We start from the raw sequence: 70281 nt of genomic DNA on the forward strand, positions 1-70281 counted from the left end.
CTGAGGAATGAAGACCTGAACAGGGATACCTCTGGTCACTCCCCAATGCCACCTGCCCTCAGGTCATCCAGAACACACCCTTCTCCCCACTGGAATGCCTGTCCTTTGCCACCAAATCCTCTTTGTCCTCTAGGTCAAGAATTCTCAACGTGGCACCACTGACATTTTGCACCAGACAATTCTTTGTTGTGGGGGCTGTGCCGTGCATTATAGGATGGGAAGCAACATCTGTGACCTCCAGCTACCAGCTCATAGGACACCTGCACTTGGAGTTGTGATAACCAAAGCTATCTTCAGACAATGCTAAATGGCCTCTGGAGGGGATGAAAAGCTCTGCTCTAGATCATCTTTCTAAAGCCCCCTTTCATCAGCCTCTCCACAGCTCTCATTGTCTGTTCCTCGGCCAGCCTTTCCTCTCCAACTTATACCCATTCCCTCTTCTCTGAACTCTGAGCCAGCCCACGCCAGAGCTGCCCCCACACCAGGTGACAAGAGTGTCCAACATTTACAGAGCACCTACCCCATGCTGTTGCACATAGTATCTGATGTGATCATCACCAACAGCCTTGTGAACAAGTAGATATATGGTCCTTTCTGTTTCAGATACCAGGGCCCAGAGAGGTAAAGTCACTTGTCCAAGGTCACACAGTTGGTATGTGGTGGACTGGGAATTCAAATCCAGGCTATCCAGCTCCCATGATCATAAACTACTCATTCTATATCACTGGATAATTCCTCAGTTGTTTCCTGGATGCCCATCTGCCTCCAGACTGGACTGAAAACCAAAGGGCAGGGACTTCAGTACATTGGTGGATGCTCCACAGCACTCGGCACAGGGCAGGAAGGCCCAGTACAACATTTATGTTTGACTTCCTACTGTTATGAAGTTTGAGGCATTAGAATATAAGTGTGTGTGGATGAGGCTGAGGATTGAGAAGAAAATCTCCATTTGAGGCTTAACTATATATTCACAAAATGCATTAAGCGTAGGTGCACATCTCAGTGAAATTTCACAAAGACACTTGTCTAGCCTGATCAAGATTCAGATCACCATCAGCCCAGAAGCTTCTCTCATCATTCCTTCCCCCTCATCCTCTCTTGAAGGAACTACCATCTTGTCTTCTAATAGCACTGATTCCTTGTACCTCCTTTTGAACTCTTAATACATGGAAACACGGAGTGTGAACTCTTTTGTGTCTGGTTTCTTTAGCCCAGCATCATCTGTGAGAATCATCCCTGTTGTTGTGTGGCAATAGTTCATTCTTCCTCTTTTCTCTGTAGTATTCTGTTGTGTGCCTATACCAGCTGTTGATTCATCCATGCTATTGACAATGGACTTGTAGATTCCAGTTTGGGGCTGCTGTGAAGAGTGCTGGAGACTTTTTAGAGCCCTACTTCTTTTCCCAACCCTCGGCTGCTTTTCTGAAGAGATGAGGGGAGAGGAGTGGTATGGCCTCTCTGGAATCTTCTAGATGACCGCTGTATAAGAATCTTTATAGGAAAGTAATGTCAGAGATGAAAGGGACTGTACAGATCCTAAGTCCAAGACTTCCCTTATACACAGGGAGAGACTGAGCCTCAGAGACAAAGGTTGCCTGCTCCATGGTGGCATGGTCCTAGCCGGTCTGGAAATTTCTGGACGTGGGGTCCCATTTTACCTTTTGAGTACCTGAAAACAGATGCTCATCTGGAAGGTGATGGAGTGGAACTGGGTGTACGACTGGACCCACCCGGGTTGTATGGGAAGCATGAGAGTGTGTGTAAGTGGGGGAGGTAGGACTGGTGGGCTGTCTTGCTTCCTTATATTTTCCTTGAGTCTGGGCTGAAGCCAAGGAAAACAGAAGCCTGGCCGCTCCTCCCACCCAGGGCAAGTCAAAGTGAGGGGCTTTACAATTAGAGTCTGGAAAATCTTCCACCTCACAGCCTCCTCCCAACCCTGCCTGCCCCCCCCCCACCTGGGCCCCAGTCCAGGGAGAGAATGGGGGGGAGGGCTCTTCTGGCAGTCAGGACAGAGGTTCCAGAGTCTGGGAACAAGATGGGCTTCCCCCTCAAGGGGCTCACAATCTTTGGTGAAACCAGACAGACCTTGGGCGTAGAGCAAAACCCATTTATTACATACTGAAATTCCATCTACTAGGAACCTGGCGGAAGCCTTGAGCCAACCTGAGCGGAAACAGTAAGCCCCACTACGAGCCAGCTCCAGTCTCAGCCCTTACCTGGTGCCCCAGACCCACCCCTTTTCCTGCAGCCATCATACTCACTTAGCCAGGGCCCTTCCCCAAGATCCACACCCACCCCACCTGGAACTCAGATTCCTTTTTTAGGGAAGTGGCTTCAGCAGACAGCCGGGAGGCAATAGAAGATGTCCCCCCACCTCGCCCCAGGTTCCCTTACCTCACACTCCCTCCCCAGACTGACAGGTCCCCATCGGATAACTGAGACCTCAGAGAGGGATGAAAGAGGGGTTGCTTCTCTTGAAAACTCTTTGGCACCCCTCCTCCCCAACCATCTGCCTTCCCGCCCCGGCTCCCGCGCCGGGCTGGGGCGCCAACTAAATCTGATCAAAATGCAATTGCCAAGTCGTTAAGGTATTTGAATTTAAAAAAAAAAAAAAAAAAAAAACAACTCCCGAGAAAGAAAGTATTTGATGGCTAATAATCTCATTTCAATATAATGGGACCTTCTTCTGCAGAGAGCAAGACAGGTTAAGAGATATAATTATGACTTTGCAAACTCTCTCCCAAGCGCGGGAGACGCGCTGACAGGTCTGCGCGCGGCTGCGCCCGACTCCGCTCGCTCCGAGGGGAGACGCTTTGTCTGCGGGGCCCGTTAAAGAGACACGGTCCCTTTTCCCCCCTCGGCCTACATTGCAATTTAACTGTCAGCCGCGTCTTCGCCCCAGGATCGATGTCGGGGTCCCTCGCGAGGGTCCGGGTGGGGTCGAAGAGGAGGACCGGACAGGGCGTAGGGGGAAAGGAGGAGCGCGAGGGGCTGACCTGTCAAACGCAGCCCCGGGAGCCTGGAGCTGGGCTTTCAAACCCGCTCCCTCGGGGGCTCCTTCGGGTCAGGTCTGCACTGCGGGTTCCAGGAGGAGCAATGATTGAGAGTGGGGGGTGGGGGGTTCTGGCAGGGCGGATTTATCGCCCATCTCCAAAGTGGGCCCTTTTGAAGGACCTCAAAGGAACGGATTCTTTTCTGGCAGAATTGTTTGATTTCAGCTGGTGGAAAGGAGCCAACTTAGGAAGCTGCGGAGAGAAGGCGCTGGTGCTGTTCACGTCCACTTTCCACCCCCCACCGCCCCACTCTAAGCAAACTTTCCCTCTCTTTTCACTACACTGGGAGGTAATAGCCATTTTGGAGCTCAGATAGGAGATCTGCAAGGACAGGGGACTTTTCTTGGTTTTGTATCTCGCCCCTTCAGGAAAGTTCAAGAAAGGAAATCTTTGATTTGGAGTGTTTGTGTGTGTATGGGGCGGGAGGTGGAGGCAAGGGAGCGGTCCCGCACTCTTAAGTAGTGCTGATTGCTGTTCAGGTCGAGAGACGTGGGGTCAAGTCAAGGCCAGGAGCTCCGGAGACGTTTGAGCCTTGGCAGCCTAGGAGCTGCGGGCGCAGCCGGCGCCCAGGGATCAGGACACCGAGGATACGCACTGGCAAGTGTGGCGAGTGTGTGCGTGTGCGCGCGAGAGTGCACGACGTGTGGGCACCACTCCCCGGAGAGCGCTCGGCTCCCACGCAGTAACTAGTTGGAGCCGAAAAGAGGAGGCAGGGACGCACTGAAGACAGACCAACAGACAGACACGCCTGTTCGGAGAAAGGGGGCCGGAGGCCATTGGAGTCCCGGTCTTCGCTCGTCCCCAACTCTCACGAAGCTGATGGAAGCTTTACTCTGGGCATTCCCGGCCGCTCTCGGCACCGCACAGCTTTGCAAGAAGGATTTCGGAGGAAGCGGGTGCGCCACCGCTCCTTCCCGGCACTCCAGCCCCGACGCTCCAGACCCTTGGAACGGTGGCCAGCAAGCGGCGTGGCCGGGCGAATCCTTGGGCCGCTCTGACCCAAGAAGCCGCCAGGTCACAGGACGCATTGGCCCCTCCTCCAGTTTTAGAGGCTACAGAGCCCGTGTCGCGGGATTCTCTCCGATGCACGTGCCCGGGGCAGGGCACCGTTTGCACGCACATGCAACCAAGGCGACTCCCCAGAGTCATTTGCGCGGCAGTAAAAAGGAGGTTGGCGCTGTCGCGTCCTGCGGGGACCGCACACCCAGCTCTGCGTATCCTCGAAGTGAGGTTTGGACGCGAGCGAGGTCATCGTCCCTCGCCCTTCAGCTCCCCCTGGTGGCCCGGGACGCAGGGTTTCCTGCATCGGAGACCTGGGGAGGATGAGGCCCCGGGAGAGAAGGGATGCTCACCTGGTTGGTCCAGCAGAGCACCCCAGCCCCAGCATACCACCCCTCCGGCTTCGTCGGGCTCGCGGAAGCCTTACTGTGTTGCGGCGCCCCTAGCTTCCCCGTCCGCGCACCGCAGGATGGAAAGGAGACACATCTGGAAGCCCCCACCCCCGATCCACTCACTAGGCAGTAGTTTGCCAGGCGGGTTTCTGACACTCCTTGCCATTTTTGTCTCGGTGTTTAACGACGCCGCGACTGAGGCCTGGCGCGCGGCAGCGCAGGGGAGCGATGCCGCCCGGAGCCATGTGGCCGCGAGGGCTCCCCGGGTGGCGCTCTGGGGCGGGGGCGCGGCCCGGCGGGCGCGCCGCCGGCGGGGTCAGGGGCGAAGGGGCAGGCGGAGGGCAGCGCGCGGGGAGCCGGCGCGGCGGCTCGGGTTACCGCGGCACGGCCCTCCCACCCGCAGCTCGGGCGCGGGGGCCGGGGCGGACCCGGGCCGTCCCCCGCTGTTTGCATTTCTCTGGCAGGCGGCGGGGCTTGGGTTGAAAGGAATCGCCTCCATTTGGAACGTTGTTTATTTTTCTTAACTATGCCGCGCCGACAGACGACCTCGAGAGCACGGCGGCCGGACTCGGCCGGGCCCTAGCTGGGAAGGGGTCAGGGCCAGGGGCGGCGCGACGGGAGGGCGCTGCGAGACCCCGACGGGGGAAAGAGCCCGGGTCCCCCCAGCCCCTGCCCGGGTGGGGGGCGAAGGGTCGCAGTGGGGCGGAGAATGACTTCCCTCCACGTAGGAAAACATACTTTCTCCTGTAGCAGTTACCTTAGCTTTGACCTTGCGCGAGGCGGGTCGGCGAAGCGGTTAAGCTTTCCGGCTTTGGAGTCAGGCCGCCCTCGATTTCAGTTCCGCTTCCTCCGATTTCAGTTCCATGACCTTGAGCAAGTCGTCTTTGTGCCTCAGTTTCCTCGATTCTCAAATGGGTATAACGCAGTCTTAGCTCTTTGGGTTGTTGCAAGGACTGACTGAGCTCGTTCACACAAACCCTGCGCGCAGGGCCTGGAACTTGCCAAGAGCTCAGGAGCGGTTAGCCTCTCTCGTGGGGGCTGTGGGTGTTTGTGGCCAAGCGAGGAAGGGTGGGGTGGGGGCAGCCGGCAAGTGTGCGGCCCACAGGGAAGGGCCTGGAGCTGGAGGCCCGCGACTTCAAGCTCTGGGGAGAGGTGCGGGCTGGGGAGAGTTCTGAGCGTTTTGACATGAAATGAATAAAATGCAAATGATATTCAAAGCAAGATGCTAATGAGAATCTATTCTTTGAGCGTCCACGGCCCCGGCAGTGCCCAGAACAGTGGCGGAGCTGGTGTGAACTCAAGCACGGGCAGGGTCCAGCAGCCCAGGTCGTGTGTGTGTGTGTGTGTGTGTGTGTGTGTGTGTGTGTGCGCGCGCGCGCGCGCGCGAGTGTGTGTCGGCGCGCGCCTGCTCCGGAATGTGCGTAGCCGGCTCCGGGTGTGCTCGCGCCGTCATGAAAATGAGGTCAGGGAAGGTCGTTCCACTCTGCAGCATAAATCAAGGAGGAAAGGAGAATGGATGTGAGAGACAGTCCCTGGAGACCGCCCCGAGAGAGGCAGAGTGAGGGAAGAGGGAGGGGGGAAAAGTTCTGCGGAGAATAGGCGAGAAGCTGGCTGAGGCAATAATCTCCCTCCGCGCGCTTCTCGCCCCAGCGGGTCCCTTCGCGGAGCAGAGGCGCCCGGAACCCAGCGGAGATCGTGCCTTTAATCCCCCATCCGCCTCCCCTGGCCCCCGACACCCCTTCCCCCGCATTTAAATGTTCCTCGTCTAAACGCTCTTTGTGTGAACACCGGAGCTCCGCGCACCCAGCCTCCTCGGGAGCATGCGAGTGCCCACGCGCACACGCCAGTTGCACACGTAATTGCACACTTGTTACTCGCGCGCACAACCGCCGGGGCTCGCGTCGAACGTTCCGGAGCCGGCTGCTGTCCGCTATCCCCGCGCCGCGCCGCGCCAGCCCGCCTGCGTCGTCTCCCCACGCGGTTTGCCTCCCGGGTCTCGCCAGCACCTACTACCGCCGCGTGCGGGCCCCTTTTGCTCTTCGCCGCCCCCCCACCCCCGCCGGCGGGAAAGCCAGGGGCTCCAGGCCGCTGTTTCCCCGCTCCTATCCTGTGACCCTAGCCGGGAATCTCCGGAGGCTCGGGCCGCTCTGGGCCTGAACCGAGGCAAAAATCCCGGGCGACCCGGCTCTCCGGGGAAGAGGCACGAGTGTGTGACAGCCCGGGATGGAGGGGAGAGAGTGGGAGGGGCGTCTCTGACCTCTGCCTTGGGTCTCTGAGACGTCAGGGCTTGAGGGCTGAATGGGGGCCGGCGACAGAGCAGACACTGCCCGCCTCCCCTCGAACGTCTGCGGCGCCCAGAGCGCTTTGCTCTCCGCTGTCAGGACGCTACCCGCCACTCCAGGAGTGGGAAGGGGGCTGGGAAGAGGACCGGCAGAGCCCAGGGTCTGCGCTTTGGGCCCAGATCACATTTATTTCCCACCCCACTCTCTTTATGACAATGAATAACAACAACGATGTACGTAAAAGCCTGTACAGTCGGGACAAAATAGGTGCACGACACTACTTGAGTTACATGGGCTGTCACCACGACTCCTCCTGAACTTCCGCAGTTTGGAGAAAGTCGTGAATTTATTCAACAAATGTTTAGTGAGCTCCGACGGACGGAGAAACAGGATGCCAAGTGCCTGGCCCTCTGGGCACTTACATTCCCCTGGGACAGAAAGACAGTAAACCGACAAACTCAGACACATCATATGATGTTAGGCAGGGTAGCCCTCTGTACGGGGAATGGAAACTTAAGCTGATTGCAGAGAGCCTCCGCGGGGAGGAGGCAGAGGCCTGCATGAAATGAGGGAATGAGCCATGCAGACCTTTGGAAGGACAGAGCCCCAGACAAAGGGAACTGGCAGTACAGTGGTGGAGATGTGGGCAGTGCCCGGGGTGCAGCCTGACGGGGACGAAGGGGAAGGAGGTGAAATGGAAGGTCACGTCGGGCTCTGTAGGTCACGGTGGGGAGTTCTGGATTATATACTAGGAGTGATTGGGGAGCCCCTGGAGAACTTTTAAAAAGGGACTGAAACAACTTGATTTGTGTTTTTAAAAAATGACAAGCAAAGAGAATGTAACTCGTCCATGGTTTCCAGGTTTGTGAGGGTCTTAACCCAGATCTCTAAATGTGTCCCAGTCCCAGTCCACAATATCAAACAGGCATGCTTAGGCAAGACTGTCCCAGAAGGGGCCCGGGAGATGTCGTGAAGGGGGCTCTGTCTCTCCCACCCATGCATTTAGGAAGGTTCCAGAATGGGACGGGGGGTAGGGGATGCAGGGTGGGGGTCTCTAAATAGGCCAGCTCAGGAATCTAGGCTGTGGGCGAGGACCCCCAGCCTGAGGATCGCTGGCGTTTTCACTTCCTGATTCCCCACCCCACCAGCTGCCTTTGCTCTGCCTACCTGGGCCTTTACCGGTTGCGGAGACTCGGAGCGAGGGCAACTGTGGCACCCGGAAGATGAGACCTAGTCTCTCCGACGCTCCAAGGCCGCTGCTCTTCGGGCTGAGAAATTCTTTCGCCCAAAATGACTCTGTTTGTGGGGAAACTGTCACTGTGGTCCCGCACCGCCTCCCGGTGGCCAAGGAGGATACTGCAGCCGGACTCGGTACCGGATGCAGAACGAACCAGAGACCGCAGGGGGCGCAGGAACAGGCTTAGCGTGCCAGGTGCCAGGTGCCTGGAGAGGGAGGCGCTTCAATTACTTTAACCAGCAGAGTAATTCCTGGAGAGAGAACTGCTATTTCCCTCGCTATACAGATAAAGAAACTAGTGCAATGAGAGGCAAAATACTTTGCCTAAAAGCATCCAGCTAGTAAGAGGCAGAGTGATTTATCCACTTTCACGTTCTCTTTTGCCCACATAGAATGAGGAAAGGGAAATACTGGCCTCCGTCCGAGAAGGCCTGTCCTTTTCAGCCCTGAAGAATCATCCGGAAGATGTCTTTAGCAGGTGCCCCAAGCTTCCAAGTGCATATCTAGAAATGATTCAAGGTCCTTTTCCCTATTCTTGTTGAGCCCATTTCGAATGGGTGCGTGGGCTGCAGGTTGAGAGCAGTTAGGGAACAGCTGGGCAACTGTGTCCTGCATGTGCTGCTTGACGGTGGGGGAGGGGGTCAGGGAGCTCTGTCCCTTCTCTGAGATTCAGGCTGGTTGAGCAACCTCGTCCCTGACGGTGAAGAGCAAGGTGCTCCCAGTGGAGTGGGGAGCGCCTGAACCTCAGATGGCAGGAAAGAAGGGAAGGCAGGGGGTGCTTCACTCTGTGCTCCTAACCCATCTTTAAATGCCAAGGTCGGGAGACCCCTCCTTTGGCTTGGCATTGGGGCTCTCTCTTTATCAGGCCCTGGGACTGCACCTGCAGCTGTCTGGGGGGGCAGAGGCCTGGTGTACCCTTCCCAGGAGATGCTGCCGGCCTCAGCGCGAAGCTGGGAACCGTTCTCCAGCCTCTGCTGCCCTCTAGTGAGCTAGGAAGCCGGGGCGGTGTCTTCTGATCTTCTGGCCTTTCTTCCCTGGACAAAGATCCCTTCCCAGAGGCCAAACAGACTTGGAAAGGTCTGGCTGCAGAACATCCCAGAGCTGTGTCCCCCGGAATGCCAGTATTATTACACTCAACAAACATTTAATAAGGGCCTGCCATGCACTTGGCTCTGCGGACTGTCAAGAGGAAGCCCTAACCGGCCGGCCAGCCCCTCCCCTTCCTCGAGCGCTGGGTGTCAAGGGCTCCCAGTCTAATAGAGAAGACAGACACAAAATGACTCCTACAATCATTTTTCTAAAAGGTTTTTTTAACTTTAAAAATAATTTTAGATTAATAGAGAGTGCAAAGATAGTACAGAGCTGCCCTGGGTGCCCTTGCCCTGCACGTATGGATTCTTGAAACCCGCACCACAATCAAGATACAGAACTATTCTAGCACCACCAAGATCCCCCCTTTGCTACCTCTTTATCTTTCACCCACCCCTCCTTCTCCCAGCATTCTTAACCACTGACTGGCACTTAATTTTTTCCATCTCTATAATGCTGTCATTTCCAGAGTTTTATACAAATGGAATCATACAGCATGTGGCCTTTTGAGACTGCCTTTTCTTTTGACTCCAAAAAAAAAAAAATTGAGATCCATCCAAGTTGTTGCATCTATCAGTAGTTTGATTCCCTTTGATTCCTTTAAAAAATGTTTGTTTTAGAGGGAAAGACAGGGAGAGAGAGAGAGAAAGAGAGAGAGAGAGAGAGAGAGAATGAGCAGGGGAGGGGCAGAGAGAGAGGGAGACAGAGGATCCAAAGTGGGCTCTGCACTGACAGCAGCCAGCCTGATGCAGGGCTCAAACTCACGAACCGTGAGATCATGACCTGAGCTGAAGTTGGAAGGCTAACCGACTGAGCCACCAGGCGCCCCAAACCTATGCTCCATTTTGAGTGAATTTTTGTAGGTGTGAGGGTTAGAGCAAATGCCTTGTTTCATTTTTGTTTATAGATCTCCAATTGCTCCAGGATCATTTGTTGAAAAGACCATTCTTCCTCTATTGAATTGCTTTTGTATGTTTGTCAAAAATCATTTGGCTAGGGGTGCCGGGGGTGGGGGTGGGGGGCTCAGTTCGTTAAGGATTCTGACTCTTGATTTCCCCTGAGGTCATGATCTCATAGGTTTGTGAGTTTGAGCCCCACATCAAGCATGCTGCTGTCAGCGTGGAGCCTGCTTTGGATCCTCTGTCCCTCCCACCCCCACCTTTCTGCCCCTCCCCTGCTCACACACTCTCTCAAAAATAAACACTGGAGTGCATGGGTGGTTCAGTCAGTTAAGCATCTAACTTTAGCTCAGATCATGATCTCACAGTCTGTGGATTTGAACCCCACGTTGTGTTCTGTGCTGACAGCTCAGAGCCTGGAGCCTGCTTCGGATTCTGTGTCTCCCTTTCTCTCTCTCTCTCTCTCTCTCTCTACCTCTCCCCAGGGAGCACTCCGTCTCTCTCAAAAATAAGCATTAAAAAATTTTAAAAATAAACATAAAAAATCATTTGGCTATTTATAGGGGCACCTGGGTGGCTCAGTCCGTTGAGCATCTGATTCTTGATTTTGGCTCAGGTCATGATCTTGGAGTCATGGGATCAAGCCCCACATTGGGCTCCACTGAGCATAGAGCCTGCTTAATATTCTCCCTCTCTTTCTGCCTCTCTCCCCTGCTCTCTCTCAAATAAAAAAACCCAGTCATTTGGCTATTTATGACAACATGGATGGGTATTGAGGACATTATACTAAGTGAGATAAGTCAGGCAGAGAAATATAAGTACTGTATATCACTCATATGTGGAATCTAAAAAAAGGGAAACTCATGAAAAAATAAAATGGTGGTTACAGGGGCTGGGGGAATATGTTCTTTAAGGGTACATATCTCCAACTAGTAGATAAACAAGTCCTGGAGATCTAATGTATATAGACAGCAATACTATATTATAATCATCAAACTGATAAAGAGACTAGACCTTAATTATTCCCACCACAAAAAGGAAATGATAATTTTGTGATGTGATAGAGGTGCTATCACAACAATGGGAATCATATTACAATGTACAAATGTATCAAATCAGTACATTGTGCATCTTAAACATACACAATGTTATTTGTCAAATATATTTTAATTAATAATATTTCAATTAAAAATCAGCTGGTAATCACATGTGGGTCTAGTTCTGGGTTCTCTGTTCTCTTCTGTCGATCCCTCCATCAATATCCCCCCCCGTTTTGATTATGACAGCTATAATTTAGGTTTTAAAACTGGATGCAATGATTCCTCCCACTCTGTTCTTCTTAAGAGTTATTTTAGCTCTTCTGGTTCCTTTGCTCTCCCACATAAGTTTTAGAAGAATATTGTCTATGTCTTTCTAGGATTTTAATAGAAATTGCATTAAATCTCTATATCAATTTTGGGGGAACTGACGTTCTTACTATATTAAGTCTTGCAATCTATGAACACTCCATTTATTTAGATCCTCTTTGAATTCTTTCATTTGTAGCTCTTAGTATACAATTCCTGCACATGTTTTGTTAGATTTATATCAAAGTGTTTACCTTTTGTGAGTGATTATAAGTGGTATTGGATTGTTAGTTATGTGATTTCCACATGTTTATTGCTAATAGATGGAAATACAATTAATTCTTGTATCCTTTGACTTGCTGAATTTGCTTATAGTTCAAGAATTTTTGTATTTTTGTTTTTTGTAGATTCATTGGGACTTTTTTTTTACATAAAATGTCAAGTCATCTGCTAATAAAGACGTTTTATTTCTTCCTTTCTAATATGTATGCCTTTTATTTCCTTTTCATATCTTATTGCATTGTCTAGAACTTCTAGTACTATGTGAATAGCAGTGGTGAGAATGAACATTCTCACCTGTTCCTGATCTTAGGGAGAAACTGTCTTTTACTATTGTATGTCAGCACTAGGTTTTATATAGATATCCTTTATCATCTTCAGGAAGTTCCTCGCTATTTCTAGTTTTCTAAGAGTATCATAAATGGATATTGAATTTCAAATGCTTTTTTGTCTCGATTGATATAATCATGCAATTTTTTTCTTTAGTCTGTTAATACAGTGACTTATGCTGATTGATTTTCAAATAGTGGATTAGATAGTTTTCTAAGAGTAGCATAAAAAGATGTTGAATTTCAAATGCTTTTGTGTCTCAATTGATATAATCATATGATTTTTTTTTCTTTAGCCTGTCATTATGGTGACTTATGCTGATTGATTTTGAAATATTGGATTAGATTTGCAACCCTGGAATAAACTCCACTTGGTCCTCGTATATAATTATGTTTATATGTTGCTAAATTCTATTTGCTAATATTTTTTAAAAGATTTTTTGCATCTAGAAAAGATTTTTTGCACCTATATTTATAAGGTTTCTTTCTGTCTACTGTCTTTGGTTTTTGGTATCAATGATAATTCTGGCTTCGTTCTTCTGTTTTACAGAAGAAATTGTGTAGAGTTGATATTAATTATTTTTTAAAACTTCGGAACAGTTCTCAGGTAGAAACATCTGAACCTGGAGATTTCTTTTTCATGGGATTTAAATTTACATATTCAATTTCCTTAATAGCTATAGGTTTAATCACAAGATCAAGTTCATATTGAGTGAGTGGTAATTTGTACTTTTTTAGGAGTTGGTTGATTTGATCTGTCTTGTCAAATTTGTGTGTAGTATTCCCTATGAAATTTGCTCATTGTGTTCCCTTATTATCACTTTGATTTCTGCAGGGAATGGTGGTAATATACCTGTTTTGTTCCTGACATTAGGAATTTATGTCTTTTCTCTTTTTCTCCTGTGTCAGTCCTGCTAGAGGTTTGTCAATTTTATGGATCTTTTCAGAGAATCAGCTTCTTGTTTCATTGATTTTTCTCCATTATTTTTCTGTTTTCAATTCATTGATTTCTGCTGTTTTATACTTTATTGTCATTATTATTTATAAATGGGGAAGAGTAAGGTTTCTACACATGATGCAAAGTGGAAACATGTCAGCACAAATTATACATATATAGTGTAATACCTTAGTAAGCCATATATATGGCTTTATATATATGTAAAATATAATACTTAGGGAAGCCACTAAAAAAGACCATGCAAAAATACACAAAATACTCTATAGATAAATCAAAATGATGTTCTAAAACATCTTCTGGTAACCCACAGAAAACAAGGAAAAAGAAAAGAGGGGGGAAAATGGGAAACAATGAGAAAACAAAAATAAAATGGCCAACTTAAGCCTAACTTATCAATAATTACCTAATCGTTCATGAAAATAGCCTAACGTCTATGTGTTGGTGTCTTTTGATGATCTTTTCTCATTCAGTTTGAGATCTTCCTGGCATTTGGTGTGATGAATAATTTGTGATTGAACCATGGGCATTTTGGGTGTTACTTTCTAAGAATCTGGCTTTTACTGAAGTCTTATGTTTTAGCAGGCTTTCTCGGACACTGGGCGAAGACGGTGTCCCCTTATTACTGCCAGGTGGGGGCGGACGTCTCACTTCTCCTCTTGGCCTCTGTTGAGAGCTCCAGATAGCTGTTGGGTAAGGGTGGGAGTTAGGCCCTTTCTGATCCCACCCTGCCTGGAAGCGGAAGGGGGTGCCCCGTCACTGCTACTCACATGGGCTCTGCTGCCACTATTGGAGGCTGGCCTTATTAAAAATGGAAAGTGATAAAAATCCTGGTCTCCACTGGTCCTCTGACATCACCCCATGGGGAGAGGGAGGGCCACCTCATCACGGCAGGACCTGGGGGTGTGTAGTCCAGTCTCCCCATGTGGTCTCCACTGATTCTGCCCCCAGGAGAGGAAGGTCATGGCTTCCCTCTTGGCCTTCCCTGGCTCCACTGCTGGGTGGCAGGGGGTGGTTTCCTAAAGCCAGGTGATGGCACATCTCGGCTGCCCTCTCAGGCTTTTCTGGGCCAATGAGGCAAAGCTCCAGGCTTTTCAGTGATGTTTGGTTGGGGTAGAATGGTTGGTATCTAAACCAGACTGCCTGGGGCACCTGGGTGGCTCAGTTGGTTAAGCCTCCAACTCTTGATTTCAGCTCAGGTCATGATCTTGCCATTTGTGAGATCAGGCCTCACATTGGTGTCTGTGCTGAGAGCATGGAGCTTGCTTTGGATTCTCTCTCTCCTGCCCTCTGCACTCATGCTTTCTCTCTCTCTCTCTCTCAAAATAAATAAGCATAAAAAAAAAAGTAGACTTCTTGTTCCTCATCCTCTGGCCAGAGAGAGCAGGCACTTTTTTTCTGTGCCCGGTGGTGTTCCTAGGTTGCAGTTTCTCCGGGATCCGGTGTGGGATGCTTGAAGTAAGAAGGCACCCAGGGAAATGGTCTCAGGGCTGTTCCTCAGGTCCCAAGGTCTCTCTTCCTCCACCTTCCAGTCGTTTTTGTCTTTGTTTTATATACACAACGTCCAGGAGTTTACAGGAAGAGAGTCAAATACATTCACCCCATTTTCCCAGACATGGAAGTGTAGTACATTTCTGAAAAGTTAACTTTGAAAAACTTCAGTGGCTCAAACAAATAGATAAAAGTATATCTAAAAAGTGGAAAATCTCTCTCCCACACTGTTCCCCACCACTCACCTTCTATCTTACCCCAAAAACCACTATTATGGGGTTATCGGTTTTTTTCAAGCATTAAAAGAAAGTATATAAGTATAAATTCTTAATTTCCACACTTTTAGAAACACAAAAGCCAGCCTATTATAGACGGAATTGTGAACCTAACCAAACGCAAAATAGCTTGCAGAAAAGTCTCTATCAGTAGGTAGGGAACTTCCTCAGCCTGCAGAGATGCAGACAATGCTATCAAGTGGATATGTAATAGCTTGGATACTGTTGTCAGTCTTCTGGGGCTACACATGGCGCTGTGGTAAACAGGCATCTGTGCACGCCACTTCACATATGTGTATCTGTGGGACGCATTCCGGAAGTGGAATTTCCGAATCGCTGAAGTCTTGAGAGACACGTTCCTGCTGAGATAGTTGCACAAGATGCCGAAGGACGAAGCTTGTTAAGGCCGTGTCTATATCATGGCAAAGCTCAGGGTGAGTCTGAAAAACCAGTCTCTCTTCCCGGACTCAGGGCCTCATGAACCTCTTCCGATGAGAAGGTTGGGAGAAGGGCCTAGTGGACAGGTTGTTGGAAAGGACAGATTTTCCCCCTTCATCTTTCTGTTTTGTTATCCCATGACCAGACTGCAGTTAGAAGACTCTAGAATGGTTACTGTAAGCTGTTCATCATGACAGCCCCTTTCAGTGCCTCCTGGAATGGTGTCTGAAAGCCACGTTGTAGGATGGTTGGGAGCACAGAGCATGGATGCAATGGAGGGGTGGGGGGCTCGGTTTTTACATCGGCAGAAGAAAGACACAGGGACAAACTTCTGTTGAAAGAGGCACTTACCCTTCTTCATCAAGAGCCACACGACTCCGGGGCGCCTGGGTGGTTCAGTCGGCTCAGGTCATGATCCTGTGGTCCGTGAGTTTGAGCCACACAACAGGCTCTGTGCTGACACCTCAGAGCCTGAAGCCTGCTTCAGATTCTGTGTCTCCCTCTCTCTCTCTGCCCCTCCCTGACTTGTGCATTCTCTCTCTCTCTCTCTCTCAATAATAAATAAACATTCAGAAAAAAACCTCACATCACTCCAACAGGTGTCTGCACGGGGTGCATGTAGGTTCCATTTGAAGAGAACTTTCCACTGGTAAAGGAAAAAGAGAGAAGGAAGAGGAAAAACAAGAGGAATAAAGGTTAGAACAGGAGGAAGGGAAGCCCAGGCTTAGATGTGTTCTACGTCCACGGTCATGGAGAGGTCAGAGGAGGCTGCAGCGAGCACTTCCTCTGGCGTGAGACAAATGTCTGTGTTTTGTTTTATTTTTTTTTTTAAATTGGGGGGTATGGTTTATGCACAGAGTGTACAGTTCTATGAGCTTGACAAATCAGAGTCATGAAACCATCAACACAAGCCAGATATAGACAGACTTCTCCCCACCCTCAAGTCCCTCGGTCAGCGAATTCTGTCCCAATAGTTTTGTCTGTTCCGTGATGTCTGTTGTATGCAGTCATGCAGTATGCAGCCTTTTTTTTTAAAAATATTTTTTATTTATTTCTAGGAGAGAGAGAGAGAGAGAGAGACAGCGTGAGCAGGGGAGGGTCAGAGAGAGAGGGAGATACAGACTCTGAAATAGTCTCCAGGCTCTGAGCTGGCAGTCAGCACAGAGCCCGACGAGGGGCTCGAACCCACGAACCGCGAGATCATGACCTAAGCGAAAGTCGGACACTTAACCGACTAAGCCACCCAGGCGCCCCCTTTTTTTTTTTTTAATTGAAGCATTAGCCTTTGGAACCCGGCCCTTCTTCGAATGCACTTGAGATTTATCAGTTTTGTTTGTGTGTGCTTTGGTAGTTTGTGTTCCTTTGTATTGCTGAGGTGTAGTCCATTGTATGGAAACACTACAGTTGGTCAGTGGAAGGACCTTTGGACTGTTTCCAGTTTGGGGCAATTAAGAGCATTAGTGTCTGGGTTTTTGTGTGAACATAAAGTACACCCACTTGCTGGTTGTACAGTAAGTGAGAAGTCAGGGGTGGGATGTGGAGCAGGGCTTTTATTGGTCATGTTAAGCTCACTGGATGATGTAGGGGACGAAACAAATACACACTTAAAGTGTTAGGCAACTTACCAGAACATGCCATGTGGAAGATGAGCCCTCCAACCCCCCAGGGGACACTGAGACCATCCTGTCACCATGGGACATGGTAGGGACAAGATACACTCATCCCTCCCCTGCCTTCCTGGGGACAAGGGGTGGTAGTACCAATCTGCCATGACCTCTGTCTTCCTCGTTGTCCACTGGTTTCAACAGTCAGGAAAAAATTTCCATCTTATCCTACTCAAGTACACTTTATTGTAAAAATAGTCAAACAATACAGAATGCCCAGTAAAATGTGAAAGTCCCCCTATCACACACACCTTACCCAGATTTGACCCCTGTTAGCACAGGATCCTTGCACACATTATTCCCTGGTTTTACACACACACACACACACACACACACACACACACACACACTGTATCTATGGCTATAGCTTTATCTTTGTATCTTTTTAACTTACAGTAACAAGGAATCATGACATGTGTCATTCAGTAGCTTGTTTTTGTTTTTTTGTTTTTTGTTTTTTTTTTGTCCATGGACGTCAGTATACACAGATCAGTTTCATTCCTTGTAACCTGCCACACAGTACCCCATCCTAGAGATGAAGCATCATTTATTCTTCCTTTCCTATTCACGGCCACTTTAATTTATCTCAGACTTTCACTGTTCCGTAGAACGTGGTGACAAACAACCTTATATAGACCGCTCTGTGCATGCCTGATTCTATTCTGCCACACAAACCCGAGAGATGATTAACTCGTTTGCAGGAAAGGGATGTGCATGTAATGTTTTAATAAATCTGGACAAACTGATTTCCTAAAAAAAATGCACTAATTTATATTCCCATCAGTTTTTTACACAACCTTATCACCACTGGAAATGGCCAATCTTTAAAATTCTTATTAATTTAATAGGTGAAAAACGATCCTCCCTCCATTGTTTTAATTTGCACTTTCCCATGTACTGATAGCATTGATCCTGTCTCCCACATATGAATTTTCCCTGGGTGTTAATTTTAGATTCCAGTTTGTATCCTTTTCTGTTTCTTCTAGTGAGCTGTGGCTCTCTTCTTATTGGTTTTATAAGTTCTTTATACACTCTGGATATGAATCTTTGTATAACATTATTTTCTCTATCCTATCACTTCAAAAAATATTGTTTGTGGTATCCTTTATCATACTTTATCATATATTGTTTAAAAAAATGAAATTCAAGTGAGTGAATATAAAGATATTGGCTTTATTCAGTGATTCACGAATTAGGAGGCATCCCCTTTAAGCAGCTGGAAAGTAGCTTTCAGAAGCTTCATACAATGTACAAAATGCTTTTATAAGCAGAAGGGGGCAGAAATAGGAAGTTTCTAGCAGAGAGAGTTTCAGGCAAGGTCACCTTTCTGTGGCAGAAGGCAGGGGTCTATCAAGCAGTGCTCACCTGTGCTGACCAGGTAAATCTATATTGACTGGTTGCTAGGAGGGGTGGAAACTGAAGTTCGGTTAGATAGTAAGTCTTGGTTTGCTGATGTGGGGCTTAGCACAAGTGACTCCATTTTGTGTCTATTGTTTCTGTATTAACAACAAAAAATGACTTTTAAAGTAGGAAATCTGTCAAGGCTTTTTTTTCTGGCTTCTGTGGTGGGGGACCTGTTTGGAGACAGTAGTCCTCTGGGGAAAGGGTGGGTGAGTAGTATTCCTTCCCAGAAGACTGAAGCCTGTGCAGACCCATTTCCTCAAGGTAGATGTTCACCTAGGAATGCCCAGAATGACTGTGAAAATGCGGACAGCTGCAGGGAGCACTGAGTTTCCCATAAGTGTGCCTGAGCTTGCCCCTCGGAACCCAGTTAGGGTGCCAGGGAAGCCAGGCATGGTCTTCTGAGTTCAGTCTTGCTTTGTGCCATCAACCGATGGGTCACAGAGATTTGCTGAGACTCTCTGCCCAGAGGAACCTTTCTCATTCCCTCAGGCTCCAGTCTCTCTCCCCAGCAGCCTGCTATAGAAGGCCTCAGGTCAGGGGCGCCACGGGGCTGTGGGAGGGGAGCAGCCTGTTCTGTGCCCATAGCCAGAACACACCCCTCTGGCTGCAGGGTCGCTTCTCCTTGCCCCACCTTCCCATCCCTCACCTTTTCTTTCCTTTTCCCCAAGCCCTCATCTCCATCAAGGGCATGGGTAGGCCAGGTAGAGGTGGCTTAGCAACAATAGTAGGGGAAGAGGTCTTCTCAGCCAAGCTGCCCTTCTCCTTGAGCTCTTGGATGGGAGTGGAGGAGCTGAGGAAATAATGTGGTCCCTAGGAAATGGGTCTGAATCATCAGGGCGCCCCGGCACCCCAAGAAGGAAGGATTGAGGACAAAGGCCTCCTTTGGGGATGTGGGAAACCTAGGCTGGTGGGAATTGGGGGCCAGGAAAACCTCTCCCCTAAGGCACATGGATGGTCTCTGGGTCCTGAGAGGTGTCAGCATCTCTTCTCCACCCCTATTGAGGCTCTCGGCCCCCCTGTGCCCAGCTTTCCCCTCCCCATATGGGAGAGGCCAGAGAGGTGGGTGGACAGGGGAGGAGCTGAGACATCCCCAGAGGAAACTGAGGTCAACTCAGCACTGTCCTACTCTTTCTCTTCTCTGCACGTTGTCTCTCTGCAAACTCTCATTTCCTGGGTACTGGTTTTGCCCCTCTCCCCTAGAAGGACAGGCTAAAGACATGACAGGGCCAGAGGGTCATTTGGGTCCTGACCACAGTCCTAAGTCCCATTTGACTCCAAAGGCGTCACATCCAGGTCTAGGTGGTGGGCCAGTGATGCGTTTCCACCCTGGGAGGTTTTGTGGGCACTGGACGGGGGAGGGGAGGGGTGGAGGATGGGGGGTGCAGGGAGGCGCTGGGGCGAAGGTGAGGAGAGGAAAGCTGAGAGCAAAGGGGCAGAGGCGGCTGGGCAGCGGTCCTCAGAGGGGCTGGTGGGAGGGGATGCGGCTCAGGTGGGCAGAAACAGCCTGGGGCGCTGGATCTCAGAACCCACTGCGCCCCCAACCTCCCGTGGCTTGCCAAATGTCACTTGAACAATAAGTAGATGAAAGAATCGAATGAAGTTTCCTTTCATGAACTTCAGGGCTTTTAGAATCAAGAAAATGTTGATGTTTATAAACAATGTACAAAGAAGAGAGAAGACAAAAGATAAGAAACCTGGTGTGGTATGTGCAATTCTAGGCGCAGCCCTTGCAGAGATGGGCCCACCGACGTCAAGTTCGGGGATTCACAGAGACGTGAGCACATTGCTGGGACTGTGGCTGCATTTGCTGTCATCTGATGACACCTGGGTGGAAGCCTCGGGCACATCAGTCATCGGGGCTGCCCAGGGGTCTCAGTGGGGCCAAGTCAAGCCCCAGAAGTGGGTGCATTTTTCTAATCAGAGTGCTTTTTTGTAATCTCTCCATGGGAATGGGGGTTTGTCGGGGGGGGGGGGCATCTATCTAACTTCCAGAGAGGAGAAAGATGTGCCTGCGGCAGACACTGTCATTGGAGCCGCGTCCAGGTGCTCCCCTCCACTTCTTTATTTTTAACTCACTGTATTTTTTATGAGGAAGTATTTTTAAACAAATTGCAGATATCCTGACATTTCACCCTTAAATAATTCAGTATGCAGCACTGAAGAAAAAAAAAAGAGTTTCTTTCTACATAGCAAATTAACATTGTCATAGCCAATGTAATTAAAAATAATTTCTTGCAGTGCCTGGGTGGCTCAGTGGGCTAAGCTTCTGACTCTTGATTTTGGCTCAGATCATGATCTTACGGGTCGTGAGTTCAAGCTGGGCATTGGGCTCCTTGCTGACAGCGGGGAGCCTGCTTGGGATCTTCTCTCTCCCTCTCTTTCTGCCCCTCCCCTGCTCTCTCATTCTGTCTCTCTCAAACTAATAAATAAGTAAATAAAATAAAAAACAAGACAAAAGAACCCCCTGCCCCCAATTTCTTAATAGCTTGTACTTTCCAGTCTGTATTCAAATTTCTCCACTATGTTCAGCACTTCCATTATGAACAGAAATTCTGGTCTGCCCAAGCAAGTGGGCTGACTTCCCCCAGAATTCCCCATCTTGGGCCTGGTATGGATCCGGGTCCTTGGAGGAGCCCAGAAGGAATGCTGAGGACTGGAAAAAGGAGGCGGATTTCTGAGGGAAAAACCCCAAACCTGGGAGCCCGAACAGTCCCTACATACCAGCACCCTACCAGACTCTTAAGGGTAAGTGGAGACAGGACAGGGGGCTTCAGCGCCTTCCTGGGACTCTGCACTCTCTCTCTCGGGAGTACTTGAAGTCACGGCTACGCCAAAGACTTATGCGACTTCATAGCAAAGTTACTCATTAAGATGTGTACTTTTTCCATACCACCCAGCAATTCACACAGTTATTCATGGACACTGGCTGGGTGTCCCACACATGGAACTCGGCTCTGACAGCATAGATCGGAGTTAGCATCGGATCCCGCAGGTGAAGGGCTCTGTCCCACAAGACTGCGCCCACTTCAGATGCCAGTCATAGGTCCTGTGCTACAAATCGGGGCTTCCCACAGCCCCTCCTGAGGCTGGACTAATTCGTAGAGCAGTTCACAGAACTCAGGAAACTTGTTTACTCACTAGATTACTGGTTTATTACAAAGGATTGCCAGTCCATTACATAGGGTAAAAAAGGGTACGAATCAACAGACAGATGAAGCTATACATAGGTGAGCTCCATTGGTGGGTCTCCTTCTCCAATCGCAGGAGCTTCTGTCCCTGTGGCGTTTGGGACCCAGAACTGCAGCATGTGGGAGCATCCTGGTTCCCCAAAATAAACCTTCACAAGCCCCGTTCTTTCTTTTTTTTAGGCTCTGTTACATAGGCACAATTGATTAAATCATTGGCAGTTGGTGATTGATTCAACTTTCAGCCTCTCTTCCCTCCCGGGGAATCAGGGGTTGGGATTAGAAGTTCCGACCCTCTAACATGGTTGGTTTCCCTAGCAACTAGCCCTCAACCTTTTGAGATTTCCAAACGTTACCCTGTTAACATAAACTCAGAGGTGGTGGCAAGTGGCTTGTTATGAGTAACAGGACACCGATGCCACCCTTATGGTTCTGAAGACATTTTGGGAACTGAAGAACAAGAGACCAAATATGACAAAAGATGCTTCCATCTCAGGAGCAAATGAGGCTTTGATTGCTCAGGAAATTCCAAGGATTTTAGCAGCGGTGAGCAGGAATCATGGATAAAGATGACAATATACACTTATTATAAATTGCAATATCACGTGCATCCTTGCTGGGATCCTTCTGCCACTCCCTGATGCCCACTAGTGTCCTGCTTCTTCCATCCCTCCCTAGCCACCTCCTGTCCAACTCTGCTCCTACGTCAACACTCCTTCTCTCACCCTCCACCGGAATCTTCCACAGGGGCCCCTGTACCTATGGACTTGAAGCTGTGCTCAAGGGCTGTTGGTTCCTTTATCTGTATCCCCTGGTGCTCTGTCCCTGGCAACACTAGTTGGGCACAGAAAAGTGTCTGTATCATGCTCATCAGTTTAGCCTCCTGTGGAAGGGCCTTCAGAACTCATCTTCATCCCCTTCCTTTTCCAGAGAAAAAAACCAAAGTTCAGAGAGGGGCAGTGACTTGCCCAAGCTTACACAGGGCTGAGCCGAGAAAACTAATCGGCATCTTATTTCTAAGCCTTGCTCACCTTGTGTCCCTCCACTGACTGGGCTTATGTAGATCCCTACAGGTGAAGAAATGGGTCCAGAGAAGGTCAATGACCTGCTGAAAGAGGCAGGTGGCTTTACCGGCATCTGGGCTCCTGAGTTCCAGCAGAGTTTTCCAGTGCATTTTCCACCTGCAGCCAGAACAAGGCATCAGGAACTGCTGCAGAATGGCACCAGATTCAGAGGCAACCCCTTCCCTGTCCCACTACACTGGGTTGGCCACCATAGCCTCCTGCTAAGGAGGAAGGCTGACGCTGGCCACTGTTGGCTCCAAGAGGGGTGTTAGTGAATATGAATGTCTTTTCAGCCCAGGTTGGTCAGTTTCCTCAACCTGATTCCTTCCCGTGTTCCCTCTGCCGTCCACCAAGTAGATTGGAGCCTACTCCCTACAGGTTACCCGTCCCTCCAGCTGCGATCAGCTCTGAGTTGCCTCTGTTGTAACAGGCGAGTCCTCTTTCTGCGATGCCCCACTCCCTCTGAAGCTCAGCCTTTGTTCAGTGTCCTCCGTATGTCAGAGGCTTTATGAGTGTATCATCCTACTTAGTATTCCGAGTAGCTTAGTAACGTGAATATTATCAGTTCTCCTTTTTCTACGGATACAGGCCTTACAAACATTCTCCAAATTGTCTTAGCCAGGAGCGGAGAAGGAAAGAGGATCCTTGCTACATAGTGGCAGAAGGCTTAGCGACACTGCCATCTGCAGTAATATGGAGAGTAGAAAGGGTACCTAGTGAACTGGGTTGGTGTAGCTGAGATCGCCAGGTGAAGTGTTGAGGATGCTGCCTGGCTTCTTCTCGGGGTTTACTGGAAAGTGTGAGAGCAGGGACGTAAGCTATAGGCAGGGTTATTCAACACGAAGGAGCTGGAACCTGACGGCTTTGAAAACTATCGGCATCTCTAGGCAGTGAATGAGGCTAAAATGAAATCCAGAATGTTCTCAGGAAAATAGGGTCTAAAGATGAAACCAAAGGTGACCGTGAGATCCCATGTTGAGACTTTAAAAAGAGAAAGAGAAAGGTGATGGCCTCTAAGGAGCCTGAGGGCTGGAAGGTGAGTGCTCAGAGCTGAGACCAAGGAGGGAAGCAGCTATTCCTGCTGACTGTCTGAATGGGTGGGCGAGGCAGAGAAAGGGGCGAGATCATTGCGGGAAAGGAGGTCAGGAACCAAGAGGCCCGGGATTAGAAAGGATCATCTGTGAGTCTAAATGAGCCTCAGTTCACCAAGGATTATGACAGGAGCCACGGAAGGTCACAGTGAGCCAGGAGTTAAGGCCAGTGAGAAGAGAGGGACTCCTGATTATATAGAGATGTCACACTGATGAACATGGTCTATGGTATAGTCTGGTGGCAGGAAATCAGATTGTGGGGCTGCTTTAGGGAGGATAAGAAGGTAGGAAATGGCAGTGAGGAATGAAGAGGAACCGTCCCCCCTGCCCCAGGCTTAGCGGTGAAGGAGAGTGAAGTGCCACCGTGGGCCAGAACTCCAGAGAGAGCAGTGTTCGCAGAGGAGGGGCAGATTTCTGTGAAAGTAGGAAGGTGACGTTCAGAAAGGTTGAGCCCATGAGGGCTCATATTTCAGAGGGCAGAGCAAAAAGACGTATGGATTTGGGGAAGAGTGGGAAATGGGGCTCATTTGATGAATTCATAAGATCTTTTGGAGATGCCATCCTGGGTGATGAGGGCGGACCAAGGAGCCCTGGGCTTTTGTGAATGGGGTGGGCAGGGAAGGAATGAAGCCGCAGCTCTGGGGGTCCGGGCATTGGCTGTGATGGGGGCTGGAGAAGGGGCCAGGAGTCTTTACAGGAGCAAGTGGAGAGCTGGGATCTCGCTCATTCCTGCCCGTGGTGGTGGGAGCTGGGCGGGGTGATTGGAGGGAAAATATGAGGTCCCTCTGCTCCTGCTGAAGAGATGGGCAAGCTGTGTGGGGCAAGTGGTGATAAATGGGCAAGAATTATATATCCCTCCTCAGGGTGAAGACAGAACTCCGTGGAAGTCTTAAAGCCAGTAACAGTTGGATGACTTTAATGGACCAGAGAAATGTGGCGGGGGGGAGAAATAAGAAGCAAGTTGATTGTTACCTTAGAAACCCAGGAAGCCTTAGGAATGGGAGGCGGGGGAGGGAGCTCAGGGCGCAGACTACAGGTGGGGGCTGGGATTGAGAAGCGGTCTGGCTCCTAGCTTCTGTGTCTCCCGTGAGACAGAGTGAGTGAGTGGGTCAGCTGCCCACATCCTCTCTCCCTCCTCTCCCTCCTCTCTCTCTCTCACCCTTCAGAGAACCCGCAGGTTGCGTGTGGAGGGTGTGGAGGGTGTGTCGCAAAGATGCCTTCCCAGGGCACCAGGGGCCCTGGAGAGGGACGGAGTGCTCCACCTTGGGCCTGAGTGATGAAAGCGGAAGCTGGGCAAAGGGGCCCCTTTGTTGGGCCACAGCTGGTGTCTAGAACCAGGCTTATCCCCCCAGGAGGAGAGCTGAAAGCACCTTTCTAGAGACACTGAGCTGTCAAAGAGAAAGCATGGAGCCGTGCTTGTCTTGGTCAACATGAGTGGCTGCGACAAAAATGCCACAGACTGAGGGACTTCAGCAACTTTTATTTCTTACAGTTCTGGAGGCTGGGAAGTCTAAGACCAAGGTGCGGGCAGATTCCGTGTCTGGTGAGACCTTCCTGGTTCTTACAGGGCTGTCTCCTCGCCGCAGTCTCACGTGGTGGAGGGAGCCTGAGAGCTTTGTAAGGAGCCTCTTATGTAAGGGCAGAGTCCCATTGGTGAGGGCTCATCGCTCATGAGCTCATCATCTCCCCCTCCCCTCACTAATACCATCATCTTGGGAGTTCGGATTTGAACATATAAATGGAGGGGGGCACATAACAGTCCTTGCCAAATCACTGCAGAGCCCACAAATCTCTGTAACACACACTGAACATCTAAACTTTTCAATACCGGTGCCCTGCCAAGAAGCAGCGGAGGCTTCCAGAAAGTTCTGAGGAAAGACAGTGGTCAACGAAAGGAGAAAACAAAAGATAGAAAAAGGTATTTGGAGGAAACGGAAAACAGACGAGGCTTTAAAAAAAAAACCCCTCAAAAGTTAAAACTTTTTTTTAAATACTTTTTTAAATACTTAAAAAAACACTTTTTAAAAAATACTGGCCAAGAAAAAATGGCATCGCCAAAGCAAACACGCATGGTGTAAAGGAACATTCTGGGAACAAACAGACCCTTTAGAAATGTTAGGCTGTGAGAGCATAAATAGTAAATCTTTGGATAGAATAACTGGTATGTAACCTCGAGAGATGTTCCCAGAAAGTAGGAATAAAGAAAAATAGAGGAAGAACAGGAGAGCAAAGATAAATTTAGAGGCTCCGTCAGGAAGGTCCGACATCGAGCTTGTAAGTGTCACAGCCACAGCAGTCGTGAGGGGCAGTGCCCGGGGTCTGACCAGGGTGGTCTCTGTTGTGGAGCCTCCGCTCAGCATGTGTAGGACGGGGGGGGGGGGGGGGCCCGATCCTCTCCAGGGCCTGCAGCCATGTCGGTGACAGTAAAGGCAGCAAGCGCGGTACATAGTGACACGGTGGTGGTGACAAGGGGTGGCTGAACTTGGCGGAGCCTGAGGCCCCAATGACGATGCTGGACTCCACCTTCTGTGCAATAAAAATGCACAGAGGTGTTGTTGAGAAAGGACAGTTAAGGGGGCACCATCTAGGAGGTGGGGACCAAAGGCAGGTGCCAGTTAGGGGACTGGCAGAGTGGTCTGGGTACAGGTGCCGGGGATCTCAAAGGGGGACGAAGAGGAGGAAGAGGCAGAAGCAGCAGAGACGCAGGACAGAGTGTGGCTGAGCAAACAGGGATGGAGAGAGACGTGGTGGGGGTGACCTGGGATCCTGGCTGAGCTGTGGGGCCACAGACAGGAGCAGAAAGGGAGGGAGGGCGAGGAAGAGGGGGAGGAGGGAGAGGAAGAGGAGGAGGGGGAGGAGGAGGGAGAGGGGGAGGAAGAAGAAGAGGAGAGGAGGAAGAGAGCAGGGGGAGGAGGGGAGGGCTAGGGGAGAAGGTGGGGGATGGGGGAAGAGTCGGCGTGCCCGCGGTGGTGGCTCCGGTTTGGTGGGCATGGCAGCATTGGCTTCCGGCTCCTCCCCGGATGGTGCTGGCCCAGATGCCAACTGCATGTGACCGAGCCGTGGGCCTGGACCTCGGGAGGAGGCCAGGTTGGGAAACCTCGGCATGGGAGTGAGGGGTGTAGCCAACAGTGTTGGATCAAGTTCAGGGGCTCTTCTGCCTTTTCTTCACAAGGAGCAAAGGGCTCAGAGGCCAGGGGGGAGCCGCCGGGGAGCCTGAGGGATACTGGCCGTCCTTCTTGGGCCCTGAGGCCTGGGGTCTGGACCCCGCTGGGCGCGTCAGAGACCTCCCTCTGTGTTGCACGTGTGGACTCCCTAAGACCCTAAGATGGGAGGGGGAAGAAATACAGGAAGTGACTCAAATCTGCTCTTTGACCCTGCTGCCCCCTCCCCACAGCCTGTCCCCTGCTTCAGCAAGCCTGCCGTCTGCCTGATGGGTCCCTGTCCCCACACCTTGCCCTCACTCCCACCTACCTTTGCCTTGTGCACTTCCTTCTCCTTGGACGTGACCCTCCCTCCTGTGCACACCCTCCCTCCACGACTTGGGAAGGGGCTGTGCTCTGGGTGCGGTTAGACTTTCCTGCAAGGCGGTGGGAGGGACTTTTTGGTCATACAGGTCAGTGATACTGAATCAGAAGGGGAGAGGGGTGGAGGAAGGAAAGGAGGGGGAGAAGAGGGGAGCATGCAGTGAGGGTCTAGTTTGGACAGCCCTGTTGGCTATCAGTTTTCTTGCCTCTGGGTTCACTGGCTGATTCCCTGTCTGACTATCTGTCCAGGGACGGACTTCGTCCTCCCCCAAACCCAACCCAAAGCCACTCACCGGGCCACCAGGGCCAACAGCATCAGGCTCTTGGCCAGAAGGAGTCCACAGAGCACGGGGACCAGGGTGTCGGGGGCTGCGGGCTGAGAGTGGAGGGTGCAGTTTTGTTGTCTGGAGAACAGGAGACAGAGGGGAAGGGCACAGGTTGGGGTGGCAGCTCTCCGCTGTGGGCCCCTGAGCCAGGGCCACGCGGGTGAGAGTCCCACCCTGAACTCACTGTGAAAGAGTGCTGATGGCAGAGGAAGCCCGGGGGGCCTGCGTGGAGGCAGAAGCTGTCAGGGAAAGAGAAAGCATCCGAGTTAGCTGGAGGGACAGTACATCTATTCTAGCTGGCAGGAAAGCTGGACCGGGGACCTGGGCTGGACTGGGAACAGAGGCTCAGAACCTCGGGAAACCCCAATTGCAGGGGGGCAGGGCTGGGGGCTAGGAAGTCTCATGGCTCAAGACTAGGCAGACCTGCGGTTCAGGCTCCATTCAGTGCCTGTGCCGGTGTTCTTGGCTCCAGGAAGAGCACTGGAATGGGAGTCAGGGGGCCTGGGCTTCTCTGCAAGCATGCCTGCATGTCTGGAAGGGCACTCTCTGGCTCTCCGCCTCCCCAAGTGTGAAAACAGTCACATTCTGGAAGCGGCTTCATCTCTGACATCCCTTCGCACTCTTACACTTCTGGCGCTGTTAGGGGAAGGGCCCCTCCTGGGGAACTTTAAGGCTGCCTTCCCACCCCTGTGCTTCCTGAACTCTGGGTCCCTCTGCAGCCCTTGCTGCCTCAATGACCTGGGTAAGTAGGGGTCATTTTATGGGGCGCCCTCTTGATTCTGAAACTTTGTGAGCTCCCTGCCCCCCATCTCCACTGCCCTGCCTTCCCGGTAAGAACCCAAACCTACCAGTGCTCAGAGTCCTTAATGGAGGCTGGCGGGAGGCCATCTCTGGAATGGTGGTGGGGGCTATTAAGGATGAAGAGAGAATAATGACTACTGGGGGTGGGTGAGGCCCAGAAGGGAAACCAGTGTGTCAGCCCCAAAGCTGTGACAGGAAGTGGGGACTCAGTGTCCTCAGCTAGGTCTTGTATACCCACCCACCCAGAAGCCACGAAGGGAACGGCTGAGGAAAGGAGAGAGGCAAGGGCTGGGAGAGCCATGGGGGATGGGGTGCCTGATGTTGGGACACCCTGGAGAGAGTCCCAGGCCAATGGACATGTGGCCATGACCTCACCCCACAAGGGCACCCTCTCTGAGGCTGCCCAGAGTGATGACTGGGAGCAACCTGTGAGGTCCTCATGACACTCAGGGAAAACTCTAGTCCTGAGCTACAGTGTGGGATCCGCAGGCGGGTACTGGTGCACAAATTACTTATAAGCTGCCTGCGCAAGGTAAATATAGAAATTGGGAGTGAAGATCTTGGAACTTTATCAATCTGACATTGCCTCAAGGTCCAAGCATGTGATTAGTAAAAACTGGTCTGGTTGAACAGGTTGTAGACCAGTTTAGGTACTGGCAAACCATCTCGGAGAGCCACACACGGGGCGGGACCGCATATGCCGAGCAGGACCGTGACACCTGAAGGTTAGTTGCTCGACTATAACCCAAAAGTGTATCAATCCCTGAAAAAAATATTTTTATAAATTTTTATAATCATTGACCTTCTCAATCTACTTTATTTTATTTATTTTTTTAAAAATATTTATTTTGGGGACTGTGCAGTCGGGGGAGGGGCAGAGAGAGAGAGACAGAGGATCCAAAGTGGACTCCATGCTGACAGGCTATCGAGCCCGATGCGGGGCTTGAACCCACAACCCACAAGATCATGACCTGAGCTGAAGTCAGACACTCAACCGACTGAGCCACCCAGGCGCCCCTACCTATTTTTTTTTTAAATTAGAGTTTAACACAATTAGCTAATGTAGAGTAGTGATTCAAGTAGTAAATTAACAGAGAGCAAAACAAAAGTCACTGAGCTTTTTGTCAAGAAAAGTCCTATCTTTTCGGAATGTAGCAGTAATAATAAACCAAAGGATGATAGCAGAATTAATTCCAAAGGTACTTTTCCTTCTGAAATCATTCCAAAGGGTTGCCTTGGTTTTGTCTGAACATGGAACCCTTCTCTGTGGTAAAGCAGAGCACTGTCTACTTTCTAATCCCAGGAGCCTGTGAATGTCACCCTGCATGTCCAGAGGTGCTGTGCAGATGTGATTAAGGTTAAGGATCTTGAGATGGAGAGACATTGTGGGTGAACCTAATCTAATGATTAGTATTTAAGAGTAGAGAATGTTTCCTAGCTGCAGTCAGAGAGAAATGCAGCTGGAAAAGGGCCTCTGGCTTTAAAGACGGAGGAAGTGGGCCACAAGCCAAGGAATGTGTGGAAGCGTCTAGAAGCTGGGAAAGCTCTCAGTATACAGCCTGTGAGAAAATGGGACTCCGGTCCTATAGCCACAAGGAACTGATTTCTACCCCAGACCTGAATAAGCCAGAAGTGGATTCTATCCAAGAGCCTCCAGAAAGGAATATAGCCTGCTGTTGACACCTTGATTTTAGCCCAGTGAGGCCCATTCCAGACTTTTGATCTATAGAACTGTAAAAATCATAAATTCATGTAATTTTAAGCCACTACATTTGTGGAAATTTGTTACAACAGCAATAGGAAACTATGATGCTCATATATAGTATGAGGTTTGTAGTTCTAATTAACGGTGAGGTACTAAAACCCACTGAGTTCGCTGTTGAGGTGTGCTGGCTAATGAATAAATACATCATGAAAGCAAGTGACATTTACAAAACATAAAACCACAAGTTCAAAATGAACTATTTTTTTTAAAAAGAGCCCTGAAGTACAAATTTCTTCAAAGCAGTTAGTATTTCACATACAAACTCTAGACTTCTTGTAAAGTCACGCTTCTTGCTGCTAAGACAAAATATCTATCTACACATGTCAAAACATTATTGAAAGACTGTAACAGATGTGTCAGCCCTACCTTGTTGAGCTAGTCTGTGTTCCCAAAGAAGGGAACTTAAATATCACTTTGTTGACACATTCGCTCAGTGTAGCCAGGCATTGGCTAATGAGGAGGAAGACCGACTCCTGGGATAAATAAAGTTTGCAAAACAAAGCGTTTTTCAAGACAACTTGAACCAAATGCACACATGCTGCAAACATAATTATTTTTTTTTATAATAGGTGGGATTTGAACTTGATGATGGGAACGTATTCTTCTGTATCATTTCGCTTCATTGCCAAAAACACAACTAGCCCTGAACTGAATAGAACTGAAGGGTTTTATTATCAACCAGTGGTTGGGGGTTCCAGTGTCCTGTCCGAATATGTCCTGATAGCTGCTATATGACAGAAAGACATGCAGGAGCAGCCATTCAGATCAAGGAGCTTTGTACTAGAGTGTAAACCAGGGCACCACCTCCTTCAAATTCTTGCTATGAAAAAATATCAGCTGAACTGCACGTGTGCTTACCAACATGGTAAAAAACCATGAATTACATAAAGATGAAAGCGTTGAATTTGAAATCGTTCTCTGTATTATGTAATCACGTGGAAACTTCTCACAGTTGTTATTGTGTGCCAGGTTACAGTGATCACTGAGGGTGAAGGTTCTGTTGAGAATGTTTGATCTACGAAAAGGACTCCCTCCTACTGTCTTGGCAAGATAGAAACCCAGGTTAGTACTAACTTTTTAAAGATGGGAATCACACGGTCAGGTTTGGTTATATCACAGCTTTGAGGCTATTCCATGCCAAGAGAGAACGCAACATATTTTCCAATGGCAAATAAAATCTAAGCACAGAAACAAATGTTAGAGGCTTAGAATGGTAGTTTCTATAAACTGTTATGACATGTTCGTAATTCAGTAACGATTATCAGCAAATAGGCGACCTTGGTATTGCATGTCTGCAAAAGTACTCATAGAAAACTCTGGATAGTTTGATGGAAAGTTTTGAATTTTATTTTCTGCCCGAAGAAGATATGTGATAGGAAATGCATAGATCCAGAGCCCATTTTTTTATCAAAAGATATTTTAAATATAAACCAAACTCTATAATTTTGGAACTAGCCGCTGATGAAGGATCGAGGATGCATTTTGAAAATATAGCATCACTCACTTCCTTTCGTAAACATTAAAAATAAAAATATTGGGCTTGTAGAAATTGATTTAGAATTCCTTCTCAGATCCCTGTCAACATAGCTCTGTGAGACCAGTTTTCTATTGTGACTGTTATTAAAATAAAGCATTAAAACAATTTTTAATATATTTTCTCAGAGGGGTTATGGTGTCTTAATGTAGATTAGATGACAAGCTAGAAGAATGCTCATTTGTCACATTTTTTTAAACAGGTGACTTAAAAAATTTTTTAAATGTTTATTTATTTTTGAAAGACAGAAAGTGAGCAGGAAAAGGGCAGACAGAGAAGGAGACACAGAATCTGAAGCGGGCTCCAGGCTCTGAGCTGTCAGCACAGCACCCGACACAGGCTCGAACTCACGAACCATGAGATCATGACCTGAGCCGAAGTCAGACGCTTAACTGACTGAGCCACCCAGGTGCCCCTCATCTGTCACATTTAAATCCTTAAATGTGGATATTCAGAGCGTTTGTTCAAAGTGTGGATGGCATTTACTATGGGACATTGCTATTTAACTTCTAAGTTTTTGCTCAGCTATAAGGTTAACTACATCCAACACCTACATGCGTACTTTCAACAATCAATGGGTACCGTTCTTATAACTGAACTTTTCCTTCCATATGTTTGTTCTGATTGTCTTTGTTGAAAAGTAATTTTATGTCTGTAAAATTGAATCAGCATTTTGGGCTTGTGCTTTGTATGTGTGTGTTTGTCTCTCATTTTCTTTTTCCAGTAATTCATTTTTATTGTATTTTGCCAAAAAATAGTCATTGATGGCTTGGAGATTTTTGGGAAAGGTCCCCCAGCACTGTCTTAGTCTCCTTGGGCTACTGTAACAAAGTGCCACAGCCTGGGTGGTTTGGAAACAACAGAAATTTATTTCTTACCCTGGAAGCTGTAAGTCTGAGATCAGGGTACCAGCGTGGCAGGGTTCTAGGGAGTTCCCGCTCCAGGCTGTCATTTTATGTTACAGAAAGAGGAGGAGTGAGCTCCCTGGAGATCCCTTTGGTAAGGGCACTAATTCTACTCATAGGGCTCCCCCCCTCATGACCTCATCACCTCCCAGAGGCCCCACCTCCAAATGCCATCACATCATGGATTAGGATTTCAACACATGACTTTGTGGGGGACACAAACATTCAGCCCATTGCAACCGCAGATACTTTGAGAAGCTCTGATTCAGACTCATGCTGGCCAACTTGTTTGTGAAGGGCCGGAGAGTACTTTAGGCTTGTGGGCCACATGGTCTCTGTTGGAACTTCTTCTGTAGCATGAAAATGGCCTTAAATCATATATAAACAAATGAGCATGGCTATGTTCCAAAAATCCCCTTTATTTATGGACACTGACATTTGAATTTCCTATAATTTTTGTGTGACACAAAATATTATTTTTCTTTTACTTCTCCCCCCCCCCCCAACCATCTAAAAATCATCCTTAGCTTTCAAACCCGAGTTTGCTGTCTGCTGATCTGGGCCAGGAGGAATGGACAGACCAACATGATACCAACATGGTGGGGAGTGGTTTGTGGCCAAGGCCACACATTTACTGAGCACCTACTATGTGCCAGGTACTGGTGTCTTCTCTACGAATGCCAGGCAGTCCTGGGCTCCCTCGTGGCCAGGTCATATGAGCTCAGGCTGGTCAGACTGCTCACATGACTGTTTGGGCACCTTTGAGGAGGCTTGCAAATCATCAAGACAGTGAGTGAGATGTGTGTGTGTGTGTGTGTGTGTGTGTGTGTGTGTGTGTACATGTTCAAGTTCCTGGGACACCTGATCCCAACAGCATTCCCTGGAGAACTGAATGTGGGGGAGGGCAGCTTGGCTTCATGACTAGGAAACCAGGAGGCACCAAAAGGGAGCCAGGGGACCCCTGGGAAGAGGCTTACCTGGAGCCACCGTCAGATAGAACCTTATGGACTTAGAGACAGAGTTGCTGGACGCATGGTAGATTCTACACCAGTAGTGTCCTGAGTCTTCCTCCTTCAGACCCGTCATGGTGACAACGAAGAGGCCGGCATTAGGGTTGTCCCAGATTGAGAACCGAGAGGCCTGAGCCAGCCTGCGGGGACCGGAGCTGGTGACTAACCTGGTGCACTTGAACGTCGATAGCTCCTTACACCAGCTTTTCCTCTCGTAGGGCCAGCCCTTGGGGGGATACTGGCATCTCACAGAGAGCGTCTGCCCCGCCACTCGGTGAAGTTGCTGTGCCTCTGGTACTGCCCACGAGCCTGGAGAGGAGGCTGTGGGTCAGGGCCACGCCAGGCCTGGCCCTCCAGCAGCCCTGTACCAACCCCTCCGCTCCTGCCCATGCTCTCACCTTCCTCCTCACCTGGGACCAGCAGCAGCAGCAGCGGCAGGAGCAGGGCTCCCTGGGCCCTCTGGCCCTTTTGTCTGGTGCTGGCGGCAGGGGACATGGGGGGTGCTGGGGACAGGGAACCTGGAGCCGGTCCGATTCTGCTCAGCTCTTCCGGCACCTCTGAGATAGACAAAATGAGAAAGGCCAAGGCCAGCTCGGGGAGTGGGAGACCCAGGGAGGGCTGACCCGGCAGGCAGAGATAAGCGGCGACCTCCAGTGGCAGGTGTGAATCTGGGTCAGGAGGGAACAGCCCTGCGGGTGCACAGCTCCTGGGTCTCCATAGAGGCTGCTCCTCTCCTCCGTGCCCTGCCGCCCCTTCCCGCTCTGGGCCTGCCCTTGGGGGAGGAGCTGGGACAGCCAGGAGGAAGCTGTGGTCTCGTAAAGGACTGCCCGCTCTGCTCTCTCTGGGCACTGTCTCTTCTTTGCAGGACACTGGCTTTGCCCCGCTCTCCAGGGAAAGCCACGCTGAAGGTGGGTGACCAGCTTAGGGGCACTCGGAGGTCTGAGCAAGACCCCACTGAACCCCACTGGCCCTGGGGGTCATCAGAAACTTCATGCCCTGTCCCTCCTGGTGGGTCACTGATGTGTTTCCACCCTGGGGGGCATCATGGGTGCTGGAGGGGAGAGGGGAAGAGGTTGGAGAGTCAATCCTAGTAAGAAAGTATGGGGAGGGCCCCTGGCAAAGGAGGGGAGTGGGGCTGGGGGCAAAAGGAGCCCGGCTGGTGGGAGGGATGGTCATTGGGGAATGGGGCACAGGAGCTTGGACCACCAGTCACCTGTAAACCCTTGACTCCTCCTGCCTGTGGGCACTAGTGCGCTAAGTGTTTCATTGATACACAGACAGATGCAGGACTCCACCATCTTTCTTTAGAGAAATGTACCGCTTTTTAAAAATGATGCAGGGCGCCTGGGTGGCCCAGTTGGTTAAGCATCCGACTCTTGATTTCGGCTCAGGTCATGATCTCATGGTTTGTGAGTTTGAGCCCTGTGTCAGGGTCTGCGCTGATAGTGTGGAGCCTGCTTGGGGTTCTCTCTCCCTTCCTCTTTTTGTCCCTTCCATGCTCTCTTTCTCTCTCTCTTTCTTTCTCTCAAAATAAATACATAAACTTTAAAAAATGATGCAATTTACAAAGAGGTTTTATATAAAACATATGGACAGATGTTGGGAGAAAGAAGGAGAAAGAGAGGAGCGAGATCAGGACCCCCAGCCCTGTGCTAACACGTAACTCCACAGGCGGCCATCACGGAGCTCGGCTCAGAGCTCAGAACGAAGAGGGAATTTGAACTTATTGGGGTGTTGTTTCCAAGCCTCCTGTTTCCCCCCACCCCCTCCATTTCTGCTCCCCCCTCTGCCTGGGCGCAGAGCCCTGCTCCTGCAGTGAGAGCGAGCAGAGCCTGAGGATAAGGTTGAAAAGGCAGCAAAAGAAGGATGGGCACGAAGGGGACCTGGCTCTTTCCTAGAAACGACCAGGGAAAAGCAGAATGGGGTTGGAGTGTCAGAAAGACAGATCGGGACGACGCCCACTACCCACATGCACACATTAGTGTACCCAGTGTGTTCGTGTGCGCTTTCTCCTAATTCCCCAGTAAGCCTGGCAGGGAGGTGTGCTTTTTCTCCCCCTGCCCCCCACATGGGGAAACTGAGACTCAGATGGGTCAGTTGACCTATTCAGAGTCACGGGATCACGTGAAGATGTAACCAGACCAGCTTCCTGACTTCTGATGGTACTTTCTGCTGAAGTCTGGCCCATGGTCAGGGCAGGAAACCAAAGCGTACACACTTGCAGAGGCAAGGTCCTGGCGGTTTGTTTCCTGGCCTTCAGCTGTGCTCAGTGTTTCCTCTCCTAACCTAATTACAGACAAAATGCAGGGGTGGGGGGGACACCCTTCTGAGGGGGAGGAAGGAGGCTCAGGCCCTGGCTGCCATAGATGTGTGTCGCTTGTATGAGGGCGTGCAGCAATCGGTTCCCACATCGATTTCCCCTTTGTCTGATCGCTGCTGACTGCTGGGAAAGGACGCCTCCTCCTTGCAGTCCTCTAAGATCACTGTTTGACCACATGCCACTATGTCTGTCCCTCCAGCTGGGAGGTGGCTTTGAGTGTTCTCTGTCAAGTCAGCGTGGGTCCGCGGTGCCCAGGGGAAGTTTTTGAGGAAACTTCTAAAGCTCTAAAAGTCTCAGTTTCTTCTTTTCTTAAATAGATAACAATGAATCACTGATTGGGTTATTCTGGGAATAAATGAGTAAGCCCTTCCATTTATAGAAGTGCCTGTTACATGGTATCTCCTCAGTAAATGTCTGTCATCATTAGTAATCAACATCCACAGTAGCATGCTTCTTGACTTTTAATTTTATATATACATATATATATATATAATTCTATGTCTATATATAGACATCAAATAGCAATACAGCAAACATCTAAAAGGTAATAAAATTAAAAGTTATGTCATTTAGAGTGAAGCTTTCTTCTTTTAAATATTTTTTAAAAATTTATTTTTTGAGAGAGAGACAGAGAGACAGAGAGATGAGCAGAGGAGGAGCAGAGAGAGAGAGAGAGAGAGAGAGAGAGAATCCCAAGCAGGCTCCACACTGTCAGCATGGAGCCCCACGCAGGGCTTGAACCCCAAACCGTGAGATCATGACCTGAACCGAACCCAAGAGTTGGATGCTTAACCAACTATGCCACTCAGGTGCCCCTAGAGTAGAACTTCCTAATCATGGTCCCAATGCCAGAAATGATCTAGGGAAAAATGTTAGGTCATCCTATATACAAGTTAATACTTGAACATTATAAAAAGATACGGCAAAGATGTGACGGCAAATCAACAGCTCTGAGTTAAGGTTTCCTTCCTAATTGGCAGATACAGGGTTACTCGAGTTCATATAAAAAAGTCTTTTAAATAATAAGAGAAAATGAATATTTCAATAGAAAAAGGGAGTGAGGTTATTACGAGCAGGCACTTTCCTACAGAAGACATTCAAATGAACGATGTTAAGGAAAATATATTCAAAGTGGATATTATTAAAATAGGTGCAAAACTACTCTTCTCAGAGTGATGAAAGTTACGAGAAATGATGATAACCAGGGCTGGGGGAATTTTAGGGAAAAGACAATTGCATCTTCTGCTGGGCAAACATATTGATAGCACCTTTCTGAAAGACAGTGTGGGCGGATTAATCAAAATCCATTTTAAAAAAAGATATCATCTTTGACTCAGCAGTTCTAAATCTAGGAATTGAAAACGGGCACAGTGGCTGTTGCAACATTATTTTGTTTTAAAATTTCATCCAAAGAATGCACATACATATCTTCTAAACTTGTGGCTCCAAAAATTGTATGTTACAAACTCATGTTGCAGCAGATCCCTGCCCCAACAATCTACATCTCAATCCTTTTCTTCCTAGGGAGCACTTTACTTTTTAATTAATTAATTAATTAATTAATTAAAGGTTTTATTTATTTTTGAGAGAGTGCAGGTAAGGGAGGGGCAGGGAGGGGGACAGAGGATCCAAAGCGAGCTCAGTGCTGACAGCAGATAGCCTCATGCGAGGCTTGAACTCCGGAACCATGAGATCATGACCTGAGCCAAAGTTGGATGCTCAACTGACTAAGCCCCTCAGGTGTCCCCCTAGGAGCCATTTTGAAGTCTTTTTCATATTTACCGTGATACTGATATTTCTCTATTAGACAGGGGTAGGTATTATCCACGAAACGTGCCCTGTGGAAGATGGAGGAATCCTCCCTTTCCCATCATGCTCCTGCGTCCCTCACCCTGATTCTCTCAGTGGTCAAATGGAGTTACCGATAGAATTAATTTTTAGATTTTATACTTTCTGACCAGGTACATATATTTTTCATAGCCCACTCATGTAGTCTATAATGATTACATTTCATTTGTGGCACAGCTTTTTATTTTCCGTGAAGTTATTAATTACTTTGTTTTAAAGATTTATTTTCTAGTCTAGGTTCCATCCTTAATTCATCCCTAAACGCTGCCCCCAAATGTAACTTTTGCCTTAGTTTGTTCGAACATATCAGTTCATCAGCTGGCTTTGCTCGGCTAGTGCATCCGCATGTGGGGTAATATCTTCCTGCCCCAGTCTGGACTGGCTTCCCCCTAGGCTTTCAGTATGGCTGCATCCCTGACAGATACCTTGGCCCTCCTTCTCCTTGGGAATGCCCTTGGCCCCATCCCAGTGTTGAAAGTGCTCTCTCTCTTCCTCTCTTTCTTTCTCTCCCCCTCGGTTAACTTTTCTTTGTTTGCTCTCTCCCTTTAGGGCAAACTATACAGCCTTTGAACCAAATCTAACTCACCACCTGACTTTGTAAATAAACTAAATTCAGGCACCCTCCTTTATTTATGTGTTATCTATGGAAGCTTTCATGTTACAACGGTGGTTGAATAATTGCAACAGAGATCCTTTACTTGCTACGCGGTCCTAGACTTGGAAAAGTTTGCTGACTTGAGAGATGGAAGATGACAAAGAATGGAGAGGTGGCCAGTGTGTCTGAAGGAGAAACCAGAAGAATCAGAACATAAGCAAAAGAATGTAGGCTTACCGGAAGAAAGAATTTAAGTGCCAGATGATAGATGTGATTCTCCGTTAATAATCGCTGAAAGAGGTGTAATCTATCTTAAGCACTGGCCAAAGTGTTTTCAATGTTTGTATTTTTTTATGTTGAGAGGTAGAGAAAGAGAGAGAGAGAGAATGGGGGAGGAATTGAGAGAGAGAGAAGGAGAGAGAGAATCCCAAGCAGAGCCTGAAGCGGGGCTCGATCTCACAAACCCTGAGATTATGACCGGAGCCAAAATCAAGAGTCAAATGCTTAACCATTTGAGCCACTCAGACTCCCTCAGCACAGGCCAGATTTTGCTGGAAGTGATAAACGACCCCAGTTCGATGAGTTCACACACATAATGGTTTCCCTTGCTTCTGTGAAGCCCTCGTGACCAGACGTGACTATCCAGGGCAGGAGTCCTCAGTGGGCCGGTTCAGCGTCTGAAGTACATTGATTTGATGGTCCTCCTCTGGTCACCACAGGAAAGAACATGCTGAAAGGCTGAGCTCTAGCTCTTAAAGGGTTCTGCGGGAAGGGAGACACATCACTTCCACACATTTCACTTGCCAGGCAGTCACCAAGGAGCCGAGAACCATGCGGCTTCCATTTATCCAGAGGTAAAGGGGAGCCAAAGACTGGTCAGCAATGGTGATGGCTGTCACCTTTCCCTGAGAAAAATCTTGTAAGCTTCAGCACTGGGGGGAAGTGAGTTACTTCCAAAGGAATGAAAACCCAGCCTCATTGGCTTTACAGCTTCCTGCTGCAACACCAAAAGTCAGAAGTTCTGTGGAAAACAAGGGGAAGCATTGTCACTCATGTGCGGAGACAACAAGACGGTGTTACACATGATAGTAACCAACATCTGTGTTGGGAACAAATGATTGGAATATGGGCTTCAATTCACTGATAGTTAATTTTTTTAATGTTTATTTATTTTTGAGAGAGACAGAGTGAGCAGGGGAGGTGCAGAGAGAAAGAAGGACAGGATCCGAAGCAGGCTCTGTGTTGACAACAGAGAGCCTGATTGGGGGGCTCCAACTCATGAACCATGAGATCATGACCTGAGCTGAAGTTAGACGCTCAAGGGACTAAGCCACCCAGGCACCTCTATTGATACTGTAATTTTTAAAATAGTTTATTGTCAAGTTGGTTTCCATATAACACCCAGTGCTCATCCCCACAAGTGCCCTCCTCCATGCCCAACACCCCCCTTCTCCTCCCCCCCACCCCATCTGCCCTCAGTTTGTTCTTGGCATTCAAGAGTCTCTCATGGTTTGCCTCCCTCCCTCTCCCCCACTACTTTTCCCCTTCTTCTCCCCTATGTTAAGTTCCTCCTAATCCTCCTATACATGCAAACATATGGTATCTGTCCTTCTCTGCCTGACTTATTTCGCTCAGCATAACACCCTCAAGGTCCATCCATGTTGCTACACATGGCCAGATTTCATTCTATCTCATTGCCATTTGTATTCCATTGTATAAATAAACCACATCTTCTTGATCCATTTGTCCGTTGGTGGACACTTAGGCTCTTTCCATGTCTTGGCTATTGTTGAGAGTACTGCGATGAACATTGGGGTACATGTGCCCCTATGCATCAGCACTCCTGGATCCCTTGGGTAAATTCCTAGCAGTGCTATTGCTGGGTCATAGGGGAGTTCTATTGTTAATTTTTTGAGGAACCTCCACACTGTTTTCCAGAGGGGCTGCGCTGTTAACATTCCCACCAACAGTGTAGGAGGGTGCCCATTTCTCCACTTCCTTGCCAGCATCTAGAGTCCTCTGATTTGCTCATTTTAGCCTCTCTGACTGGCATGAGGTGGTAACTCAATGTGGTTTTGATTTGTATTTCCCTGATGAGGAGGGATGTTGAGCATCATTTCATGTGTCTGTTGGCCATCTGGATGTCCTCTTTGGAGAAGTGTCTGTTCACATCTTCTGCCCATTTCTTCACTTGGTTGTTTTTCGGGTGTGGAGTTTGGTGAATTCCTTATAGATTTTGGATACTAGCCCTTTATCTGATATGTCATTTGCAACTATCTTTTCCCATTCCGTCGGTTGCCTATTAGTTTCATGGATTGTTTCCTTTGCCGTGCAGAAGCTTTTCATCTTGGTGAGGCCCCAATAGTTCATTTTTGACCTTAACTCCCTTGCCTTTGGAGATGTGTCAAGTAAGAAATTGCTGCAGTTGAGGTCAAGGAGGTTGTTTCCTGCTTTCTCCTCTAGGGTTTTGATGGCTTTCTGTCTCACATTCAGGTCCTTGATCCATTTTGAGTTTATTTTTGTGTATGGTGTGAGAAAATGATCTAGTTTCATTCATATGCATGTTGCTGTCCAGTTATCCCAACACCATCTGTTAAAGAGGCTGTCTTTTTCCCATTGGATACTCTTTCCTGCTTTGTCAAAGATTAGTTGACTGTACATTTTTGGGTCCATTTCTGAGTTCTCTATTCTATTCTATTCTATTGGTCTATGTGTCTGTTTTTGTGCCAATACCATACTGTCTTGATGATGACAGCTTTGTAGTAGAGGCCAAAGTCTGGAATGGTAAGGCCTCCCATTTTGGTTTTCTTCTTCAAGATTACTTTGGCTATTCGGGGTCTTTTGTGGTTCCATACAAATTTGAGGATAGTTTGTTCTAGTTTTGAGAAGAATGCTGGTGCAATTTGGATTGGGACTGCATTGAATGTGTAGATTGCTTTGGGTAGTAATGCCATTTTAACTATATTTATTCTTCCAATCCATGCACATGGAATGTTTTCCCATTTCTTTGTGTCTTCTTCAATTTCCTTCATAAGTTTTCTGTAGTTTTCATCATACAGATCTCTTATATCTTTGGTTAGGTTTATCCCAAGGTATTTTATGTTTTTTTGTGCAATTGTGAATAGGATCAGCTTCTTGATTTCTCTTTCTGTTGCCTCATTGTTGGTGTATAAAAATGCAACCGATTTCTTTACGTTGATTTTGTACCCTGCAACTTTGCTGAATTCATGAATCAGTTCTAGTAGGCTTCTGGTGGAGTCTGTCGGGTTTTCTATGTAGAGTGTCATGTTGTTTGTGACAGATAGTTAATTTTTTTTTAAGGACCAAAAAATGCTGGTGTTAAGGGGCACCTGGGTGTCTCAGTAGGTTGAGCTTCCAATTTTGGCTCAGGTCATGATCTCTCAGTTTGTGGGTTCGAGCCCCTACATCGGGCTCACTGCTGTCAACACAGAGCCTGCTTTGGATCCTCTGTCCCTCTCTCTCTCTGCCCCTCCACCACTCTCACTCTCTCTCTCTCTCTCAAAAAAAATAAACAGGAGCGCCTGGGTGGCTCCGTCGGTTAAGCGTCCGACTTCGGCTCAGGTCATGACTTCATGGTTTGTGGGTTTGAGCCCTATGTCAAGCTCTGTGCTGACAGCTAGGAGCCTGAAGCCTGTTTTGGGTTCTGTGTCTCCTTCTCTCTCTTCTCCTTCCCTCAACTCATGCTCTGTTTCTCTCTGTCTCAAAAATAAATAAACATAAAAAAAAAATAAACAAACATTAAAAACATAAAAGGGCTGACAAATGGTGGTGGTGAGCACTGACAAATCCAAAGAAAGAGAAATTTACATAATTGTGGCATCCTGGTGATAAAGGTGACCAAAATTGATGTCACTATAAAATCATATTTTATAATTGCTTGCTTTTTGTGAATATATGTGCAATTAATTTTTGTGTAAATCTTCTGTCTAGCTAAATTAAGTAATCTATTATTTCTAAGAATTTGATTACTCATTTATGATTTGTATGTATTTAGTTGTAACATAAATCATAATTTACATCAGTGCAATTAGTGTAAATTTAAACCGTGCGTTTAATGTTAAATATTTTATAAGAACATATTTATATTTAAGTATGTATACATGTAAAATAGAGAACATGAACATATAGTGAAAACCAAGACTGTCTGTTTAGAAAGGTGAAAAAATGGAACTAAAATGAAATGAATAAATCTGCTGCTGGAAGAAGATTTTTAAAAGGAAATGCTTCTATGTTCCCTTGGGAATGACAAACTGGTTGAGATCACAAATATGAAAAGTATTAGAAAACACATGATGAATTAATGAACAAATGAATGAATGAATGTAATTCTGTAATCACAAAGATTAAAAATGTGAAAGTCCTGATTGGATGACCTATTATTTTCCCAGGTCACTGTAACAAATCACCACAAATCACCACTGTAACAAATCACCACCACTGGGTTAGTTCACAGAAATGGAGACCCCAAGTCCAGCATCAAGGTGTTGTTAGGGCCACACTCTCTCCAGAGGTTCTAGAGAAGATCCTTCCTTGTTGTTTCGGCTGCTAGTGGCTATCTGCATTCTTGGGCCTGTGGCCCCATCATTTTGATCTCTGTCTTGTAATCACATTGCTTTCTCCATATGAGACTCTGTCTAACCCCCTTTGCCTTTCTCCCACAAGGAGGACCCACAAGAGAATCCAGAATAAAGGCCATTTTCAAGACCTTTAATTTAATCACAGGTTTTGCTGTAGATAATGGCAATACTCGTAGATTCTGGGAATGAGGAAGTAAATATATCTTTAGAGGCCATTTCTTCTGCCTTCCAGAAATGAGTTTTTTTAGATAAAAATATGAGTTATAAATAGGTTGAGACTTAAAATCATCAGCTGACAATTCGCCATGGATGATACTTGTATGGGTGTTTAAAGATCTAGCTACAAATCAGTCTAGGTGCTGATTTAGGGGTAAGCCCCAAGATACTTTCAAGAGACAGACAGTGCTCATCACATCCGAGCTGTCACAAGGAACCAAAGAGATGAAATGCTTCCTGGAAGATTATAACAAGAGAAAGAAAAAATTTAAATTCTTGCAAAAACTTGACCCAAAAAAAGGCCAAAATTAATTTACATACATAAATTATATATGTATTATATACATATATATGTAGCAAATTAAAGACACAAGTATATGGAAAGAACAATACATCATGACTAAATAGTTTATATTATGTGAATACGAGTGTGTTGGGCTATCAAACTTAGATCAATGCTTGATTCTATTTTAGTAAATCAAAGGAGAAAATGATATGAAGATAGTGATCAATTGCAGAAAGGCATTTGGTAAAATTCAACATCCATTCTAGACAAATCTTTTACTATTCTATGAATAGGAAATTGCTTTCTTAATAAAGAAATGAGTTATTGAATTAATCAGCTAAAATCACACTAGTGAAGAGTCACGTTAAAGGTTAGGACCAAGATAAAAATGCTCAACGTCAGAAGTATTGTTTGACACGTTTCTGGAAATACCAGCAACTGTAATTCCATAGGAAAATAAAATGGAATATATAAACTTAAAATAACAGGCCAAATTGCCATTGTTGGCTGGTTGTATAGTTATCTCCCTGAAAAACTCAAGGATATTAGCTGAAAACCCATTCGAACACAAGAAGATCTGTCAAAGAAAAACCAGAGCCGGGCAGTAGTTACAGTGGTAAAAACCGATTTTATTTAGGAACTGTTGCTGTAGGAGAAAAGAGACCTCAGTATGGAGCCGGGCTCAGTCCTGAATACAGCACGGGCTGCTGGGGACTTACATCCAGGGAGCAGGCGAGGGTCAGTGCATGGGACATTTCTGAGAGGAAACACCATGAATAAGGGGCGGTTCTGGCTAAATAGACTTGACCTGACCCTATTCTTTGCTGAAGACAGGCTGGGGTGACCAGACATCACCAGTGGTGATGGGGTGGGGAGAGGGACTCCATCAGATGTCAAGGATCTCCATGCAGGGTCTCCACCTGCAAGGTGTGCTGCATGTCCTGGACCTGGGCGCTGGAGGACACAGAAGCAATGTTGAACTTTAGAAGGCATGTAGAACAGTGTGGAAAGAGCAGGATTCTTGTTAAAACTGGATTTTATGGGGCGCCTGCGTGGCTCAACAGTTTAAGTGTCCCACTCTTTTTTTTATAATTTCTTAAAAAAATTTTTTTAATGTCTATTTATTTGTGTGTATGTGAGAGAGAGAGATACAGAATGCCAGCAGGGGAGGGGCAGAAAGAGGGAGACACAGAATCCAACGCAGGCTCTGGGCTCCGAGCTGTCAGCACAGAGCCCGATGCGGGACTTGAACCCACAAACCATGAGATCATGACCTGAGCTGAAGTCAGACGCTTAACCGACTGCGCCACCCAAGTGCCCCACGTGTCCAACTCTTGATCTCGGTTCAGGTCATGATCTCACAGTTTGTGAGATCGAGCCCCATGTCAGGCTCTGTGCTGACAGTGCAGAGCCTGCTTGGGATTCTCTCACTCCCTCTCTCTCTCTGACCCTCTTTCTTACTCTCTCTCTCTCAAAGTAAATAAGCATTAAAACAAAACAAAACTGGATTTTACAAGTAAGTTCACGGATAGGCCTGGGAGAAGTTTCAGGAGCCTATCATTTGGTTAAGTGAAGACTCTTTCTCAGCGTTTATTTATTCATTTACACACACATTCAGCAAATATTTACTGAGAGTCTACCATTCCAGACATAGGGACTAGACTGAATCAGCTTGTACCCATACAGCCTATATTCAGAGAAGGGTGTTTAGCAGGATGAGGAAGGCAGAAAAGACAGAAGAAGTTAATATCCAAGTAAATAAATAATAATAAAGTCATAGTACGAGTAAGCACTATGCCAAAAATCATAATATAGTCAATATTTACTTAAGCATTTACAATAAATCATAATCTATTATAACAACAGGAGCTATTTTAGACATAGGAAAATTTGGTAGAATTTTCCAGTGAGAGCCTCTGGGCCTCCAGCTCCAAGAGAGGCTGAGGAATTAGTTATTTAGCAAGACAAAATGCCACAGATATTTAAGAGACAGTATGAAATTTAAACTGCTTAAGAAAATAGACAACACATCCTGACTTATTTTATAAGGCCAGAATTACCTTGACAAGAGAAGGGAATTAGAAGGGGAAATGGCTGACCAATATCCCTCATGACCACGCATATCCTGAGCAAAATATTAGCGTGCTGCATTCAACAATATGTACAAAAGATAACAGGTCCAGATCAGATGGGGTTTGTCCTATGCAGTAGCCTGGTGGCGTCCCGTGGCCTGGTGAGGCCGGTGACAGCCGAGGGAGCTCTGGCCCCTGGAGCCGGGACCGGAAGGGACCTCACACCCTAGCAGATGGGAGCCTGAGGGAGGAAAAAGAGGAAGAAAGGAGGGGAAAGCCTGACCTGGTACAAAGCTAAACATGCCAGAAAGATGGGCCCCTATTCTGCCTGTCCCAGGCCTGTATTGATGGTTTCACTGAAGAGGAAGTTGTGTGCTTGCTCAGAACAAAGTAAGGGCAAGTTCATTTCTTTAAATGACTGCTCAGGGTACCTCACACACCTGTTTTAAAACCATCCTCATGATCTGGGGCACCTGGGCGGATCAGTCGGTTAAGCGTCTGGCTTCGGCTCAGGTCATGATCTCACGGTTCATGAGTTTGAGCCCTGAACTCACAGAGTTAGGCTCTGTGCTGATAGCTGAGAGCCTGGAGCCTGCTTTGGATTCTGTGTCTCCCTCTCTCTCTGCTCCCCCTCCACTCATGCTCTTTCTCTCTCTCTCTCTCAAAAATAAATAAAACATTAAACAAACGAAAAAAATACCATTATCATGATCAAGATAAAAAAAATAGAAAAATTCTATAAGAAAAACCCCTCAAAGAGCTTGTATTTTCCTTTACTGCAGGATATTGTAAAACCTGGATAAATGTGACATTTGAATCGATGGTGCCAGACTTTCATGTCTGTCCCAAATCTGTGTTAAACTGGAAAGTTATAAAGGACTTTCAGATACATGATATCCTTTGTCACCAAACCCACCAGGCCTCTTTTAGTTTCAAACCCTTGCCCTCTCCTTCTACCTAAAAGGTAACAAGGGCCACCCACCAGACTCCCAGCATGGAGGGTCTTCACCTTCAAGTCCTGTACCTGACACAGGATTAAAGCTGAACTTTGCAGAGTGTGGAGGATGGATCAGCCTGATCCTGGGCAGGGGGAGCACATGTGTATGTTTGGGGGGCTGCGAGTGGTAGCAGGGGTTGGGAAACAAGAAACTCAGATCTGCTCAACTCAGACACGTGACCCTGAGCATTCTCCTCAAGGGCTAGAAACCTCTATAGGAGCAGAGGGCTGCAGGCAGGAAAACCCAGGGGAAGAGCACGCAGGGAAAGGCTGCAGAAGTTTGCCGGAGCTATTGACTCCATGGCCTTGATGGGACAGAAGGTGCAATACTCTTGTTTTACAGCCAGGGAAACCGAGTCCCAGGGTCCCTGCAGCCATGCTAGAAGGGAGGGCCAGGCAGGTGGAGCTACCTTTCCTTACCTCTCCTGGGACTGTTGTGGTCTGAGCTTCTCCTAGTTTCTTCTCACGTCCTGAATCTTGGATTTGGAGGAAGAAGGCAGGTTCTCTCTAGATGGTCAACGGAGTGAGAACTTGGGGTGCCCTTTCCTTTACCAGGGCCACTGATGGCGCCATTCGCTGACAGTGAACCCTAGTCCCACACTTCCTGGCCACCTCCCAGAGCCCAGTTCCCACACAGCCCTGTGGCCCAGGCCCTGGGAGAGAGAGCTGCACTTCTGAAGAGGCGACCTTTCTCAGGATCGGGGACCAGAGACTGACTGGGGGCCCTGTGTCTGGACCTCCTTGTCACACAGCAAAGAGCAGGTTAGAAGGGCTGAGGGCCACAGGGAAGGCAGTGTAAGAGGAAGGTGACCTTGGGACAGTGGAGGGAGAGGGAAAGGGAAGACTCCAGGAGAATGTCATACGCGGTGGCGCGCTCTCAGGCCAGCAGGGGGCAGGGCAACCTGTCCGTCTTCATCAAGCTCTCCTGCCACCTCTGTGGCACTGCTGGACAGCCCACCTCCCGCTGTGCTCCCTGTCTTTCGGGGAGGAGGAGTGAGGCGGAAAGGGGTGGAGAGGCATTGGTTCACCTTAAGGGAACCACCAAGATGCCTCCTGGCTCAGTTTCCCTACGGTGAAAGTGGGTAGTGACTGCTTCCCACGGATTTTGTGGAAATTAAATTAGACCCGTGGTTCCCAGACTTGTCTGCACACTGAGATCACGTGAGGAGCGTCACCAGCACTGATGCCTGGCCCTTCCCCACTGGTCTAGGTTCTTTGGTCTGGTGGTGGCTTTGGCCTTGACAGTTTTTTCACCAGACCCAGGTGATTCTTAGGTGCAGACAAGTTTGGGGATTCCAGAGTTAAATCCTCTCGCGACTGGGCTTTGTAAACTATAGTTGCAAATCTGGTTTTGCTCTTTTTCCTCAAGTCCCTTTTCCCCTTAGTTTGATTCCATAAAGTTGAAATCCTATCCCGGCTAACGTCTCAAAATGGAAAACGCAGATTTCCCTCACCGTCTGCACTCCAGCGACTCAGACGTTCCCTCCTAGCACCTGAGCACAGTTTGTCCAAAGTGCATTGACTAAAAACTCTGAGCTGACAAGCCTCCTGCACCAAGGGAGAAAGTCAAGGTGCTATGGGTCCGGGGGGAGTCGATGGTTCGCTCCCGGGGTATCTCCACTGCTCCCCGACTGGGACCTGGGTCAGAGGAGGAAGGTTCAGGCTCCTGGGGGAGCACCCAGCCCGGGTCCAACTTAGATAAAATCCTTAGTAGCTCCGGCCCGTTGCTTCATGTTTGTTTCTACCCTCGCAGTCACTGTTCATGACGGTGTAGGGGTAGAAGGGAACGCACTTTGTGTCCAATATCATGTGGGGTCCTTATGATCCTCATACGAACCTGCTCACCCAAGAGACCACTGAACGTGGCATCATGTGGGATTTGGCATTTGGGCGTTTAATATGGTGCCGTCGTTCTTGGAGCTGACCTTCCGGGTGTGTGAGGGGGTGCAGTGACAGCCGGGGAATTGCCTTGGGGTTGGACCACCTGGGGGCCTTTTACTATGGTTCCCAGTTGTTGTGATGGATGCAGGCTCATAGTGTACATCTCCGGGGCTGTGAAGAGTCTATCTAGGGAATGGGACCCAGCCACACTCCGAGCATGAGCCCGGAGGGCCCTCCAGCCCCCGCACCACACTGCCACCCTGTCCCGCCATCCCACAGTGCACTGCGCACCGCTCCTCGCCCCCAGCCTCCCTGTCGCCCTCGCCCTGTCCCCCTGGAGCCACCTCCTCCCCCTGCCCCTGACCCGAGGCCAGCAGCAGGTGTGCCTGTGTCGTTTCAACCCTGCGCCCTCCAGGCCAGGCAGGGGCTCTCTGCTCTTCCTGGGAAGCACAGGTACTTAATTAAGGATCCAAATTAAGGTGCGGCCTCTAAAGTCCCTACCTGCCTTCAGTCAGTTTTTCCTGGCGTGTCGCGGTGGGTGGATAAAGCCAGGTGTTTGAAAGGATGAAGGGGACGGAATGGAGATGGTAAGAAGTGGGATGGTCTTTTATTTACCTAGCGTCCAGGCAAGTGCTGAGTGGGGTGTGGGGTGGGCAGGGGGATCCAAGAACAGCCACAGTGCCTGGGCCATCGGGCTGAGCGAGGCTGAAGCAGGGACCCTCCCCCAACAGCGGCTGGAGTTTCCCCCAGGAAGCCCCCACCTTCTCACCGCCCACGGAACCCGCCCTGCAGGCCTCACACTTACCCAATCAAGACCTTTCCTTTCTCAATCTTGTGCTCTCGATGTGCTGGGACATCTGGGCACTGTCAGGCCTGGCTCCCGGGTCTCTCTGGACTCTAGGCCATCCTCTAGCCACCCCGCAGCCCCCCCCCCCCATACACCCTAGCACCGGGAGAGGGTGAGATGACCTGCCAGGCCCTACCCCTGCTGCTGGTGGTGCTGCTGCTGGCCTCAGGTAAGGGGCAGGGGGAGGAGGTGGCTCCAGGGGGACAGGGCGAGGGCGACAGGGAGGCTGGGGGCGAGGAGCGGTGCGCAGTGCACTGTGGGATGGCGGGACAGGGTGGCAGTGTGGTGCGGGGGCTGGAGGGCCCTCCGGGCCCATTCCTTAGCCTCACCTGAGGACTTGTTTCCTAGGCTCCTGGGCACAAAGCCAGAGGGATGAGTTGGTGTGGGCCATAGAGGAACAGGTACTGTCTGTGAAGTGCCCTTCCGCCCCTCTGCTAGGTGAAGATCAGAACAAAACCTGGTGTAAGGAAACGAAACCGGGTTATTGCTCGAAGTTAGTCACCCCCACCAGTCCCCAGGTAATGGCCCAAAGCCCTCCACACTTCATCTGGGACAACCCTGCTGCTGGCTTCTTCATTGTCATCGTAACAGAGATCACGAAGAAGAGTTCAGGAGCCTACCGGTGTGGAATAGACAGAGGTTCTGCGGGAGGCATCATTGTTCTCAAAAACATCAGCCTGGTGGTGACTGCGAGTGAGCTCTTTGCAGAGAGGGAAGGGGCCTTCCTGGGGCGTCTGGGGGAAATGAAGCCACTCACCTCCTTCCCTAGCTTCCCTCACCAGATCCTACCACCTCCCTGCCCCTCTCACACTGACTATGGGCAGTTAGGTCCCCAGTCCCCATATTCAGGCCATTGCCTCCATCCTTGGGTGTCCTGTCCCAGCAGGTATAAGCTAATTTGGGGCCCACTGGGCATAGAGCCCCTGTCCACATGATGGCTCAGACCCAACCTCAGATGCCAGCCCCTCAAGCTGGCCACCCCGTGTAGGCACAGGGTACCTGTGTGGGGTCCTAGGTCCTGTGGCCTAGGTCTCTCCCAGGCTGGACACGGTGTTTGTTCAGGACCTGGGCTCAGACCAGAAGTATCTTGAGACTCTGATGGTGAAAGGGCCATGCCTTTGGGACAAGTGGCTTGTGCCTTCTCCACAGGAGGGCCCCTGACTCTCCCTGCTCTTGGGGACCCAGTATTAGGCTTCTCTCTCAGTCCAGGCCCCCACCTCCCCACCGCTTGTCTCTTTCTACCAGCTCTGAGAAGTTCTGGCCTGAGGGACCCTGGGGGCTGGCTCTGGTCCCTCCCCCTCTTCCTCGCAGGCTTTGGGGGGTGACCCTTCTCCCTCTGGGGGCTCTAAACTGCCACTGCCTCATCCGTTGTCATCAATCACGCTTGCTTTTCTAGTGACAAGCAGTTCAACCTTCAACAGTGGCTCTGAGGACTGGTAGGTCTGGGGTCCCACCTGAAGGGAGGGGGCTGGGAAGCTGGTGATTTGCACGGGCTGTGATTCAGGAGACCAGGGGGACCTAGAAGTCTGCAAGGGGCCCCAAGGTCTCAGCTCAGAGCTGAGCTAGGTTGGCAAGGGTGAAGGAGCAACTCTAAACTTCCCCCATGATGGAGCAGAAATAGCTACCTACCAGAATGCAACATCTCCTATTAGTGCTGAATCACAGGCAGGAGGGATGGGGCCTATCCAGAGTCACTCAGCTACTTCGGGGCCAGAGCAGAACTAAGATCCAGGCCTTCTGTCTCCTGGTCCAGTGCTCCTTTGGGGCTTTGAGATTCTCCATGGGCACCTCTGGGTGCCTATTATAGATCTGGGTGCTCTCCCCCTCTGCTTTTCCTTCGGGACCCATGGCCTTCTCCCTATCCCGTTGGGTATGTGGCACACCCTGATAGTGTCACCCAGAGAAATGAGAACTTTGATCATTGCTTGGTTTCTCGCTAACGTCTCCCTCCACCCAAGGTTCCTGGGTTCTCAGGATTCTGTTCCAGGCAGTCCCTGTGGCTCACCCCAGTGGGTTCAGGGTGGGTCTGGTCCATCAACAGGCTGCAGCCCCATATGCTGATTCAGGGGCCACGCTCCCCAGCCTGGATCCTCCCCTCCTCCTTCTCCCTTCTCCCACAGCACACCTGACAACACTTTCATGGTGCTGTTGTGTGGACTCCTTGTGATCAAGATCCTGGCTTTGACAGCCCTCCTCTTGTTTCTGACCTACAGAGCCCAGGTGAGTGGGGCCAGTGGGGCAGGGGAAGCTTCTCTCCTGGGAGAGAGGCGCTACAGGACAGGAGTCACCAGGAGTCACACAGGTGGCATTGCATCAATTGTAACTTATGCCAGTTTTAAATTTTCTTTAGCCTCATCTGTCTCTGCGCACTCATTTGGTTGTTATAAGCCACCATCTTCTTTGACATTCAAACTCACAGCCTTGGGGTTGTGTCTACCCACAGCAGCTGGGTTGCCCAGTTTTGAGGCTGGTCTCAGGCATCTTCCCCTAACCACACTGATGTATCACACACATACATGCACACACACACACACAGATATTCATCCCTTCCATCAGAGACCAGATCTCCACACCCCAAAGTCCCTTCTAAGGGTCCCCTCAACCTCTCAACCTTTGAGCCCTTAGCTCACTCTAGAGCTCCCACCCCAGGACTTTGTATCATTCTGTCCTGAAAGGGAAAGTGTGGGCAGGGAGAAGAAGATGAGGGCCTGGTGACAAGGGGAGACGTCAGCAATGGACAAGGGATGGAGCCGGAAGCACGGCAGATGAAGGAGACATGGAATAGACAGTGAATATGTTTCTGAACGCCCCTTCCCTGCTTCTCAGGTCTCCACCGGCATTGTGGGAATAGCAGTAGTGGCTGCCCCTAGCCCCACTAAGACCCCAGGGCCCTTGAGAACTCCCCACTGAGACTACAGTCTCCCCACCTCCTTTTGATCCTCCACGACCACTGAAACCTGGGGCCTCCGAGAAAAAGCCTTTCCTGTGCTTCCGGAAGACACCTCCCAGCACCTGAATGTACCACTGTAGAATCTACCACCTCTCACCCCAGAGCTGAGGACCCCCACATTGCCTTCTCCAACGCCACGTCCACAAAGCGGGAACCCACCACCTGTGAGACCCTCCCTATGCATCCAGTGGACCAAACCCAAATGGTAAGCACCCTCCCCCTAACCTGTGCCTCGCCCTCCTCTCCTGGGTTACCTGTTTCTCTGCCAGCTCGTGATTCAGCTGGTCACTGAATGCCCACTGCAGTTAGCTTTGGTTCCTGTTTCTCCCCATATGGGAAATAACCTTCGTTCATACCATATACAAATATAATATTTACTATTTCCAAAAATGACACAAATTTTAAAAGTGTATGACCATGAATGAAAGACATTTCCATCTTATATGTTGGATAAAAGGGTCAATAGCAAACATCTTCTTTCTCTTAAATAAATAAAAATCATGCAAACGTTTCCATTTGAAAAAGGGCCAAGGCTGTGAACAATTCATTCATTACAGACTAAGGAACAAATATGTATGAACGTGTGTCCAAAATGGTTGATAATCAAAGAAATGAGAAATGAAGTCAGACCCCATGCTTTGCCTATGAGTTCAAAGATTAAAATAAATGATAATCACATTCCGGGCTGGAAATGTGTAGGGAAAAGGGAGTTCTCATGAATTGTTGGAAGAACATAATTGATAGCCTCTCTCTGGAGGGGCAGTATGGTGATGAATTAAAAGGCAGAACAAGTAATTTATTTATCCATTCCCCTGTTGATGGACATTTGGGTTCTTTCAGTTTTGGGGCTGTTGTGAATAAAGCTGCTATGAACATTCAAACAAAGAAAAAAAAAAGTCAGAAAAAGGAAAACAAATGAAAGAGGCACCTGGCTGGTGAAGAAACAGTTTTAAACATTTTTCTAAGTAATTTGACATGTGTCATGATTGCTGTTGTTTAAGAAGAAAAACAATGGTATGTCCCATAGATGCCGATTTTAAAAAGTATGCCAACTATTCTTGAGTAGAAAAAGTAAATAAAAAAATTGAAAGACAAATAATTGTACAAGACTCGAAAATCCAAAGCAGTCTCACTGTACCCCTCTGCGCCCAGCGCCCATTCCTTTGAAGAACGTCTTCTATCTGTTTTTTCTGATATTTACCTCTCTCCTTGTGGAAGAGAAGAAACAAAGCTTATACTGTCATCTATTTATTTTCCAGGTTTTAATATTATCTACTACTAATCTATTTATTTTGAGAGAGATGGGGGAGGGGAGTGCATGCATTGGGAGGAGCAGAGAGAGGAGAGAGAGAATCCCAAGCATGCTCTGCACTGTCAGCACAGAGCCCGACGTGGGGCTTCAACCCAGGAATGGTGAGACCATGACCTGAGCTGAAGTTGGACACTCAACCAACTGAGCCTCTCAGGTGCCCCTTGAGTGTAATTTTTGATTTTACCCCAACGTGCCTTGTTTTCATTTGTTTTATTTTCTGTATATTCGCCATGAATTCATTTTTAAACTCTTTACCGAAAGTGTAAAATTCATCTCGGAGTTTCAAACACATAAAGCCATCCATTGGATCGTTCCCTTGAGATGCCCCTGATGGGCCAGGCATCCTCCTGCTGCACTGGCTTCCCTGTAAGCCCGATGTACAACCTTGTGCGATTTCTCCTCGCCATCTTCTTGGGCACGCCCTTGGCTTCCACCTGATGCTGGACGTGCTCTCTCCTGAATTTCCTATCTTTCTCTTTCAGAGTTTGTCCTTTTAATTGGAACATTCCTTCCAACATCTTCCTTTACTTTTCAGAAGCCTGATGCCGTTTATACTTCCAATCCACTGAGGATGAGTTTTGGGTTTTTTCTCTTGCTCTTGGGGGCTTTTACGATCGTCTCCATCCCCCAATCTTCCCCAGTGCTTTGAAATTCCATGCTGATGTGTATTGATGTGGGGTTTTTTTTGTTTTGTTTTGTTTTTTTTGCCGTTTATTGTGCTGGGTGCCCAGTGGGCCTCCTCAGTCTGGAAAATCATATCCTTAATTCTGAGACGTATTTTCTTTATTTCTTTTATAACCCTTCTTCCATTTTATGTTTTTTGTCTCTTTCTATGAATTTTCTATTATACAAACATTAGGCTTTATGGACATAGCCTCCAAGCCTCTCATTTTTTCCTTTTCCTTTTCATGTTTTGTTTACGATTTTATTGAAGTTTACATTTATAATTACAATTCTACATACAGTGAAACACACAGATCTGAAATGTATAATTTGATGAGTTTTGGCAAATGCACAGAACCCACTTCCATCTCAATATATAGAACAGATTCATCATCGCTTCACTGCCAGAGCCAATCACTACTCTGATTTCTTCCACATAGATTACCTTTGACTCTTCTAGAACTTCTTAGAAGTGCAATAATAGAGAACGTGCTCTTTTGTGTAGCATTTGCACGCACTACAGTGTTTCTGAGGTTCATCTCTGTTGCTGCATGCATTTATTCCTTTCTGTTCCTAAGTCATATTCCACTGTATACCTCATTTGTTTATCCCTTTAGCTGTTGATATGTGAGTGACTTGACTGTGATGAATCACGCTGCTATGATCATTTTCGAATAAGTCTTTGTATGGGCATACATTTTAACATTTTCCCATGGCTGCCAGAATGAAATGCCACAGACTGGGTGGCTTACACGACAAAAATTTACTTTCTCACAGTTCTGGAAGCTGGGAGTCTGAGGTCAAGGTGTGAACAGGACTGGTATCTTGAAGACTCTCTCCTTGGTTTGTAGATGGTGGTCTTCTCCCTGTGTCTTCATGTAGTTGTTCCTTTGTACTTACCTATGTCTTCCTCTCTTCTCATAAGGACACCAGTTTGTTAGATTTTGGTCCACCCTAATTTACTGACCTCACCTTAACTTACTTAACTCTTTAAATACCCTAACTCCATATACAGTTACACTCTGAAGCACAAGGGTTGGAACTTAAACATATGAATCTGTGGGGATTCAGTTCAGCTCATAACATGCATTTTCCCTTCTTTCGGTTAAATACATAGACATGGAATTCCTGGGTTATAGAGTAAGAGTATGTTTAACTTTATGAGAAACTGCTAGGTAGGCAAATTTCCAAGTAATTGTACTATTTTTACACTTTCTCACCACCCCCCCAAATGAACAATGTATGATAGTTTCTGGTTCCTTGACATCCTTGCCAACTTTTGGTATTGACAGACTTTTTAATTTTGGCTATTCTAGTAGATGCATAGAGAAATCTCACTGCAGTTTGACTTTGCATTTCCCTGATGAGTAATGATGATGAGCATTTTTCCTGTGCTTACCAGCCACTACCATAGCCTCTCTTAGGAAGTTCCTGTTCCAGTTTTTGCCCATTTTTTATTGGATCACTTTTCTTTCTAGTATCGGCTTCTAAGAATCCTTTAGATATTCTGGATATAAATCTTTTTTCAATCTTTGAATTGCACGTATTTTATCTTGGTCTGTGGCTGGCCCATTCATTCAATGTCTCCAGAGAAACAAACAACTTAAATTTTGACAAAGTCTAATTTCTTGCTTTAATGTTTTCTAAGTCCTGACTAAGAATCTTTGACAGTCCCAAATGTTATAACAGCATTTTTTGATGTTTTTCTTCCAGAAGCTTTATAGCTTTAGCTTTTATGTTTAGATTTAAAATCAATGTCTAGTTAATTTTTGTGTATTGATGTTCATTTATTTATAATTTTCCTCCTCCATTGAGTTACTTTGACTCCTTTATAAAGATCAATTAAATATATAAAATAGATCTGTTTCTGAAATTTCAATTCTGTTCCATACATCTACTTATCTTTTAGTTAATGCGACACTCTTTAAATACTATTGCTTTATAGTAAGTCTTAGAATCTGCTAGTACAAGTCCTCCCAGTTCTTTTTCCACTGCTTCTTCTTGGTTATTCTAAATCCTTTGCTTTTCCATAAAAATTTTAGAAGCATCTTATCAATTTCTACAAGAAAATTCTTTATGAGGCATTATGTTGAACTTTTAGAACGATAGGCACCTTAACAGTACTGAGTCTTCCAATCCATGAATATAGTGCATCTCTTCATTTATTTGGTTTCTTGGGTTGGAAGTTCGTATTTCTCATATTTTCTCTCTTAATTTTCACCTCTTTTTGTTTTATTCTGCCCCAAACATTTTGCCAGTGTTGTCTTCCAATTATTCTACTGAATTTTTCTTATTTTTATTATATGTTTAATTGCAAAAGGTAGTATTTTTATTCTCAGAGGAGACTCTTTTCTAGTATTCTGTCCTAGTTTTGTGGACGTCTCCTCTTTTCTTTCTAAATATATGATATGGAAGGCTTTTAAATTGCTTAATTCAGGCCCCTGCATTATCTATTTTCCCCGTGTTCCTTTATATATGTTAAAAATGTTGTGCTATATATTAAAGGCTTTCTTAATATGCATTATTACACATATTTATTATTATTTGTATTTTGATGTATATTTACAAATTTTTAAAGATGAAAAGTTAGAGAAGAAAAACTGCAGCATAAAAGTGATAGGGAATTCTTTGCGTGTGTGGTTTGCTGAATGTTGGAGCAGAGTTTCTCAGCTTTGGCACTATAGACATTTTGGGCCAGATAATTCTTTGTTCAGGAGGCTCTCCTATGCATTGTAGATGTTTAGCAGCATCCCTGGCTTCTACCCACTAGATGCAAGTAGCACCCACCCCCTCAGTTATGACAACAAAACGCTTCTCTGAACGTAGACAAATTTCCCATCAGAGCTCAAATCACCCCCGGTTGGGAACCACTGATCTAGATTAATCAGGCTAAACCCCTTTTCTTTTTGAAGAACTCCTCACTCTCTGTATCTGTAGTACTTTTCTCATAAACTGGTTGTTTCCCTTTAGAAATGAATCCCTCCAACATTCCTATGTGGGGCCAGGAGAGTGTGTGAGCCCTAGCTGCCAATATTCTTTTTTTTTTTTTAATGTTTTTATTTATTTCTGAGAGAAAGAGACACAGCATGAGCAGGGGAGGGCCAGAGAGAGAGGGAGACACAGAATCTGAAGCAGGCTCCAGGCTCTGAGCTAGTTGTCAGCACAGAGCCTGATTGGGGCTCGAACCCACGAACCGTGAGGTCATGACCTGAGCTGAAGTCAGACGCTTAACGACTGAGCCACCCAGGCTCCCCTAGCTGTCAATATTCTTGAATCACAGTTACTGCTATGGTTAAGTCATCATGATATAAATTCAGATATTCTTTGACTTGACTTATGGTGGGATTATGCTTCTATAAACACATTGTAAGTAAAAAATGAATTTAATACACCTGATCTACAGAACATCATAGATTAGCTTAGCCTGAGTAAAATTGCTCAGAACACTAACACTAGCTTATACTTGGGCAGAATCACCTAAGATGTTGTAGAAGAAATTTGAAGGGAAACAAACAAACCATGTGTGCTGATGAAAAGAAAAAAAAATCAATGAAAGGAGATCTGTATCTTATAGTTAGGATGGGCTCTTTTATGCTGGAGCAAAAACCAACCCCTAACTTCAATGGCTTCGCAGAACCAAAGATTATTTCTCTCCTGTGCAATGTCTCCTGAAGGTCCAGGCACACTGTCACGGTATTCTCCTCCACAGTTAGCTCTGTGTTTCAGGCTGCTCCAATCTCACCATCCCGCCAAATCAACAAGTGCTTCGACAGCAGGAAAAACTGCCAGAAAGATCAGCAATTCAGCGTTCCCATCCGGAAGTGACAATTCATCTACATTTCTTTGTATAAAACAAGCAATATCGCCTCATCCAATTCCAAGGAGGCTGAGAACTATGAGCCTCCCAAGTGTCTAGAAATAAAAGTAAACCGAATACTGCTGAATACTAGTAGTGCCAACCATATACTTCTAGGCATACCTAGCAAAAATTTTTTTCTATGATGACAAAGAAAAATCTATAAGCATTAACATGAGAGGGAAGAAAGGGTTACTTCTAAAGGACTTAATAGCAATCTTGGTTTCAGAGTTTTCTGTCACTGCACCAAATGCTAGAAGACAACAAATTATCCTTTCTTGAGAATTGGGGGAAATATTGTGAGCCAGTAATTTTATGCCTCATTAAATTGTCCTAATTTTGTAAAGACAACCCGAAGAGTTTTCATTCGAAAGAACCTAAAGTGCTTTTTCTTTGAAAGCATGGATTGGAAACTTGCTTCTGTTTACTGAGCTAAGAAGTAAAGAACGAAATGAAAGATGAGGCAGCTGTAGTTAAAAATATGGAATAAATCAGAAGGCAGTCAGACTATAATGATAAGCTTAAACAGCTGCTGTAATTCTGCATTACAAATAAACACAGCTTACGTTACCGGTGTACAGAAACATAATTGAGTTTTGTGTTTCGATCTTATATTGGGTGACTTGGTAATTTCTCTTATTGTTTCTGATGATTTATTGTATATGGTTTTGGAATTTCTACATAGATTATCATATCACCTACAAACAATGTGAGTTTCAGCACCTGCTTCTGATCCCTGTTTTTCTTGTCTTAAGCCCTTGTGTTGGCTTTTCATCACAAGCATGGATTCAAAGGGAAAATCTCACATTTCAGGAAGTACTCCCACTGTCTGTTGCTCTGTGAATTTCAACCACAAGTTATTTTGAAATGTGGTTTTAACTTTTCAAATATCTACTTTCAGTTATATTTTTGTCACTTATCTTTAATCCAATTTCATCATGGTTGGGTTGTCCCCAAAACGGGGACTGTATTCTAGGAAGTGATGTGCCCAATCCGTGGGGCTCAGATTCCACCGTGGGTAGAGGTGGTTATTTTACTGAAGTTCTGCTAGGGTGCTAGGGCCCAGGAGTTCAGTGAGAATTCCAGGCAGTCTCAAGAAAAAAAGATTGGCTTTCTCTTCGTGCACTTTTGTCCCATGCAGTAAACCATTACTATTTCCTTTCCTGTATGACAATTTATCTTCCCTGGAATTTAAATAATTCTCTTTTAAAATTTTTATTTTTTTTATGTATGATGTAATTCAGCCCCCCAATTCTTGGCCACATGTCTGAATCTCCTCTCAAGGTGTTCTGACATATCAGGTATTCTACTGATTCTCTTCTAAAAACATCATTTCATGGGGTGCCTGGGTGGCTTAGTTGGTTAAGTGTCTGACTTCAGCTCCGGTCATGATCTCACAGTTTGTGGGTTCGAGGCCCACGTTGGGCTCTGTGCTGACAGCTCAGAGCCTAGAGCCTGCTTCGGATTCTGTGTCTCCCTCTCTCTCTGACCCTCCCCTGCTCACGCTGTCTCTCTCTCTCTCTCTCAGAAATAACTAAAACATTAAAAAAAAAAAAAGCTGAGGCCATTGTGAGAACTCTGACCAGTGATCTATTGTTTCCACTTTGTTGGTACTCGGCTTTGCTCCCTGTGCCCCCCGCCGCCCCCCCCAATGCCACAGCAAGCAGACTCAGAATGGGTCTACTTCCATCCATTTGTTCCGCGCAGTGAGTGGCCTTTGCAATCTAGAAATTTCTTGAATTTGATGAGGAATGGTTTCCTCTTCTGTTTTCTCCATCTTTCTGGAATTTTTATCTATCTATCTATCTATCTATCTATCTATCTATCCTTTTTACATTTTTAACTAAAAAACCCTCCGATATAGTTAACATGCAGCATCACATATAGTTTCAGGTATATAACAAATCTAGAACTTCTTTTTTTTTAATGTTTTATTTATTTTTGAGAGAGAGAGATAGAGAGAGAGTGCAAGCATGGGAGGGTCAGAGAGGGAGACATAGAATCTGAAGCAGGCTCCAGGCTCTGAGCTGTCAGCACAGAGCCTGGCGGGGCTCAAACCCACGAACTGTGAGATCATGACCTGAGCTGAAGTCGGAGGCTTAACCGACTGAGCCACCCAGGCACCCCCAGAACTTCTTTTATTCAAATAGTAACCTCTTGGACCAGCTGTCTTCTTTTTTCTCTACCATTTCTCTGCCTTTCTCATTCCTTCTCTCCCTCCTGCTTTCCTTCTCCCTTACTCTTACTTTCTAATCCTTTCATGGGTATTTTAATTCTTGCTAGCAGCTCTATTTTTTAATTTCTGAGGGCTGTTCTGGCTCTCTGAAGTGAATCTTTTATTTTTATTTTTTTGGGAGAGAGAAAGAGTGAGCCAGTGGGAGAGAGGCAGAGGGGAAGAGAGAGAGAGAGAGAGAGATTGAGAGAGAGAGAGAGAGAGAGAGAGTCTTAGCAGGCTCCATGCTCAGGCTCCCAGGACTCTGGGATCATGACCTGAGCTGAAACCAAGAGTTGGAAGTTTAACCAACTAAACACCCAGGTGTCTCTCTGAGGTGTCTCTTTTAAAAGTTGTCCCATTTTTATTTGTGGGTCTTTAAGATAGCCTCTGTTTCCTCCACATGGCTTGCCTACTCTGTCTTCATTTTCTTTTCTCTTTCACTCCAGAGCTTTTTCTCAGATACCTGGTGAGACAAGGTTATCTGTTCAAATTCCTAAAATCCTTTATAAAATTTTTTAAATGTTTATTTATTTTTGAGAGAGAGAGAGCAAGAGCATCAGGGAGGGGCAGAGAGAGAGGGAGACACAGAATCAGAAGCAGGCTCCAGGCTCTGAGCTGTCAGCACAGAGCCTGATGCGGAGCTTGAACTCATGAGTTCATGAGACCGTGAGATCACGACCTGACCCGAAATCAGATATTTAACCTACTGAGCCACCCAGGAGCCCCTCCCACTTCTTTATGTTCGTTGTTGTGGGTTTCAGGAAGGACCAAAACTGAAGGTGCTCTACTTGAGAACCCACATATTGATGTTAAATTGCTGGATCTATGTTCATGAATAGAATGGGCTCATAACCTGTTATTCTTATTCCGTCCTTACCTGGTTTGGGGACCAATGTCCTTCTACTCACAGAAATGATTTGGGCAGCTTTTCTCTTTTTGTATTTCCCGGAATGAGTTGTATGATTTAGGGACTATCTGTAACTTGAAAAGTCTTTTAGGATGCCCGGGTGGCTCAGTTGGTTAAGCGTCTGACTCTCAATTTCAGTTCAGGTCATTATCTCAGGGTGGTGAGATTGAGTCCAAAGTCAGACTTCATACCCAGTGTGGAACCTGCTTGAGATTCTCTCCCTCTCTGCCTGCTCCTTCCCCTGTCCCCTCCCAAAATTAATTAAAAAAAGAATTCTTCTGGGCCTAGGATTGCTACATGATTAAATTTTGATTTTTTAAGGTGTTACTGGTCTAGTTGACATTTTAATAATTTTATGACCAATTTCAAAATTTTATCTTTCTCCAGAAATGTAATCCATCTTAAATTATCCAATTTATTAGCATCTGATTATTCATAACACTTTTATTCTGAACATCTGTTTTGGGTCTCCAGGTATTTCTCATTTGTTTCCTTCATTTTTCATTAGCACTTCTTTTTTTTTTAATTTTTACATTTATTTTGCATATTGCTAAGTGAAGAAATCTAATCCAAAAATGCTACATACTGTGTGATTCCTACTACCTAACATTCTGGAAATGGTAAAACTATGGGACAGTAAAAAAGATAGTTATTGCCAGGAGTCAGGTGGGGAAAGAGGGATCATAGAGGATCGATCCCTCAGAGGGATCCCACAGAGGGCAGTAAAACTATTCTGTATGATACTGTAATGGTAAATAACATGTCATTACACATTTATCCGAATCTATAGAGTATAAAACCTCAAGAGTGAACCCTAATGCCAACTATGGACTTTGGGTGGTACCGATGTGCTTGTTAGTGGAGGTTCATTGATTTCAACAAAAGTATCACTCTAGTGGGGGATCGTCATAATGGGGGACTCTGTGGGTTGGGCAATGGGTATATGTGCCTTCTGCTCAATTTTGTTGTGAACCTAAAAATTAAAGGCTATTTAAAAACTTCATCCACATGGTGACAAAACCTGCTAAGATGTTTAGAAGTGTACAATGAAAAGTAAAGATCTTTCTTGTTTTTCGTTAACCTCCAGATTCCCTCCTGAAAGGCAACCTCTGTTAACTGATTTTTATGTACTCTTTCAGAAAATGGCATATCTTTATAAGAGCATATAGTTCTACCTTTTTTCACATTTTTTTACACAAAGCACACCATGCAATATAGTCCTGCATCTTTTTTTTTTTTTTTAAACTGGGGTTTGATCGTGGAGATTGCTCTTTATCTACACGTGGAAGTTAGATTCATTCTATCAGCAGCAGGGCATTTTATTGCAGTTCACTCAAGTACTTCCCTAATGATTATGCAAGTGTCAAAATGCTCTTACCAACTGTGACACAATAAACTTCCTTGTAATTTTGCGGCACATCTATAGGCAGAGTTCTAGCTGGGGAGGTGGGTACATACATTTCTTTCGATGTTGTCAGAATCATCCTCTTCAGGGTCCACACCAATTTGTACTCCTAACGACCAGGTTTTGCTAATCTAATAGGTCCAGATCATATTGTGTTGTTGTTTTGTTTTGCATCTTTTCCATTCTAAGGAAGGGTGATCTTCTTTCTGACGTCAACAGACCCTTTACTTTGCTTTTTTTCCTGTGATCTGCTTGTTCATGTTCTCTGTACATCTTTCAGTAGGTTAGTAGCCTTTTTTTTTTTTCTTATTGACTTCTTTGAGCCGCAGATAGTTTCAAATAACTAGGTACAGATGTGCTTCGGGAACATTGGTCTGGGAACTGTGAGCAGACTGAGTTGAAGCAAGACCAGCTTTTGGAGGCTCCAATGGTGGCCTGGGGAGAGGTGACAAGGGAGTAGATGGGAGATGGGACCAGGAAGTGGCAGGAGGAGGCAAGAGCATTAGGTTGAGATAGAATTGACTGGCATGGCAGTCAGTGAGGGAGAGGTTAGGAACTGCAGGTGACTCCAGGAGTAGCTGTGGTGACTGGCAAGTTTATGGAGCCAGTGACAATAGAGGGAAACCCTGCAGTATGGGGGCCAAGGTTCTGAGATTCCCAGGTCCGGGGGAGGAATGCACCGCAGGTGCTAAGTGCACACAAGGTCAGGGTCTCTTCCTTCATGGGAGCTGTGTGGCCCGTTGGTCAGGGGCCACCCGGTAGATATGCATGGGAGGCGAGCGAGTATGCATCCTAAATGTCCAGGCTTGACTGGAGACACTCATGGATCCTGTGGTCCAGACTGGACTAGAGGCAGCGCCACTGATGTTCTCCTTTCATTTCTGTGTGACCTGAAGAGAAAGGAGGAGGAGCAAGTTCAGAATATGGAATGAATCCATTTCCTGACCTGGTTCTCCGAGACCCGCAAGCCCGCCCTTCCTCACCAAGTCTGTACCTTTCTTCGGTCCCTGTCCCCATTTCCTGATTTCTCCTTCCTGTTCTGCCTCTGTCCCCTTCTTTTGGTCCAGGGATCCAGGAGCAAAGATGAGAGTAAATCTATCTTTCTGTGACCTGCTCCCCTGCCTCACTCTTCCAACTCTCTGGTCTGTGTCAAAAAATTCTCAGCCAGTACATCTTCACATATTGCCTCTCAAGTTGTTTATGCCTAGGATACGGAAAGCTCAAATGAGTGCTACTCCCAACAGCAAAAAAAGGTAGGTAAACTGTAGAATCATAACTTTCCCTGAACCTATAAGAGAGCTGGGGTTGCAAGGCAGCTAAGCAACCTGAAATCCAAGGGAAGACGGGCCACTCCAATTGGACCTGAGACGTGAGCACTGGCTTACCTATCCCACAGAATGGGAGGAAGAGATTCAGAATAGCAAATGAGTGGGGAAGAACTATTCAGTCAAGAACTGCTTCCCCTAGTGGTGACTTCAGATTTATACCAGGTTGTGACCTGAGGGGTTTTGTTTTGTTTTCTTTTTGGATCTTTACCCCACCCCCTGCAAAAATTCTGAGTCTGGAAAATTCAAACAAATTTTTAAAACTTTATTCCTTTAAAACAAGTGAGTTTGTGTCCCTTTTATTTGATAATAGTGTAGTTACTGTGGGATGAGTGACATTTTTTCCCCCACTAAAACTCACATGGCTGAGGGTTTCTGACATAATTATTTTATTAAAAAATGTTTAAAGTTGCCATTATCCAACTGGTTACTGTATAAATAACTAGTGTCTGTATAAATTGTTTCTTGTCATCTACATAAAATTGAAAATTGTGTAGAACAAAGCTATCATTCTACTTGGACCTTTTAGTAAAGTTTTAAAAACATAATATTTCTTTAGTATTTCTTCATGTAATTGAATTGATTGTTAATAATAATCTAGTCATATTTTATTAACTTATTAATAAAGTTCTGACTAATGCAATACTGGGAAAGTGAATACTTCTATCTAATTTTTTTAAAGCTTACTTATTTGTTTTGAGGTGGAAGGAAGCACAGAGAGAGAGGGAGAGAGAATCCCAAGCAGGCTCCACACTGCCAGCACAGAGCTCAATGTGAGCCTCAAACCCACGAACTATGAGATCATGACCTGAGATGAAATCAAGAGTTGGACGCTCAACGAACTGAGTCATCCAGGCACCCCTGTTAAATATTTTTAAGAAAACTAAAATTCAAAATTAAAATGGATTGTGGTCAAAGAAAATAATACTAGTATGTATCAGGGACTGAATCTAAATTAAAGATCTAATATACATTATATATGTAATACACATACACAAAGACATATACACATATATGTACTTTTGACCAATGGAATAAAGATAGAAGATTTTAATTTTTAATTGTTGTTATTTGTTAATGTTTATTTATTTTGAGAGAGAGAAAGAATGCATATGCACATGAGTGGTAGAGGGGTAGAGAGAGAGAGAAGGAGAGAGAGAATCCCAAGCAGGCTCCATGCTCGATGCAGAGCCTGATGCAGGGCTTAAGCTCAAGACTGTGAGATCATGACTTGAGCTGAAACCAAGAGTCACACACTTAACCAATTGAGCCACCCAGGCACCCCAAGAACTGAGAAGATTTTAAATAAAGCTTCCAAAACTTGTTCTTGTCTGTATTTTCTCTTTTATTTATCATATGAAATTATCCCTAAAGTGATTAGATACTCTCCCTAATCTATTCCTGAAGCTAGAACGGGATTGCTTCTTTATAGTTTACTGGTATTGTGCAAAGGTCATACTAAAAGTGAGGATACTCTGGACAAATACCATTTTTAATAAATGTCCAGATACTTGGCCTAAGGATTAGGAAGAACAAGTATAGTCTTCCTACAGTTCCCACAAGTTCTATAAACATGCATACTTGTCAAAATATTAACATACTGTTTCTTCCTAAAACCCAACATGAAAAAGTAAGGAAATAAATCTATAGTGGACATTATCCACAGTAGAGTCTTGGTGAATAGAAGCTTCTATAACCACTTTAGAGGAAAAGGAAATGTGGTGAATTTTGTGCTCTTAAAGCTTCATGCCAACTGATATGTATGGTTTTTGCTCAGACTTCATTGACCAAAGCAAATCACATGGACAAACTTGCTTCAAAGGGCACAAGGCATTGCAATCCCACAATGTTCCAGGAAAGAGGAGACACTGAGCATTTGTGAAGCGTCCTAATGGTACCATATGTTCGACACAAGTATAATTCAAACATGGGAAGGCAAGACAATAATGATGTGTTTTAGGATTAACAAAATGTTTTTTAAAAGCAAGAAAAAAGTTTATGAAAGAGGGAAATCTGGGGAGAATGGCAAGATGGTGGAGAAGTAGGGAGCTCCGTGCATCTCGCTTGCACCCATCTCTCAAACAGAGAAGGCCTGAAGTCATAGGACACTGAGCCAAAGGAGTTTGGGAAGAGAAAGAGACAGAGAACACTGGGAAGGAAACCTCATAAGTGCATGAGTGTGAACTGGGCAAGATAAAAGCAGAACGGGACCCAGAGATACGGAGGGAGGGGAGGGAACTCGGCTTGCGTGCAGCTGCGGTGAGTGATGAGCTGCGGCAGGGGTGGTGAGCTGCAGCAAGTCCAGGGGAAAGGAAAGAGAAGCTGAGATTGCTCATAGAACCATCCCTGGAGAAGAAAAAACCTCAGCTTGGAAAGAGAGTGTCTTTTAATTCTGGGTGGGGTGCTGACTTTGAACTAGGTGCCCCCGGTCCCAGAAGGCACCAGAAAAAACTGCACTGCAGTGCTCCTGGCACCATCCCTGGCGGCGATGGCCCGGCGGCACGGGATGTTGTTGCTACGTTCCACCCACTTGAGTTGTATGCTGCTTAAAACTTGCGGATCTGAGGCTGCGACACTTCCCCCTCCCCCCAACTCAACCCCTGGCAGCAGTGAAGCAGCGACCTACGGGACTGTTTAGGGCAGTATAAATAAAGCCCGCAGATTGGGACGTGGAAACGAGGTGGGGCATGGGGCATAGAACTCAGCCCACCTTGGCTACATCCTCAGCACAGGGAGCTCGGACCCAAAGGAATGATTTGCAATGCTTGGTTGAGAAGGGACTGGGGCAACGCCATTCTTCTCCCCACAACCACCAAGGCGAGGCCTCAGGGAGCAGCCAGTGGACACAGTGGAGGTGAGACCTGCCTACACCAAACCACGCCCATCCCCTCCAGAGAGCTGTTTTGTTGTTTTTGTTGTTGTTGTTACCTGAGCCTGGGTTTGTGTGTTTATTGGTTTTGTCTGCATTTTTGTACCTTTGTTCCCTCTGTGGTTGTCTGTTTTCTTTTTCCAGTGCTACCTCAAGAAACAAGCCAAACTACACATGGTGGAGAGTCCCAAATACCGCTATGAGTAGGGAAACAAAATAATCAAATGCTCAACAAGAGAAACCAAGAGACACCATTCAAAGAACACTTCCTGAACAGACAGGCCCTGAACGGTCAAAGAGCCCTCTCTAATACAGCAGCACGTGCAGGGGCAGAGTGTACAACAAGCTTTTAAAATTAACAAGAGATAGAAACCTAACCAAAATGACGAAATGGAAGAACTCTCCTCCAAAGAAATTCCAGAAAGAAATGACAGCTAAAGAACTGCTCAAAGCAGATATAAGCAACATAACTGAACAAGAATTTAGAACAATAATCATAAAATTAATCGCTGGGCTTGAAAAAAAGCATGGAGAACATCAGAGAAACTATGGCTAGAAACACTATGGAGCTTAAAAATAGTTGTGATTAGTTAAAAAATGTTATAAATGAGATACATAATACAATGAAGGTGTCCAATGCACGGACTGAAGAGGCAGAAAGGAGAATAAGTAATTTAGAAGACACAATTATAGAAAAAGAAGAAACTGAGAAAAAGAGAGAGAAACTGATCCAGGAACATGAAAGAGGAGTTTGAAAGCTCAGCAATATAATCAAATGGAACAATATCCGTATCATAGGAATCCCATAAGAGGAAGAGAGAGGGAAAGGTGCCGAAGGAGTCCTGGAACAAATTATAGCAGAGAACGTCCCCAACCTGGGGAGGGTAGTAGATGTTGAAATTCAAGAGGCACAGAGAACTCCCCTCAGACGTAACTTGAATCGATCTTCTGCATGACATATAATAGTGAAACCAGCAAAATATAAGGACAAAGAGAGAATTTTGAAAGCCACTAGGGAGAAAAGGGCCCTAACATACAAAGGGAAACTTATCAGAGTGGTGACAGACCTATCTACTGAAACTTGGCAGGCCAGAAAGGAATGGCAGGAGATCTTCAATGTAATGAACAGAAAAAATATGCAGCCAAGAATTCTCTATCCAGCAAGCCTGTCATTCAGAATAGAAGGAGAGATAAAAATCTTTCCAAATAAACAAAAATTGAAAAACTTTGTCACCACTAAACCAGCCCTACAAGAAATCTTGAAAGGGGACTCTCTGAGGGAAATGTCGCAAGGAACGCAAGATACTAGAGACACCACCAAAAGCATGAATCCCACAAACGACACAATGACTCTAAACCCATATATTTCAATAATAACACTGAACGTAAATGGGCTGAATGCTCCAATCAAAAGACATAGGGTAGCAGAATGGATTAAAAAAAAAACCAAAATCCATCTATTTGCTGTCTACAAGAAATGCATTTTAGACTGGAAGACACCTTCAGATTAAAAGTAAGGGGATGGAGAAATATCTACCATGCTACTGGAGGTCAAAAGAAACCTGGAGTAGCTATATTTATATCAGACAAACTGGACTTTAAATTAAAGACAATAACAAGGGGTGAAGAAGGGCGTTATATAATAATTACAGGGTCTATCCATCAGGAAGAACTAACAATTATAAATGTCTATGCACCGAATATGGGAGCACCTAAGTATTTAAAACAATTAATAACAAACAGAAACAAGCTTATAGATAAGAATGTGCTAATAGCAGGGGACTGTAATACTCCACTTACAGCAATGGATAGATCACCAGACAGAAAATCACTAAAGAAACAATGGACTTGAATGACACATTGGACCAGATGGATCTGACAGAAATATTTAGAAGTCTACATCCTGAGGCTCTGGAATTCACTTTCTTCTCAAGTACGCATGGCACATTCTCCAAGATAGATCACATACTGGGACATAAAGCAACCCTCAATAAATATAAAAGAACTGAGATCATACCATGCACACTTTCAGATCACAATGTTATAAAACTTGAAATCAATCACAGGAAGAAGTCTGGAAAACCTCCAAAAATATGGAGGTTAAAGAACACCCTTCTAAAGAACAAATGGGCCAATCAGGCAATTAGAGAATAAATTTTAAAATATATGGAAACAAATGAAAATGAAAATACAACAATCCAAATTCTATGGGATGCAGCAAAGGCAGTCCTAAGAGGAAAGTACATTGCACTCCAGGTCTATTTCAAGAAATTAGAAAAAGAGCAAGTGCAAAATCTAAAAGCTCACCTAAAGGAACTAGAGGGAGAGCAACAAGAGCACCCCAAACCCAGTAGGAGAAGAGAAATAGTAAAAACCAGAGCAGAAATAAACAATACAGAAACCAAAGAAATAGTTGAACATATCAATGAAAGTAAGAGTTGGTTTTTTGAAAAAATAAACAAAATTGACAAGCCTCTAGCCAGGCTTCTCAAAAAGAAAAGAGACCAGATGGCTTCCCTGGGGAATTCTATGAGACATTTAAAACAGAATTAATATCCATTCTTCTCAAGCTATTCCAAAAAATAGAAATCGAAAGAAAACTTCCAGACTCATTTTATGAAGCCAGCATTACTCTGATTCCCAAGCCAGACAGAGATCCAGCAAAAAAAGAGAACTACAGGCCAATATCCTTGATGAATACAGATGCAAAAATCCTCAACAAGATCCTTGCAAATCGAATCCAACAGCACATAAAAAGAATTATCCACCAAGATCAAGCGGGATTCATTCCTGGGTTACAGGGCTGGTTCAATATTCGCAAATCAATCAATGTGAGACATTACATCAACAAAAGAAAAGATAAAAAACATATGATCCTGTCAATAGATGCAGAAAAAGCATTTGACAAAATACAGCATCTCTTCTTAATAAAGGCCCTCGAGGAAGTCGGGATAGAAGGAACTTACTTAAACATCATAAAAGCCATCTATGAGAAGCCCTCAGCTAACATCATCCTCAATGGGGAAAAACTGAGAGCTTTCCCCCTGAGATCAGGAACACAACAGGGACGTCCACTCTCACCACTGTTGTTTAACATAGTGCTGGAAGTCCTAGCATCAGCCATCAGACAACAAAAGGAAATAAAAGGCATCAGAATTGGCAAAGAAGAAGTCAAACGCTCACTTTTTGCAGACGACATGATAATCTACATAGAAAACCCAACAGACTCCACCAGAAGCCTATTAGAACTGATCCATGAATTCAGCAAAGTGTAGGGTACAAAATCAATGTAAAGAAATCGGTTGCATTTTTATACACCAACAATAAAGCAACAGAAAGAGAAATCAAGAAGCTGATCCCATTTGCAATTGCACCAAAAACCATAAAATACCTAGGAATAAACCTAACCAAAGATATAAGAGATCTGTATGATGAAAACTATAGAAAACTTATGAAGGAAATTGAAGAAGACACAAAGAAATGGAAAAACACTCCATGTTCATGGATTGGAAGAATAAATATAGTTAAAATGGCATTACTACCCAAAGCAATCTACACATTCAATGCAGTCCCAATCCAAATTGCACCAGCATTCTTCTCAAAACTAGAACAAACTATCCTCAAATTTGTATGGAACCACAAAAGACCCCGAATAGCCAAAGTAATCTTGAAGAAGAAAACCAAAATGGGAGGCCTTACCATTCCAGACTTTGGCCTCTACTACAAAGCTGTCATCATCAAGACAGTATGGTATTGGCACAAAAACAGACACATAGACCAAT

The 70281-nt window shown here is 46.5% G+C and overlaps 2 protein-coding genes across 3 annotated transcripts; one reads left to right on the forward strand and one right to left on the reverse strand.

The window, feature by feature from the left end:
• Window positions 1-19389: 19389 nt before the first annotated feature.
• NCR2 (natural cytotoxicity triggering receptor 2) lies at window positions 19390-33832 on the reverse strand. Its single transcript, XM_039242687.1, has 7 exons — window positions 33736-33832; window positions 33305-33646; window positions 27507-27561; window positions 27288-27463; window positions 26697-26793; window positions 22389-22498; window positions 19390-19550 (listed from the first exon to the last, which is right to left on the reverse strand). The coding sequence occupies exons 1-7, from the start codon at window positions 33830-33832 to the stop codon at window positions 19390-19392; spliced, it is 1038 nt and encodes a 345-aa protein (XP_039098618.1).
• A 15163-nt stretch (window positions 33833-48995) lies between these two features.
• On the forward strand, window positions 48996-52762 carry LOC120238734 (trem-like transcript 4 protein). Of its 2 annotated transcripts, XM_039242689.1 has the most exons (6): window positions 48996-49166; window positions 49346-49435; window positions 49589-49690; window positions 50394-50433; window positions 51118-51217; window positions 51824-52762. In XM_039242689.1, exons 1-6 carry the CDS (start codon window positions 49115-49117, stop codon window positions 51905-51907), a joined length of 468 nt encoding a protein of 155 aa, XP_039098620.1. In that variant the 5' UTR covers window positions 48996-49114; the 3' UTR covers window positions 51908-52762. The 2 variants fall into 2 exon arrangements, with proteins under 2 accessions (XP_039098620.1, XP_039098619.1); XM_039242688.1 differs by having other exon boundaries at window positions 49346-49690.
• The last annotated feature ends 17519 nt before the right edge of the window (window positions 52763-70281 follow it).

This window comes from Hyaena hyaena, unplaced genomic scaffold (genome assembly GCF_003009895.1).
Source record: "Hyaena hyaena isolate Hyena2069 unplaced genomic scaffold, ASM300989v1 scaffold_211, whole genome shotgun sequence".
Lineage (NCBI taxonomy): Eukaryota > Metazoa > Chordata > Mammalia > Carnivora > Hyaenidae > Hyaena > Hyaena hyaena.

Excerpts from the sequence above, each read along its gene's own strand:
- LOC120238734 (XM_039242688.1), top strand. The coding sequence starts at position 49,115 with ATGACCTGCCAGGCCCTACCCCTGCTGCTGGTGGTGCTGCTGCTGGCC. Across the intron at positions 50,434-51,117 it reads AACAGTGGCTCTGAGGACTG|CACACCTGACAACACTTTCA; the intron begins GTAGGTCTGGGG and ends CTTCTCCCACAG. Across the intron at positions 51,218-51,823 it reads TTCTGACCTACAGAGCCCAG|GTCTCCACCGGCATTGTGGG; the intron begins GTGAGTGGGGCC and ends CCTGCTTCTCAG.
- NCR2 (XM_039242687.1), bottom strand. The coding sequence starts at position 33,832 with ATGTCCCCTGCCGCCAGCACCAGACAAAAGGGCCAGAGGGCCCAGGGA. Across the intron at positions 27,464-27,506 it reads GCCATCAGCACTCTTTCACA|GGGCCCACAGCGGAGAGCTG; the intron begins GTGAGTTCAGGG and ends GCCCTGGCTCAG. Across the intron at positions 19,551-22,388 it reads CTGGACCCATTTCTTCACCT|CTTTCCTCTCCTCACCTTCG; the intron begins GTAGGGATCTAC and ends CTTTGCTCTCAG.